The sequence below is a fragment of the Gastrolobium bilobum genome, unplaced genomic scaffold, assembly GCF_033153095.1.
Source record: "Gastrolobium bilobum isolate Gb01-03AN ecotype WA unplaced genomic scaffold, APGP_CSIRO_Gbil_v1 utg3870, whole genome shotgun sequence".
NCBI classification, from domain to species: domain Eukaryota; kingdom Viridiplantae; phylum Streptophyta; class Magnoliopsida; order Fabales; family Fabaceae; genus Gastrolobium; species Gastrolobium bilobum.
In genome coordinates this window covers 704,981-775,506 of record NW_026895180.1, presented here as the reverse complement: position 1 = coordinate 775,506, position 70,526 = coordinate 704,981, and the positions used below count along the sequence as shown (strand labels likewise).

The following is a 70,526-nucleotide window of genomic DNA, read 5'->3' as shown; positions in this document are numbered from 1 at the left end:
TCCAAGAAACCTTGAGCAATGAATCCTTATTTTTCAGATAACCACACTGAATACTAGGCAACTGAATTTAATCCATTATATGTAATGAAATGAATAAATGTTCATAATTTTCATGAAGTTATGAGAGGTCTGAGATATTTTTCAACGAGTGAGATAGACTAGTCTTAAATCCAGATGAGCGGGGGATAGATTTGTACATTGGCTTAGCTGTACTTTGCATTGGTCAGTTTGGCCTTGTTATGCATTGTATGATTGAACAAGACCTCAGAGAAAAATAATGAGCACAAACATCCCATGTGGGAAGCTCTACAGTGCGTGCCTCTACTCCCTTTTTATATTTCCCCTCTATTCATGAGAGTCTAACTTTTTCAAGTTCGTCACTCACACCATCAAGTGGGGAACTGCTCATTCACTTTTCTCTATTGTACACATCACACAGCCTTATATTAAATGAAAAAGATACATGAAAAGTGATTGAGCCCCTCGCTGTAAAAATACAAGTGATGTTCAAAAGTAAGATAGTAAATCACATAATAATATTATGTGACATTACATGTTTATATTTTAAATTATACGAGTGATTATGAAAAGATGTTGATATTAATTTTTTAAAAGTATAAAATTGTACTTTAAATTATCAAGCATGACTGGAACATTATTTAAAAATATATATTGAGATATGAATTGGGTGTCAGGATCTGAAGGAGGAAAAAAAAAAAAAAAAAAAAAGCAGGTGGAGAGAGGCATTGAGTCATGATTTTTATTTGTTTGTGGGGCATATAAAAAAAACGACAAGTGGGAAAGCTAAATGCAGCAACGATACCCTCTTATCCCCTAAATACAAATCCCTATACCTTTTTTATGATTTTCTACTATCAAAAGAACAATCTCTCTCTTTCTCTTACATAATAACACATTATATTATCATGTAACCATCACAACAACAATGATAATTAAATTATGGGAAAAGTGTCTATCATTTAAAATTACACAACTTACATCCTTTCACTCTCACAAAGAGGCGGGACTCACACCTTTATTTTTTTTTTCAACTCTCTCTCCTACTTTATCTATCTCTTTCTCTTTCTTAAAATGACACAACTTTACATCCTTTAAAATTATACACACTTTTCCCTTAAATTATTAATAAATTACATATACTTTCAAGAATTGTAAAGAGACCCTTGGAAAAACAATGAGAGAGAGAGCAACAACTGGTGGGGCACCACCAACAAAGAACCCAAATAGCAAACGATGTGTTGAACATATCTAGAAAATAGAGAGAGAGAGTGTTTGATTGGGGTGGCATTGACTACTCTTAACATAAACACATGATGACTCAATCAAAGGCAAAACCTGAGAAGAGCGTGTTGTTCACTCTCCAACGAATGCTGATTGATGAATAGAGTTAGAGGGTCCTAGCCCCTATGAGAGATTTGATTGGAGCGTGAGAACCAAACTCTAAGGGAGAGCATTGATGCTGTGCTATGCTCGGGAAAGAAAGCTGAGAAAAAATTGAAAGTAAATAAATAGAGAGGAGTGTCAGAGGTTAGCAACAGAGGGAAGTGAAATGGAACGCGCAATATTTTGTATTTTTTTTCCACTTTTTATGCAGTTATTCTGCAAATAAATTATTTTGTAATAAATTCAATACGATGTCGTTTTAAAATAGAAGTTACGGTGTTTTTATAATTTTAATTTATCTCAAGATTATAATAGTCTTTATATTTATAGCTTTTTAAAAACGTCATTTTAAAAATAAAGACAGATAATTTATATGTAATAACTGCAAAAATATTTTTTTCACTTTTCAATACTCATTTTTTACACGAGACAATTCTCTTCGGATTGATTCTAAAATTAAGAATTTAAACTTAAATGATATCGATAAGGATTTAAACTTAAATGATATCGATAAGGATCAAACACATATTCTTATTGCATGCGATGAAGTCTTATGTAGCAACTGAACAAAGTTACAATATTTTGTATTTTGAAGCACGGATCTGAATCCATCCATTCAAAGAAGCACCAAACAAATTGTAACATAAGGAGACACCAACCACACGCACACGCTCTTAGCGCTTGTTAATGTTACCATAGTTTCAAAGGACAGATAAAAAATAAAAGGAGAGGGTCTACATAACATAACATAACATAGAGGTGGTGGTCATGACTCATGGGGTTGTGTACTATTTAGAGAGTGAGTGGGAGAGAGAAGAAAAATCTTTGCTTGGCTTGACTTGGCTTGGCTTGAGAGTGTTTGAGATAAAGGGCATGTGAGAAAGAGCAAAAAGCTCTCAACTTCACTGCCAACTCTTGTCCTGAACCCCATAAAACACAGTGAGGGGGCAGTGAGGCAATTGATGGTTCTTCTGATCTTTGCATCTGCAACCATATTATAAAGAAGGCGGTGGTTTGGCTTTTGTAGTAAGTTGACTGCCATTGTGTTTGAAGTGAGAAACTTGTCTTCAGAGAGAGTAACCAAAGAAGAGAGTTTATCCTTTCATGGGTAAGTCCGTACTCTTCTGCTCAGACTTTTGGATTTCAAATTTAAATTTGGAAAAACAAAGAGAGATTTCGAAGGAGCTTAAAGTTAAAAAAGGAAAAAAAAGAAAATAAAAGAAAGGGTTATTTGATATTTCTTATTGTTTCTAAGTTCCTACTTTTTGTTGTTTCTGCAACTTTTCATACTCATTACTTCTTTATAGAGAAATTCAACCACCATCTTATGTCTCTCTCTTTTCTTTTCTTTACTTTTTTTTCTCCTTCCTTTTATCAAAGGTTACTCTTTGCATCCTCTTCCATTAGTCTCCTATTAATCAACTACACGGGAATACTCTTTTTAACACTTCACTTTCTTACTTCCCCTTCTCCTTTTTTTTCTTTAACTTTGCAGGAATATGAGAAAGAAACATACTGAGCCACCACCCATGTCAAGTTGGTAGGTACTGCTTGTGTGTGTGGTTGAGAAAGAAACTTTACTTGTAATAGGAGTGAGAAAGATGGCTAGTGGAGAATAGAGAGAGAGAGAGAGAAAGACAGAGAGAGACACTCAACTGACAACAAAAATTGGATTTTTTAGGGATAGGCTAGTTTGTTGTGGAACAAAGTAGCAATCTTTTCACTCATGGATGGTTACGAAGCTACGAGGATAGTGTTTTCAAGGATCCAAAACTTGGACCCTGAAAATGCTTCAAAAATCATGGGTCTGCTTCTGATTCAAGACCATGGTGAGAAGGAAATGATTAGGTTAGCATTTGGACCAGAAGCCCTAGTTCACTCTGTGATTGTGAAAGCTCGCAAGGACTTGGGATTACCCTCTAACTCGCCGCCAACACCCTCAACTCCTCCTTCTCCGTCTCCTTTCCTTTCAAGACAAAATTCCATTTCTTCAAGGCTTAGTGGTATTAACCTTCCTCCTGCTCTCACTATCCCAAACCCTTCTTCTAGTTCAGCTTCTTGGGCTACTATGTCTGAGCTTCAAAACCCTGAAGATTTGATGAGCCCTAACAATTTGGTTGTTGGTTCTTCAACTTCATCTTCCTTGCCCTTCTATGCTAACGGAGGAGGCTCAGATCCAATTGATGAATTCCAACTTCAAGACCAGCTTTCTTTCTTGAATGATGGTTCTCCTACTCTTGGCCACAAGAACCTTGATTTGTTTTACCCTCACTCTGACTTGTCTTCTAGTCCTACTACTGGTGCTGCTGACCCTTCTCTCTTTCCTTCTTATGGTTGGGGAGGGTCTCTTCACCGCAGGAGTTGCTCTGTCAATGATGCTTGTTTGGGTTCTGAGGACCCTAATTCTGGGCTTGGATGGAAGCCTTGCCTTTACTTTGCTAGAGGGTACTGTAAGAATGGCACTAGTTGCAGGTTCCTTCATGGAGGAGGACTTGGAGATGCTGCTGATGGTGCTGCAATGGTTGGGTCTCCTAGCAAACTTGAGATGATGGATCAGTGCCATGAACTCTTCAGATCTAAATCTGTTCAACAACAAAGATTAGCTGCAGCTTCTCAGCTCATGGCATCTTCCTCTTTTCCATACTCCCCAAAGTGCATGAATTTCCTGTTACAGCAGCAGCAAAATGATACTCAAAGGTGTGTTACACTGTACTATATTCAATCATGTTTTGATTACTGTGGTGTACTATTATAGCTGCTGAGACTTAATCATGATTGATGGTGAATACAGAGCGGCAGCTGCAGCTCTGATGATGAATGAGGATTTGCACAAATTTGGAAGATCCAGGCTTGAAAGAAATGATTTTTCTTTGAACAGTCCTGGAATGATTAACCCAGCTTCTAGGCAGATCTACTTGACCTTCCCAGCAGATAGCACTTTCAGAGAGGAAGATGTTTCAAATTACTTCAGGTTATTGTTGTTTAGCTTTAGCCTTAAGTTAGGTTAGTATGCATAGTTTGGCAATGGCAGAAATATTAACCTGTTTTTTTTGAATTGTGTGGTTGAAGCATTTATGGTCCTGTTCAAGACGTGAGGATCCCATACCAGCAGAAGCGTATGTTTGGGTTTGTTACATTTGTTTATCCGGAGACTGTGAAGCTCATTCTATCTAAAGGGAACCCTCATTTCGTGTGTGATGCTAGAGTGCTTGTTAAGCCTTACAAGGAGAAGGGCAAAGTCCCAGACAAGTACAGGCACCCCTTCTTTCTTCTAGTCCTTTTTTTTTTTTTTAATCTTTTTCTTCATTATTGTCTCACCAATGCTTTGAACTGTGCTATGTTTCTTGTGACTTGCAGGAAGCAGCAGCAGCAGGTAGATAGGGGAGATTTTTCACCTTGTGGTACTCCACCAGGACTAGATGCTAGAGACCAATACGATCTTCAACTTGGTAGGTTAATGCTTTTGACCTTCCATTTTATTGTCTTCTCAGATTGTGTGCTAGTCAAACCTACCCTCCTTAAAATGTGGGGTGTCTTCTATGTTTTTAGGAGGAAGAATGTTCTACAATACTCAAGACATGCTGTGGAGGAGGAAGTTGGAAGAGCAAGCTGATTTGCAGCAAGCCCTCGAGCTCCAAAGTAGGAGGTTGATGGGTCTGCAACTTCTTGATATCAAAAAGCAACACCAGCGTGCACTTTCAACTGGAAGTCCAATTCCTTCCCCCACCCACTCTCCAAATATGTTCAACCAAAATCTTGTTCTTCCTTCGTTTCACACCAGCTCAGAGGCCCCAGAGGGTATGTATCTATCTCCCTACCATTTTAAATTCTGTGAAATGGAATTAATTGGTTGAGATTTGTACTATTTAATTTCAGAGAGTGGTTCAAGTTCTGGTCCAACTAGTACTGCATCAGTTTCTGTTGGTCAGCAGCCAGTCAACATTTCAGTTGGCAAGGAAGTGATGGTCAAAGAAGAGAATGGATATAGCGAAGGAAATGGCAAGCAGAGTTCCAGTCATGAAGACCGTGATTTGCAAGAATGGTATAAAACTTGTTCTCATTTAGAATAACTAAAAGGGTACCGGAATAGTAAACACCTTTTTTGCATCAAATTCCCCTTTTAGTCCATGCTAAAAAGCTTCTGCATTTATTCAGGTTTTACCAATTTTCCCAACTTTGATTGTTTTTAAAAGGGTTATGTATTGAATTGGTTTTTGTGAATAAATGCAGTTTGGAGCATAATCTCCCTGATAGCCCTTTTGCTTCCCCCACTAAAGCTGCTGCTGGAGAATACATGTCTTCCTTCTCAAGTGGACCTAATGAGGTCACTGATTCAGATGCATCAGCTGCATCTGCCAACTCTAAATTTGGTACTAATAATACATTACTTCCAACAGCATCATCTCTAGACATGGGGTCTTTCAAATCCTTTAACTGCCAAATACCAAGGTACTGGCGTCATATTGAAGCTTTCCATCCCCATGAATTTCAGTATCCATAAATTTTTTTTGGAATTTTGATGATCTGGGTTTCCACTTAGGTTCTCTTCTGGCCATGGAACTATTGGGATGTTCGCAGGCACCGGTGGACCAATTGGTATTTAGTTTCCTGAGGTTCAGGTAAAGTTACATTGTTCTTTTATGTTTATGAGCTCAGTTGCATATTTTCTTCAAGGTGCATTGGTTTGTTGTTTTGTTTATTAAATTTGGAAGTCGGTTTGTTCTTATTTGTACAATATTTTTACAGGAAGTGAAGATGGACCATACAAACCTGTAGAGAATCACCACCACCACCACCACTAAGAAGGCCATCACCATCAATCATAATACTATACTACTTACTACCATACAAAATGCATACGTAAAAAGCAGTTCAGTAAAGGAAGTGGGGCAGGCATTGCATTCCCTTTCTTTTGTTAGCATTATTGTACCATTTTCTTATTCTCATATCTGTAGTAGCTGAACCACAGGTAAAAAATAACACAGAAAGAATCAGAGTCAACGTGTAGTAGGGAACTCCTGGCACTGTAATTTCTCCTTTTCCTTTGCCCTTGGTGGATGTAGTAGTGTAGATTGTTAGTATGATGTTGTTACAGGTATAATTTCAAGTCTTTGTACAGCTGGAGCATTACCCAGAGAAAGAGCATTTGCACAGATGGAAGTGGTAAAACAGTAAATGCAGAGAGTTGTATAACTACAAGGCTGATGATTCAAATCCCCCACATAATGGTTAATTTAAGTTTGAAAGGCCAGGAGTGAGGAGAGGAGGGGAATATGCATAATTGTTAATCTTAGCTTGGGTTAAAGTTGAAAGTTGAGATTTTTACCTTGGGATGTTTATGTTGCAGTTAAGTTTGTACTTGTACTACTACACAGTTATCAACCCTCCCTTATATTGCCAGACAGAAAAGAGAAAGATTTAGAAAGAAGAATCAAAAGTTGAGTTTTTTAGGCTAATTGGTCTTTACTATTTGCCTCTCCCCCTTATGTGCTTTTTGATTTTAATGGAGAATTTGTCTCTTTGTTCCTGCAATAATTTTTTCCCTTTCAATTTTGTAAATTGGTGGGGTTTGTCTATTTTTTGCCATTATTAAGGCACACCATCACATGGGGTAGCTGACACTGCAAGTGGGCCATACACATTTATATAATGCCAGCTTGTGTATGGGTCCTACCCACCAGTACCTACCCATGTGAGTGATGCCACTTTCTCTTTCATTGATATATATCAACCCTACTACCCTTTAGCTTCTCTTTCATGATAGGAAAGGACATTGCTCAGATCTAAAAGTAGGAGTAGATGCCCACACGTATGACAAAAGTAGCCAGTTACTGGAATCTTTTGGGTTCTGTGGTCTTATGAATGTGTATGTGTGTGTGTGTCAGAGTCCGTGTGAGTTACTGTGTGTTTTAAATTTTTTTACTATTTCAAATTTTAAGAATCATAGGTGATAAGGTGTTTGCAAAATCTAACAATGTTCAAGTGTTGAGTGACAAGGCAAATCGTGGATAAAGCACAAACAATCATGTTGGTTGGTTGGTTGGTTTTTGACACGATGGTTGCTTTCGTGGCTGGTTTCTTAGACGTTCACAAACCAGACTGAGTTTTATGTGCACATAAAAAACAATCATGTTCCAGTTTGAAGAAGACATGTTTTGCATATGTCACGGCTTTCACATTTATGTGGCATGTGGTTATGTTTTAGTGGCTTAGGATACTATGATTCTATAAACATAGTCAATGGGGAAAGAGATGGTAACCCCTGATAACAGTTTCAAGTGCAGTGTTTGTGATTAGTCTGTTGACTATCTTGCAAGAAACTGTAGTACAACACATTAATGATATAAAGGTTGTTGATTTATCAATTAATGACTTGGGTTAGCGGCTGAGCACATACTGTAGTACAACATATTTGTTAAAAGGAAGATTTCTACATTTAGTGATAAATTGCAGAATCATGATAATATATATATATATATATATATATATATATATATATATATATATGAGGCAGATTATACTTACAATTTTTTTTTTTTACAAACTACACTATCTTTTTGCGGGAGAACATTCTTTACACTATGTTTTCCCGGGAGAATATAATGTAATTTGTAAAAAATTTTAAAAAAAGTTTGTAAACGGATCCTTTCCTTATATATATATATATATAGGCTTTAATGTTTTTATATGAAATGCAGATAAGTTATTTACATTTATTTCTAAAACAATGTCATTTTGAGTTAAAAAATTATAATGATAAAAATGATTATAACTTTGGAATAAATTATAAGGGAAAGGATATACTTACCACCAAAAAAGGTTATGACCTTTACAACTAATTTAATAACCATTGATTTTCATCAATCTAACGGTTATAGTTTATTGAAAATTATTGGATCGCATTTATTAATTAATTATTAGTTCTAAATAAATTATAACCGTTAGATTGATGGAAATCAACAGTGATTAGGTTGGTTGTAAATGTGGTAAATTTTTTTAGTGGTAAGTATATCCTGCTCCAAATTTGAATTATAAAAACACCTTAGTTTCTGTTCAAAGATGACATCATTTTGGGCTTAATGCAGATAATTTATTTGTATTCATTGCAGCAAAAATAAATTCATATATATATATATATATATATATATATATATATATATATGAGGTTTATATTTCTGCAGCTGCTGTACGTGCAGCAATCAAATACTTGCCATATATATACGTGAAAACATTAAATGCAGAAAATCATAACCATACAAAGGATGAAAGCATTAAATGAGAGAATTAATAACCATACATCTGTCGTTGTTGTACATAAGATGACTACAGAAATGATTTTACATATATATATATATATATATATATATATATATATATTGTTAAAATCTTCTAATTTTAAAGACTGGCTATTGAGTCATTTTCCAGCATTAATAAGTATATATGGGAGTTTCTGCTCCTGATCAGGTATATATTGCTTTTTAGCTTTATACAATCGCCATTTGCAATAAAGTAGTAACATCATGGTCTCTTCTATTCCCTAGTGTAGTGTGACCTTTTCGGAAGTACCCTATACATATTGTATTAATTATAAATTGAGAAGTGTCAAATGGGTGGTATTTGCTTTTATCCTATCCTAGTAACAAAAATACCGTGTTATTGATTGCTTCCCCTTCCTCCCCCTTTTGAATCTCATTCCATTCTTTTGGTTTTAAACTTTTGAAGTCTAAACAACAAAACATTAAAGAGACCTCATATCTTCACCATAAAAGTGAAAGAGCTTTCATATAAATATTCTGTAGTAAGAATATGATAGGTTACACATTCCATACATCGATTTTTGCCTTATTCTTTTCAAATCAGAAATGCACTTCACATGCATCCAATAATTGAAATCACAAATCCTAAATTGTAAAAAGGAATTCTAGAAGATTTTTTAATAGAGCAGTCACCAAACGGGAGGTGATTCAAAACATTTTTATTTGAAAGAAGAAAGTGCCGAAATTATGAATGGTCAAAGCTATTGTACAATGTGCACAACATGACAATGTTGGCATATTGTTTTATTAGAATATATATTTGTTCGATAGACAAGTTCAAATTGCACATGGACTTGACATAAACATTTCAGCAACTTCACACAACTCGAAGTTGAAGATAAATAAGAATGTATTATGTTGGCAGATTGTTAAGACAAATGAAAGAAAGATTTTCAGTTTTTTTTTTTTTTTTTTTTAAATTGAAGAAAAGAAGCAAAACACGATACCATTCATGCAAAATTTTATCGGAAGGAGAATTAATTGCAAGAATTAAACCCAAGACTTCTTGGTCAGAAGAGTTCAATTCAACCAATTGAGCTGATTCTCATTGGCTTAATTGGAGATTACACTCATAGAATAACTAAATAAATAAAATATTAACAGCACCATATATATATATGTATATGGATTTTATGAGTATCAAGTCACTAGATATAAGCTTTTATCCAATCACTAAAACATAATCGTATAAAGGTAGATCAATGATGATAAATGAAGAGAGAAAAAAGAAAATCATAACCATTCAAAGATGAATAAATTAATATAAAAAAATAAATAAACAAAACAACGTAGTTTAATAATGACTTGACCATCCAGTGACATAACAAACAATAATCCATATATATGTGTGTGTGTTGTAAAATAAAAGATTGAAGAAATTAAAAAGGAATAATCTTAGTTTTGTTTTATTCATGTTCAAAAATTATGATGATTTATTTTGTTGGTATCGTCCATGTAAAAGCAGGAGGACTGAAAATTTATATCAGAATGAAGATGATTGTAAGCATGGATGCAGATCAAGATATATAAAATTTTGGAGGAAAATACAAATTATATAGTATTGTTATAAGGGATAGGATATTGTGACACACAAATAATGTTACGCACAATGTTACGACCACATCTTAACCGTTGATTTCCGCCAATCAACGGTTATCATTTTTCAAATTAAACTCATTAATTAATTATTAATTCGCAATATATTAATGTATTGTCCAGAGTTTTCAAATAAAGTAGTTACTAATTTGAGTTTTACATTATTTTAAATTAAGTCCATTAGAAGTATGCTAAAGTTAAATCATGTAGAATTTAAGATTCTTAGGTACTGTTATAATATCATGCAAATCAAATCTTAAAAGCTATCACATACTTTGATAAAATTTAATTTCTTAACTAATTGAGCATAATTCTTGTCGTAGAGTAACAACTTAATAAAATTTAAAAAGTACCTCTACTTATGTTATAGTAATGTGTTTTTGAATTGGTTTATGTTGAGGTACAAAATTATTTTATAAAAGTTTTAAAGAAATTTTTATTTATAAGAATAATTATTTATCAAAATCAAGCTATTACGAAACATGCAGTAATTATTTATTGACATTAAATAGATGAACAAAAAAGAGAGCCTAAAACATAGCTAAATAAAAATGGGGGGACAAATCCTCGAGGGCAACTGAGTGCTCCCAAGGATTTGCTTGACATAGGATAGTGAAACTTAATGCATCTACTGTTTCAATGAGGGGTTAGCCTACAGGACCATATCCCGAGGGTAAGATGATCGGAGGAGGTTAAATGAGGATACCTCCAAGTTATACAAAAAAAATAAAAAAATAAAATATGGGAGGACAATATAAAAGTGATAGATTGAGAACAAGTTAAGCATTAAATTCTCAAACTCAACCAAACAAGTTTGATCTTAGATGCAATTTTCAAGATCATTCATTCATTCATTTAATAAATAGACTAAACTATTAACTTCGAACAATAATCCGGAACATATAAGGTGACAACATGTAACTTTCCAAGCTTAACTAATGTTTGCTACCAAACTAATGTTTTCACTACAAGCAAAAAATCATCCTCCGAAAGAGATTTTCTAAAGGGAGAAAGGAAAAGGGGCTAATCAAGAATGATACCGCACCCAACAAATGGTATATGGAGAGGAAGTAAATGACAAAATTAAAATGAGGGTAGATATAATGGTAGGAACTTGGAACAGTCTAAAATGAAAGGCAACTAACTGTGACAAGTTAAGATATGATATCTCTCTTTGTAGGCATTTTTTAAAAACATTATATCAAAATCATTATTAAAGCTTATAAGGAACCGAATTATGTATCATATATTCATGCAAGTTCTGGTCCACTTGGTAGCTGCTCGTAACCATCATGATGAGTTGCGATGTAATTACTATCAGGAACAGGAATGCACTTTAGGACAACTGCTACGAGTAAACTCAATGCTCCAATCATGCAACTGGTTAACCACAACTCACGGCTCAGTGGTACTGTTTGAGCAAAAGCACCAAGAAACTGAACTATTATTACTTGAAAGCATATTGTTAAGGTCATGACCATCAGGAAAATCCAGCTGCTGAACATTCCTCGTAAGACATTAATCTTCTCCATGTCACGGCTGTTTATCTCGTTGAATACCTATTGATTTACAATTTCAAAGTAAGAATGGACATTAATCTTCTCCATGTTTGACTTAACAAGAAAGATGTAAAGAATCATTTCAACTCAAAAATTTAAGCTGTTGAGTGTATATTCATCAATAATTTTATATTATATCTCTCTGACAAAAAACCGGAAGTTAACTGATCTAGTACCTGACAAAACACAAAAGTGTTGAATATGACCGTATTCAGAACTGATGTAGAATCAGGTCCACTGAGCTTGAGAATCTGTTTCCCACGAAATTTGAGAATCAAAAGGACAATAATTTGATAGATGCTCTGACCAGTTATGTTCCTCCACATGACCCCAGTGATGAATTTGGCGTTTCTTCCAATAGGTGGTCTTTTCATCAGTCCATCATGGGGAGGTTCTGTGGCCAGTGCCAATGCGCCTAGAGTGTCCATGATCATGTTTACCCAAAGCATTTGAACTGCAGTTAGAGGAGCTGAGCCTGAAGTAGATTTCTGTTGTGGTTAGTCCTCTAAATTTAACAAAATATTTATGTATGTCCTAGAAAATATTGTCTTAAAAAAAGTTAGCTGAATGTGTTACCTGACACACATGCTGAAACAAAATTCAGCATGAGAGCTACAACATTCACTGTTAACTGGAACTGGACAAACTTTTGTATATTAATATAAACAGAACGGCCCCATCTTATAACATTCACTATGGTTGTGAAGTTATCATCCATCACAATCACATCAGCATTCTCTTTTGCAACCTGGAGAAGATGGACGTTAACAATGCTTAACAAATAATGCTATACAAAGTATTAAAATCAATTGATTACGAAAAAGTATTCGTTATTGTAAAGAATCAATTCAACCCAAAAGCTTAAGCTGTTGGGTGAGGCTATATTAATGGTTTTATATATCTCAACACGCTCCCTCACACAGGGCCCACTGGGCTTGAAGGGTAAACAATGCACAGGCCCACCTACCTGTGCGAACAAAGAAATTTCACTTGAAAGAAAGTGGGAGGCGGCGAGAATCGAACCCGGGACACGAAGCTCTGATACCATGTAAAGAACCAATTCAACCCAAAAGCTTAAGCTTTTGGGTGATGCTATATTAATGGTTTTATATATCTAAACAATTATGCACATAAAATGTTATAAATAGTGTTGCCTACTATATAAATCCTAAAGGTTTTTTTTGTCACCCTAAAAATTCAGATAATGTTTAGTATTTATTTATAGCAATGTAGGTTCTAAATGTGCTCTAGAGGGTGGTCCTATTCCATGGTCGGGTACTTAATTGAAGATACAAAGCAAGCAGATAATGACACATAATCTCAGATGGAACAATAAATGATAAGTATCCTATGGAAGTCATCTAGGATATATATAGATTTTGTGCCTGTAGCAAACCTCTGTCCCTGCAATACCCATAGCAAGCCCAATATCAGCCTCATGCAAAGCTGGAGCATCATTGGTCCCATCGCCCGTTACTGCCACAACTTCGTTAAAGTCATTCCTCAAATGGGTCACTAAGGTGTGCTTGTCAAGAGGCAAGGATCTAGCCATTACCTACATACATTGAGCAACCAATTTATAAGTTTACCATATTTGCAAAACATTAAAAGGAGTAACCATGGAACAAAAATGAAACCTGTATTTTTGGTATTATCTCCTCCATTTCTTGCTGGGACTTGTTCCTAAAATCTGGTCCCTCTATAGCCAATCCATCTGTCAAGATGCCACATTCTCTAGCTATTGCTTTAGCAGTATTTATGTTGTCACCAGTTACCATCCTAACTGTAATACCAGCTGCTAAACAAGTCTTTACAGCTTCTCTGACTCCAGGCCTAACTGGATCCTTGATCCCAATGATAGTTATTAACGTGTACTTATCCTCAGGAATACTATCACCTTGAGAGGATCCTTCAATATCCTTGAAGGCAATGCAGAGTGTTCTCAGAGCCTCAGAAGCAAAACCATTGATAACTTCCGTGATGCTATTTCTTTGTTGTTCGTTCATATCAATGACTTTGCCGTCTGCATTAACAACCTTGTCACACATTTTCACTACTATTTCTGATGCTCCTTTACAAAATGCTCGAGACTTGTTGTTGCCATCAGGAAGAGCCACAAGCACTGACATCTTTTTTCTGACTGAGTTGAAAGGCTCAATCTTCACTATCTTATATTTCTCATTATAATACTTAGAATCACCACCCAAAAGCAAGCCAAATTCCAGCAATGCTGACTCTGTAGGAGTACCCATGATTTTGTTCTTTCCATCTTGCCCTTTAACTATCTCTGAGCCAGTATTCTGGAATATGGATTGCAAAAGAAGATCAAATATCTGTTCAGAGATTGAGGGCTTCAAAACATTTTCACTGGTGCCGCTTTTAATTGCCTTTGTTTGTTCACAAATCCATATTTTGTCCACAACCATGTGATTTGTTGTCAAAGTTCCTGTTTTATCTGTGCAAATACAACCAGCAGAACCCATTGTCTCGCATGCAGAGAGGTGCCTTACTAGTGCCTTATCATTCATTAGTTTCTTCATTGCAAATGCAAGGCTTAGTGTCACTGCCAAAGGAAGACCCTCAGGAACAGCCACAACTATTATAATGACAGCAGTAGCAAAGAAATTAAGAAGCTTTGAAGCATCATTCAGACCCCATTCTGTGATCTCATGTTGTTCTATTTTCTCCAACAAAAACCTTCCAGTCAGAACCAGGAATGTCAACAGTGCAAAACCCAAACCTATCTTCCCAATAATGGTTGCAACCCCATTTAGTTTAACCTGAAGTGGTGTCTCATCATCTCCACCTTCGTTCAGAGTATCCATCAATCTTCCCCATTCAGTCCTCATACCAACACAAGTCACTAGCATCTTAGCAGAACCATCTTGAACTGTGGTTCCCGCTAGAAGAAAAGGCTTCTGTTGATCAACATTCACAGCCTCACTCTCACCTGATAAACTTGATTCATCAATCAATAAGCTAAAACCAGATATGAATAACCCATCTGCAGGAACCACATCTCCAATTGAGAGATGGATTACATCTCCTACCACAAGATCATAAATTGAAACCTTTTGTCTTGTACCTTCTCTTGTAACTTGAATGCTGACATTTTTCTTTTCTTTGTCCAAATCCTTAAATTGCAAAGACTGTTTATAGTCACTGATTGAAGTGACAAAGACCACTAAAATAATACATAGTATGATTCCAACTCCATCGTACATACCTTTAGGCAAACCTTCGGTTGAGATTCCAACACCAATTGAAACAACAGCACATACAATAAGGATTATTAAAGTTAAGTCTTGCATTGCATCCCAAACAAACATCCAAAAACTTCTAGAAGGCTTCTCTGCATGTCGGTTAACACCATAGATGTTTTGTCTAAGAGGAACATCACATGAATTAATGCCTGATTGCAATGACACACAAACTGCTTTTGCTAATCCTTCGATTCCTTCATGATGTTCTAAACATTTGGTGTCATGGGATCGAACAATGGAAGCTAATTCATCAGGATCAATTCCAAAACCTGCTTCCTGAATCTCTTTGGATAGCATGTGACCACCACGGCTCCCAGCTGTATGAGAATGAAAAGAAAAAAACGTAACAGAAAAACGAATGAAAAGAGAAAGAAAGAAAAAAGTGAATAAAAGCTACTAAATGTAAATACCGTTAATAAAATTTAACGCTGCTTTTTGCACATAGAGAGCCACTCGTATCTTTTCCTGGTCAAGATAGTTAGAGCATATGCAAAGTGTGTTAGGGAGACACATAATAAATGCATGTTATGCCTATATAACATTTACACCCTAGTTATATGTTATATTTTTTAATTGAATAACCGTTTTCACTGTTCCAAAGATTAAACATTTTAGTTTATTGCTCAACAATATAATCACAAACTACACATACAATTTATTCACAGCATTGGCACTAAAAAAATGAGATATATATATATATGTGTGTGTGTGTGTGTGTGTGACACTAACTAACTTGGAAGGATAACCTCTCTTGTAAAAATGTGATTGTTCAAAATAAAAGTGTGACTATAAAGGGAAAAGATCGATTTCTTTCAAGGAATATCATTTGACTTAAAACGGCATGAAGACATGGTTGATGAATAGTCTATACTGTTATGTCTAACAAATTCCTTCATGTAAAAATCATTTGACTGAAATTCAGTCTAACAATGACTATATCGGCAAGGATTGAATCGTATTATTTAACCAGAATGGTATAATATAATTATATTATTCTACTTGACTAGGGTGTGTGTGTTAAAATTCTTAGGATTCCTATTAGATGTAAAAGCATATGATTTCTGCCATATTATTTTCCATAGTTTATAGTATATAGCAATATAGTCGTAATAAATTTTTTAAATCAGTACGTCTTAGTAAGATTGCTTTCAAAAAAAGCTGGAATTGAAGAAACACTAGTAAAGAATAAGGGACCAATGACAAAGAAGAAATTGACTCAAAGTAGTGAAACACCACGAATCTTTGCTGCTTTACATTGTATAGTGTATAATGGAACACGTATAGTCATGGCTGCATGGGTTAATGTACGTACATGCATGATATATTAATTTCATGAAACAAATTCATTTTAGGGTGGCATGTTCAATTTTTTGTTTTCATTTCTAATTGCTACATTTTTTCATTAATAATTATAAAAATATCACATTGTTTTTAATTTATTAAGCAATGACGAAAACAAAAATTATGATGTTTGTTACTCTTAATTTTTTTTAAATAAAATAGTTTAAGTTATTGGATCGAAAACTGAAAAAAAAATAAAAACAGTGTAAATAGCATGAGTAATGAAAATGAGAGAGATTGTTATATATTATATATGTGTATGATTGAGGAAAAGACCTGGAGCTTCTGGCGCTTTTGTTCGGCGTCGGCACGTTGGGCGAGATTGGCCACCATGCGGAAGCGGCGGCGGGGGTTCTTGACGACGGAGACGGCGGATCTCCATCGGCGAAGGGCGGCCTCAGAGGGACGCTTGGGCTGGACGTCAAAGTTATCTCTGAGGTACTTCTCCATTGCTATTCACTGACTACGCTTCACGATCACTGTTGTTTTTTTATTATCACATTATAAGGAAGAAACTTTCAAACGTCGCCGAATATGGTGGGAAGAAGAGAGAGAGAGAGAGAGGAACAAATGCCAGGGAAGGGTGCTTGTTTACAAGTAGATGTGTAAGTGGACCTAGCTACCTAACAGAGTCTACGGCATAACCTACTCGGCCTATTACAAATAAGGGATACGATACTCTGAAAATGTTACTATTAATGTTACTATCATATTTTAATTGTTGACAATCAATCGTTATCATTTTTCAAATCAAATTTATTAATTAATTATTAATTCGCAATAAATGATAACCGTTGATTGACGGAAATCAACGGTTAAAATGTGATAGTAACATTATTTGATTGTCAGAATATCCTACCCCTACAAATAATCAAATAAAATAAAGCTCAAGGTAAAAATTGGCTATTTAGAAATTAAGCCATAGATTTATTTGGGCCTATAACATACCAGCTTATATCATATTATTTATTTTAAATAAAAAATATTATTTTAATAATTTTGAATAATAAAGTAATATTATTTTAATTATTTTTGTAAGTATTAATGTCTAATAGGCTTAAACAAGCTAACAGATCTAGATCAAGGTTTTTTTTTTTTTTTTCAAATATAGATTAGACCAGACTTTTAATTTGAGCTTACATAAAGCTAGGGTTGGCAAAACGGGCCAACCCGGCTCGACCCGACCCAACCCGCATTCAGCCCGAAAAAATGGGTCGGGTCGGGTTGGCTCGAAAAAAAAACGAGCCAGAAAATCCAACCCGGCTCGACCCGAGCCGGGTTAGGGTTGGCTCGATAATCAGCTCGCGGGTTGGCTCGTAAAAAAGCTCACGGGTTGGCTCAAAAAAAGTTCGCGAGTTAGCTCGAAATGATGCTAGTGGGTTGGCTCGCGGGTTGGTTAGCTCAAAATATTGGCTAGCGGGTTGGCTCAAAAAATTTAATTTTTGTGGTTTGTTTTCCTGTATAAAATTATTGTATTTTGCAGTCCAACTACAAGTAGAGTAGTTTACAAAATCCAAAAACATTAAATGAAACACAAACCACTCCACGAATCACAAGAGTCATTTATCATGATTTTTTGAATTACTCTAACTCACGATAACCATAAAACGTATGTAAAGCCAAAAAATAAAAAATAAAAGAAGTCCATCAGTGGAGAATCCATCAGTAAAGTCCATTGTATTAAAAAAAAAAAAAAAAAAGAGTAACCCGCGAGCTGGCTCGTTCAACCCGCGAGCTGGCTCGTTCAACCCGCGAGCTGGCTCGTTTGAGCTCGGGTTGGCTCGGGTCGGGCTAAATCGAGCTGGCAGCTCATTTTTGCCAACCCAACCCGGCTCGTTTTGTGCGGGTTACGAGCCAACCCGACGGGTTGGCTCATTTTTGCCATCCCTACATAAAGCTAATAAAATAGGATAGACCTAAATATTTTTATACAAACCTAACCTACTTAAGGCAAAACTTAGTCAAACCCATTTATACCCCTATTTGTAAGGAAAGAAAGAAAAATAAGAGTATAACAATAATATAATTTAGGAAAAAGTTGAAATACCCCTCTTTTAGAATCACTTATTCTGTAAATAATTAATTAAACCTAAAAGCTTAAGTGATGGGGCAAGGCTGGTTTTATTTTCTCTAATATGTGACTTTTCACAAAAGAGCTCATTGGACTTGAAGGGTGGATAATACTTCAGACTCAGTCTATTTATACTAAAAAAACTCTACAATATTATTTAACTATTATTATTAAAAGAATGGAACAGTGAAGATCGAATCCATGATACTTTAGTTACATTAACTCTCGTATCATATAAAGAATCAATTTTTTTTATCATTTACCCCCTTATAAGTTTTTTTCCATCCGGTCCATTGTTAAAAATTAAATTAGACAATCCATTTCGACCCTATAAAAAGAATCACTATCAGACTATCTACTATTGTGTTCCTCCTCACCTTTTTCAACTTTTTGAGATGAAAATTTCATAGTGTAATATTTTTTTTTATTCAACTTCACAATACATTGTATATTGTCAATTTATTGTAACACTGAGATAAATAATCAAACATATGTTACATGTTCAAACCCTTAACTCAACCAGAATGTAAAGTTTAACTCAATTGAACTCTTTTTATTCATAGATTTTAACCAATCTACTCCTTAATATATTAATATTTTTCCAACATTTTTATATTCTTTATTATCTATTACTCACATTTTTTTCATTTTAATTTTTGAATCCATAATAAAAAATATTTAAATATAAATTGATTACTTGAATAATCTTTAATTTTATTTAATAAATTTAAGATATTAATACATTTATCAAACTCAAGTCAAGTCAATTTTATTAAAAGTATATATGTTTGTAAGAAAAATAATAGTTCTAAGTTAAGCGTTCATTCTTGCTAACAATATTTTGAATATTATCTTTATTGGAAGATCGAAATTAGTTGTTAACTTGCAGCTTTCATTGTAATTTTTCTCTCAACATCATTGGGATGGAAAGTTTTTTGAAATTTTGGTATATAAATTTTAGAAAACAATTAGAGATGGATGAAAAAAAATTAACATTACAATATAAAATTCTTATCTCTACAAGATTTTTTTAGAAGGATAAAATTGACATTTTAATTCATTTTTTAACAGATTTAGAAGGTAGATTAGATGAAATAAAATTATAAGAGGGTAAATGATAAAAAAATAACCATAAAAGATAAATGATTATAAGAGAAACCATAGAATTTTATTTTTTTTGAAATTTTTCCTATAGTTTAATAACTATATTATCCGTTTACCAAAAAATAAAATAAAATAAAATAACTATATAATCCTCTTCTTTTTTTTCACAACTAATATTAATCGAAATAAAACATGGGTGTAGTGCTCATGTAACATCGGATAAAATTTTCGACTGTTGTAGGGAAAACACTTTTCCCGTCAAATGTATCGTTTTTACGTTTTTTTAAACAGTTCAATACTAGGGTTTAACATTTTTCCTGTTAAGAAAAAAATATAGAATATTTGAGGAAAATTCATATTATAAAAAAATAAAAATTTCAAAACATCTTATATTTTATGGGTTTATTTTTTTAGAATAAATGCACAGTATATTTTGAAAGTAAATATAAGTAACTTATTACTGTAAAAACGTTAAACCATCTTTTATTCCCAAATCTCATTACAAACTTTATCTTATCTGATGTGACGGAAAGAAAAAAAAAAGTTAATAAGCTAGGAAAAGTGCACTGTAATTACATATGTACCTGTTTGTGATGTTTTTTTTTTATAGTTTTTTTCTTATAAATAAAAGTATTTTGGAGAAGTGTTTTTTAATTATATTAAATTTTTTTGAAACGTGTTTTTTTTTTTAAATGAACAATTTTTAAGCTAAACCTTTTATATAATTATCAAACAGGTTATAACTTTATTTTTTTATTTTAATTTAAAAGTAACTTTTAACTTAAAAAAAACATCAAATATGCTATTATACTTGTAAAACAATTTTTTTAATCAATGAAATACAAGGTTCTATTTGGTTCTGTATCTGTAACATCCAGCAATTGCAAGTTTAATTTTATAACAACTATAGTGGCAGTGAGATTGTGTCCTACGCAAGCACAAATTTCCAACAATCTCCACGGAGGAATTTCAACATACGCAAATCTACTATCTTTTTGTCACTACATTATTCGCCGAGTCTGTAATTTGTAATTATAATCATTAAACCATTATGGGATTCCTCAATACAACCGTGGAACAAAGGAAACTTTTTTAATATAATAGCTTACTCTTCCAAAACATTTCGGGAGTTACTTGCTGAAAACTGAGAGTAGACGACAGAAGGATTCCCGAAAAAGTTCTAAAGACACACGCAGAAGGATATTTTCAACAGCTACAATTAGCTCCCACATAATCAAGTGAATAACCTTTACCCCTTTTTTGGTTTCCATGATATGTGGACCTGAATTATTCTGTTAGTATTTCTTACCTGGAATAAATCTTTGGTACTACCAAAGATTCAGTACATTCTATCAACGAAAATATTACATGTCAGTTAAATTATTTATTTTTTGTCAAATTTTTTTTCTCTTATCTGATGTGTAATGCTTTTATTGATGAGATGCACTGAATCTAGGTATAGCAGTAGTACCAAAGATTTATTCTCTTACCTGAATCTATCATAGGTACTCAAATACTTAACATGTGTAAATACATTTTTAGAACTAAGTGCATTTTTAATAGGACTCTACGACCATACGCATTATTAGTCTCAATACCTAAGATATTATTCTTTTTATGCTAACCAATGTGAAACTCAAGTCCCATGCCTTGTAATTAAATCAACATTTTATCATGCTCCACAGCCTTGGCACCTATACGTGTTGGCTTTGCACTAGTTTTTTACTGGCGCCGAACGAACACTGCAATGCCAATGTCACAAGTCGACCCACTCAATTGCATTCGGAAGACATAGTAGAAGGTTTTAATATTAATTAATACGAATTTTGAAAAAATCTCACCTCAAAAGCTAGTCTAAGAGATAAGAAAGTCCAAAGTTCATATAAACCCTACATTCGTCACCCATATAACCAATGTGAGATTTAAGTCTCAAGATTAGATAGTATAAGAACGTCTAACGCAAATGCATTATGTGCTACAGATGTTTGGACACAGATTACTTTTTCCATTGTGATATTGATAGGCAGATCAAAGGCATATAGGTATTTATAAAAAGGAAAATCAATGAAAAAGTAAAGTTAATAATTTGTAAAATACAACAAATTGCCTTCTTTGTATTATGAAGTTACTCTTGTATGAACCAAAGGTCCATGGTCAAATCTAAGAAACAATCACTTTGCAAATTGCATTGCAAATATAAAAATAAGATTGCATATTAAAATTTCCCACCCATATCCTCTCAAGCCCGGGTTTCATATGAATATTTTTTTTAACAATAATAAAATGCCTTCTCTAAAGTTTGCCACAACTAAAAAATCTAACTAAAACAATGGTCATTTATGACGGAAATTCTTGTGGATTGCCAACATTGAAGAAATTGTTACCAGAACAACACAGTTCAACATTCAAATCCCTACACAACTTTGCTGACTCCAGATTCTTTTAGGGGTGAAGAAAAATGGAGCAGCACAAAGATACTGAGATTTACATTCACCAATTCTCAAAATTAAACTGCCAAACCCATACGAGACTAGGATTCTATGGTTGCTGACCAAGAAGAGATGGCCTGTAAAATACATGACTTTGAGCAATCTCAATGCGGTCACGTGGATCATTCATGGTCTCATCTCGCAATGCTTGAAGAATGGCCTGTACTGGACATTCCCTGAAGATTAGAGGTCACCAAAACCATAGAAAGAGTTAGTTTCATAACTGGATTCATTTTTTATATTGCAGGGCAAAATTCTATATAGTACCCCCCCCCCCTAAAAATAACCCTGCACAATTAATAGTGTAAAGAACCTTGGGATACACTACCCCAAAAACTAGCTCAAAGGGTAGGAGTGTCCAAGGCTTTATAAACTCCACATTGACTATATATCTCAACACGCCCCCTCACACGAGAGCCCATTGGGCTTGAAGAGTGGACAATGCACAGGCCCAGCCTACCTGTGCGAACAAAGAAATTCCACGAGAGAAAGTGGAGGGCGGTGAGGATCGAACCCGTGACACGAGACTCTGATACCATGTAAAGAACCTTGGGATACACCACCCCAAAGCTAGCTCAAAAGGTGGGAGTGCCCAAGGCTTTATAAACTCCACATTGACTATATATCTCAACAAATAGCATTATTACTTCAGTGATATTATTGTATGTTAGATGATACTGGAAGCATAATCCATTGATTTCAATAATATTTCCAATAGGACTAAGCTCGAACAATTATATAACTGATAGCAAATTTATACCTAATTATTAGTATTTTATATAACATCTTCAAGATAGGACAAAGCTCCACTGGGGCCACAAGCTTGTTTTCTTCAGGATTTAGGACATTTAAGCTGGACTGACTAAGTAGCTCATAGAAAGCTTTAACTGCAGATACTCCCTACAACATGCAAAACAAAATAAACATAATTGATAAGCAGCAACTTAGAAACTTGAACGAAATTGACTATCTATAATTTTTTTCTAATCAGACAGCAAGATCCACCACAGGTATTTTGAATGACCAAAATCGATACCTGAATCATTCCCTTGCCCTTGATGCTGTCACCCATTTCAAGGTTCAATTCCCCTTTGGCCAAATTTTGTCCATACCACGCATTACGACCTTTCAACAAGGTTACATAAGTATCAGCCAAGAGAGGCCCTGCAAGTTTCTCTGGTTCTTCTGCCAATAGATGAGTGATAAAAATCATCTCTGATGTACAGTGAGCAAAGTACACTGATTTGCTGGTGGCACTTTCATTTGTTAAAGCAGCAACCATTCCTGTTAAATTGAAAATCATGAATAAAAACTATAGGATTTGAAAATATTAATGGTGCATTTTAATGCGGTGTAGCATAAAAAGAATTCAAAGAATACAACATTAAAGAAGCATAATACATGAATAACATCCAGACACAGAGTCCAACTTGAACATGAAAGCATTTCAACCTCTCAACTGATATAAAATCTATTCTATCTGATACAAAATTATAATTGAAAACTGAAATCTTATTCACAAAATGTTGGTATCTGATAAAGACTGCTGGAATCAATCATTGAAGTTAGGAAAACAGAAACAAAATAACAGAATTACACCTTCTGAATGTTGCTAAAGAAAAACTTGTTCTCATAGGTGGAGAGATCATCAATATATTTTTAATTACATTTGCTCAATGGAAAAATCATTTCACCAATTCTAATCAGTCTAAGATGATGATTATGCAGCTCCTATCTAGCAGCTAGTATTGAGATAAATTTGTAACAAATGAGGAAACAGATTTTGTGCTCAACATTCACAAAAATCTGCAAAGAAGAAGGCAGAGTGAGAGACAGAATTCCTTACTGTTGGCCAGCAAATAATTCCTAATCTCTAAGAGCTCTCAATGATATCTGGCTGAAGAGAATATAATAAACAAGCCGCATCAATGAGAAAATAAGAATTTATAAAAAGGGCAAGGTGCCTGAAAAGTGAGGATTAACTAAACCAATAAATTCCTACAACTGGAAGGCTATAAATAACTTTCCCCTAAACTCTGACAGCTCACAAATGATTTGCCTCAAAAGCAAATACAACAAAGTTTGCTCTGTAAGGAAAAAATAATAGGAACGAACTTAGCCAGTAGAAATCATCTAAATACTTTATCCCTAATCTCAAAGATTTCCCAAATAATATTTAGCAAGAGAAAATACAAAAGACTAGACTCCTAAATTTTTTTAAAAAAAAATTGTAAGAAGATAAACAAGCCTGGAAAGTGGGAATCACCTAAGACAAAATTTTCACTGCAAGTATATCTAATAAGAAGGATGTCTATATGTTTATCACTTACCACCAAGAACACAAAAAGATACTCTCTCTCTCTCTCTCTCTCTCTCTCTCTCTCTCCTGCTTAAAAACAGCATGTACCGATTGGCTTCTAATAAGTTGTTCTCTACAATGTAACAATGTAAACTGAATTTTACCTGCTCCAATAGCATATACATTCTTTAAACCACCCATAACTTCATGAGTAACAAGGTCACCATTATCCCACACTATAAAGTGGGTCTGTCTCAAAAACTTTGCCAATGGTTTCCTCCATTTTTCTGCTCCACATATCCGAGCATTTGCATATTCCTTGTTGTAAATCTCCGAGGCAATGTTAGGACCTCCAAGATAAAGTATGTTCTCAATGGGGACTCCAGCTGCAAAACATGGCATCACACAATGAAGGGAATGAACAAATAAATCCATTTAGTTAGTATTAAGGTGCCAATGAAATTGAACTGAATTAAAAATTCAAGATCCAGGGTAATGAAATAAAAACAAAAAATGAGAAATTTAGCTTAGTCAGAACCATATTATATAAAAAAAAATAAAAAATGTTTTAAGTGACACTAAAAGAGGACAAACTTAGCCTAGAAAAAGCATTCAAATGCTCCAGGAAATATACAGAGAGAAAAACAGGAAACTTCAGAGTGCAGAAAACTCAAGCAACATAGACCACTGCATTAAGCAAGTAATGAAATAAACATAAATGTATCTTACTCGCTCGATTGATCATTAGAGTGGGAGTTATTATTCGCGGCTCAGGACCCAATTCAGCCTCCACACCCTTTGCCAAGGAAATAATGACAGGAACTGTGATTCTCTCTTTCCAGTACTTGCTAATTTCCTCGAATACCTCACGGGTTTCTGTTGATGGCAAACCATTAATAACAATGTCAGCATCCCAAACAGCCTCCTGCAAGTTTGTCACAACCTTAAGAGGGCAAAGAGGGGTATCAATCATATTCAAGCAAAACCCATCTTTCAAAATCTCATCTGCATGAAGGACCCGATCACCTAATCTTCCCTCAACATATTTCAAATATGCACATCGCCTAATCAGCCTCCTCAGTACATCTTCCCTTGAATTGATAACCTCAAATAAGTGCTTAGCAGTGGCCCTATCAACAGTTCTGCCAGGTCTTCTCCATATCCTAATTAGAACCTTTTCTCTTAAACCACCATAAGCCTCTTGCAACATAGCTGTAAATACACTACCCCAAGCACCAGCTCCAACACCAACTATTCTCAATGGATCACCATCCACTTTCCCCATTAGCTGACGAAGCTCATCAAGCTTCTCTTCTAAACCACCGTTTACATTTTGGAGAGAACCGTTTGAATATGCTTCACTGGTTCCAGACATCTTTGATCCAAATGACACTGACAAAGGCAAGTACAAATGGTGGGAGCTATCAACTAAAGATCTTGAATACCCACAAATCTTAGTTGAAAATCTCATCCAAGCTTCGGCCTTTATAAGAAAATTTTTGCACCCAAACAACCACAATCCTCCAAAACATCAAATTCTAACTAAAACGATCAACCCCACCAATCACATCACATCGAAAAAAAAAAGAAAAAAAAAATCAAGAATTACCAAATTGGTTATACAATAGAACTAAGGAGTACGAAACATGCATAAGAGAAAAACTTCCCAAATCTACAAGTTAGGTAATCTAATCCAAACAAACCATTCAACGACAATGAAAAGCGGAACAAGCAACAAATGTCGGCGGGTATTCCAAAGCATGAAGTTGAACTTCCCGGCCAGTGAATTTTGTCTTGTTGTGCAAATATTCAATCTCGCATCATACCATAAGAATATGAACCCGATTCACTTTAAATTTCCAGCTCTCTGGCTTCTGGATTTGAGTGTAATGGAGCAACCTCAGTCACCTTCGAAGCTTCGATTGCTACGCTGTTTTTGTTCCTATGTGTCGCTTGTGGAAGCGCCGTTTACTATTGTTGAAGTCGTAAGTCCTTATCTCATATTTTTTTCACATAAAAAATTATATATTTTTATTTCTATCACGTTATCTATATATAATAAGAGATAATCATCTTCAACGACATAAAAAAATAAAATCTTATTTGAAAAAAATATTTCTCAAGACTAATCATTTTATTTATTTATTTTTTTATATTAATTTCTCTTTCTTTATCACCATATATATATATATATATATATATATATATATATATATATATATATATATATATATATATATATATATATATATATATATATATATATATATATATATAGTTTTATAAGAGTTATGTTATAGGAAAAGTAATTGTGTAATGCTATAGAGATTCGTTTAGCGTGCCGTAATTTTTTTTTTTTTTCAAAAAGTGTGGGCCCCACAAAATGTTGTGTGTAGGAAATTTTGTTTTTCATGTGAAATGACAAGTGCAAACCCCTATATATATATATATATGGTGGACTTATCACAATGGTAGAAAGATGGACACTAGTGATAAAGGAAGAGAAAGAAAAAAAAAAGAATTATAATCATTCAAATATGAATCAATTAATATAAGAAAATAAATAAACAAAACGACGTAATTTTAGATAATCGAAGATAAAATATCTCAAGCAGCAGCTTGAGAAATATTTTTCAAATATATATAAAGGGTTTTATTTTTCTCTTTTTACATAAGATAGTTATCTTATGTTGTAAAGAAAAAATGGGTGGGTCCCACCATTACACCAAAAAAGAAAGGGAATATATTTTCTTACGCAACAGGAGATATGTTATTTGCACTCACAATTTTATGTGGATCTCATTGCACGGAAAAAGAGAAAAAAATTAAAATAGGACCGATACCTTTTTGAGGGTGTAAGAGAGAGTGTTGTCCCATGTGACATGAGATTAATATTTTCCAAAAAGAAAAAAAAGAAAAAATGTGAGGTACGAAAATCGAAGTGAGAGATTAGGAGAGAAGTTATCTTATGTAAAAGAGTAATATTTCTCTTATATAATATAACAACAAAATTCTTTTATTTATTTGTAAATACTCGTTATTATTTAATGAGATATTAATTAATATATTATGCTAGTCTACTAACTTAATCGTTATTATTTAATGAGATATTAATTAATATATTATGCTAGTCTACTAACTTAACGTAAAGAACGGGTATATGTAGGTCACCAAAATATCAAATAGGATATTCTTAATCCACATTTACAAACACTTTAATATACATTTAGGAAAAAAATTACTCTTATCAACACAAGAGTAGTTTATCTCCAATAAATTCATTGAAAACCGTGACATTTTTTTTTTCTTTTTTGTCTTTTTTTTTTGTAAATTGTGAGTTCCACTACATATGTATCTATATCATGAGAGAAGATCTCTCCTATAACATGAGATTAGATTAACTCATACATTTATACATGTGGCAGAATATACTTATCACTAAAAAAGTTTACAACTTTTACAACCAACCTAATCACCATTAATTTTCGTCAATTTAACGGTTATAATTTATTGAAAATTATTGGGTCGCATTTATAAATTAATTTCCAATAAATTATAACCGTTAGATTGACGGAAATCAATAATAATTAGATTAATTGTAAATGTTGTAAATTTTTTTGATGGTAAGTATATCCTTCTCCTTATACAGTTTATTTTTGGACAGTTATCATTTGAGGTTTTAATGAATCCTTGCACCCTTTTATTTTATGAGTTTATTATTTTTTATATTATAGGTGATAAATTTATTTTCTACATACATAGTAATATATGGGACCATAAGAAATAGACTTAAATGAAAACATTTATATGAAAGAAATGAAGAAATATTTATATAATTTTTTTAAAGAAAAAATATACAATTCAAATTAAAATAGTATACTTGGGCCTTAGGCCCAAAATCAAATTGAATTTGAATATCAACTAGCCCAAAAACCAAGGGGTTATAACCTTGTACGAGTGACAAAGAGAAAAATCAAATAGCAGTTGCGGTTCCTATAACCTTGTACTATTGCTGCTTCTTCAGTTGTCGTTTCAGTTCCACATTAGGTGTATTTACTTCCATTACTCTCCTCAAAATTTAGCTGATACGAAAATCATGTTCATGAATCATGAAATGAATCTAATTTTGATAGGTACGTACACATAAAGGTTCCTTGCATTTAACGTTGTAGCCCTCAACATAATTGCCAAATTATATGAAGTTTCAATAACACTCAGTAGTAAATATCCACATAACAGGACACAAATAGTGGTGAATGGTGATCAAAAATCAAAATCATGTTTGGAGTTCCCCTCAGAAACAGGATTAGTTTCTCAAATATATGTTGGGATTGATTCCAATGGGAATTTGCATTTATTATTGTTTATGCTGCCATTAATGTCTCTGCATTTCAAATGCTATATAAGAAAGTGTTCTTTTATTGATTTTCCCTGGGATGTCTGGAATAACATGAAGTCAAGTTTTTTATTTGTTTTCTGTTATTAGAAGTTAAAGCTCCCTGCACACTGTTGTTGACTTTTAAATCTTGTACAATGTAGTTTCCATGCACTCATCATTGGAATCTACAAATTATTAATTTAACTCATCATAATTTCCATTGGTTGTCTGTCTGATGAGTGGTTTCAAAACCAGAATCCAGAAGCAACTTTCAGTGAGTGATGTGTATTCAAGCGAGTAATAGAAATGGGCTAGAAGCAACTAAATAGTAAATACCATTCCCCCACCTGATTCTGACACGCCACGATGGAATCTTGAACAGTGTGACATATTGCTCTTTTTTCAGCTAACCTTTTGACAGATCTTTTTCTTTTTAGTAATTGGATGGAACAAATATACATCTATAGCCAAATAAGGGAAAGATATACCCCATTCAAAATAGTTGAAAAAATGTGGTGCAACTTTCAATGGATGATGTGTAATAGAAATGATCTAGAAGCAGCTAAATACTATTGACACACTACGATGGAATCTTGAACAGTCACACACTGGCTTGGTTATGGATTGTCGTAGATTAATAATCACCACCTTCCATATATCTGATGCATATCCATTTTTATATCATTTTCCAACAATTTTCTAGAATAATGTTTATTACTCAGCTTTCTTCTACGTCACCTTATATATATATAGGGGCAGGATCCTTTGACACCGGTGTCAAATTTAAAGTTTGACACCTCATCTGAGAGTCGTTAGATCAAAAAAGATCACCGACTCTGATTTGTAAGCACGTGACACCATTGATCTTTTTTGATCTAACGACTCTCAGATGAGGTGTCAAACTTTAGATTTGACACTGGTGTCAAAGGATCCTATCTCATATATATATATATATATATATATATATATATATATATATATATATATATATATATATATATGCATTTTTCGCTAACGTATTGATGAATTTTGCGGTGGATGTATTGATAGATGTATTTATATACTTTTCTTCTTCTTGAATTTGGCTATATTATAGACAAGAGAATAAAATGAAGGAGTACTACAATATTGATATAGACATTCGTTCTAGCACTAAAATAAGTTATTTGGAAACCTTATATAATAATTAAGGAAAAAACTACTCTTATTTAACATAGTTTATCTCCAATAGACCTATCGAAAACTGTGACACCCTTCTTTCTTCTTTTCCTTTTTTTATAAATGATGGGTCCCACAGATATATGTCTACAACATAAGAGATCTTTGAGATTAGATTAACCCAATAATTAATGTCTGAAATATTTGATCCCTTTTGTTGACCTAATTAATCTCAGTTGGACCCTTCTGCCTTAGCGCTACACTCAGCATGTAAGGCAATTTTCGCATCAGTAATGATACATATACAGACAAAATTTGTTTCTAACCTGACAGGCTAGCTTACAATTCTCACCGTTCATCATGTTTTTAATCTTTTTTTTTTTTTTTTTCTTTTGCCCCATTGTTCTCTCTACAATGAGTAGCTCTCCTTCACGTTCTGTATAATGTCTAAACTTGTCTTTGCATATAACATTTTCATTTTTGCTTATGCCATGCCATGATGGACTTTTCTTTTTTCATATTAATAATAAAGGAAGATTATCTATACAAACTCTTATAAATTACACTATATACTTCAGGAATGTACTCTGCGGACTAGATAGTGTAATTTATAAAAGTTTATAAATATAAAGTTTGTAAATATAAACTATCCCTAAATAATAATTATAAAATGTGGAGGAGGATTCACTGGAGTCACGACAAGGTTATTGGTTTTTGAAATATTCGTTGGCCAGGAGCGAGTATTGCCAATGGGTCATAAACATGTTTTCTTTGTTGAAAAGCCTCCCACTTGGGACCAAAATGGACCCGCCAATCTTCTTGTGTATTGTAGTGTGCCAAATATTGCTTTGCTCCAAGATGTGCTCTTTCACAGTATTCTAAAATTCTTTTGTTCTGACTTATTATGTGTTCTAAGCCATTAGTTCCATTGGAAGAGGGAACTGCTGAGGTAAGAAATGCCACTAAGTAGAAAACATCTTCCTCTGGAATAACAACAGAAGTTCTGTTGTCCCACCTGCAAACACAACAACCATGTATACATTATATTATGTCATTTGAATATTGACAGCTAAAAAAGATTGGTTATTAAGAGTTAATGTTTTGTGAACCATTACTTTGATCTGTTCACTGGGTAGATAAGGACGGGGCCATTGCTTGTTTCTGTTAGGATATTCCCGAAGACTACTTCTGCAAAATTGTGTACTTTGCTTTTGGGTATAAAAAGATTGAGCCATGGGTGTGGAACATCCCACAAACCTTTTGAACGCAATTTGACCTCAGATACATGCACCCTATCTAAGAAATCTACATATGTGACTTCTGTTAGAAAAAGGGTTGATGGGATATAGTTCAAATGGGACAAATGTTTCTCAACTTCCTGCATAAAAAAAAGAAAACATTGTTAGAGACAGTTGATTTAGCATTTGTTTTTTTTTTTTTTCCCTTTAAAATTATAACTACATGTTTTAATGAGTTTAACTATCTATTCATAACATCAATCTTAAAATTGGACTTTTTCTCCCATACCTGATTTACTATATCTATTTCTTCAAAGTTGAAGTATTTGGCTAATTCTAGGCAGAAGAGAGTTCTTCCATCCGAGTTGAAATGACTAGCTTGAACTGGGTCTTGTGGATTGAAGGATGATCTCCAGTTATTTAGAAGACCAGTTCTGTTGATTATCACAAATCCTTCAATGTAATCAAATGCATTTTCTGCAGATATTAATTGCTCTTGGTCTCTTGTGAATGTTGTGAAATCTGAATACAACACTCTAATCCATTTTACCTGTTCCAAAAAACATAAATTTTCTGTGATGACAATCGTTGCTGGCATAACACTAGATAAACTTAAAAAGACCTTGTTTTTTTGGTGTAGTCACTGATGCATTACCATGGAAGGTGCTGGTTCCAAGAGAATTCTTGCACGGGTTATAATGCCAAACTGGCCAAGCCCCCCAAGAACGCTGTGAAAGAGTTCCTCATTTTGCTCCTCGGAACAGTTTACCACCTCCCCTGTTCCTGCATTCATTCATATATTATTTTAATACTAAACATTACAATGTCACCAAGGTAAATTTATCAACAGGGAATCTTGGGAAGGAAGCTACTATTTCAGGTTTAAATGAAGTGAATTATTAGTTCATTTTCTTTTCCCTTTGTCCATTTTTTTTTATACAGTGTTCTCATCTGTCATATGGTTTTCACAAGATGGTTTTACAAACCTGTAACAATCTCAAGCTGCTGAACATTACTTATCTGGGGACCATGCCTAAATGCTTGTCCACTAACACCAGCGTTGGAGAGAGTGCCACCAACTGTGAGATGTAGGTAATCTGTCCATGATCTTGGTGTTAACCCATATCTTAGAGTCTCATGCAGGATGTTTATCCACAACTCGCCACCTGAGACATCTACATAAGGAGAATCTCCTGCATATACCTGCATTTCTGGGACCTTGAGTTTTTCCATGTTGATCACAACTCCTCCATGAGCTTGTGCCTGGCCCTGGAGTGAGTGGCCATGGCCTCTGGCTGCAACAGTGAGATGAGAGCTAGGACCCATGTTCCAGATATGCTTTATGGTGGCAGCAATATCAGAAACTGATTCCGGATACAACACTGCCATTGGATGATATTGGTACCTGTTGCCAAAGTCTTTGGCTGCATGGTTAAGGCTAACTTCATCAAAATTGAAATGTCCTTCAAGGGGAAGTGCTTTTAGTGAAGAAGGGATACTTGAAAGACACAAGTTAAGCCGAATGGCTATAAAACTAAGGAACAAGATCGTGAAGCCTCTGAGGAAGTGTTCTCCAATGAGGCTAAGTGGTGTGTATCTCATTTTTCTTTTAGAAGGTATGATGGTAGTTGAAGGAATAGGCAGCTTGATCCTGAAGGCTTTGTTTCTTTTGTGAGCACAAATAAAAGGTGAGTTATGGACAGTGAAGGAACATGAGGTTTGGGCAGAATTTAAAGAAGTTTGTGGGTGACTGAGTCAACCCTTCTGCAGTTATGACTTAGTAGAATGCGTATGAGGATTGCCTACTTGGAAGGAAGAGTTTTAGGATTTTTCTTTTGGGGTAGCTTGTTTAAAAAAGAGAAGCCAAAGCCATCATACAGAAGCCAAGTTGAAGAGGAAAAGTAACAACAAAAGATAGATCTCACAAAATCTTCAACTTTTCCAAACAGTTATGACCACAATTACAACTTAACACGAAGGAAGGACATGTTTAAAGTTTCTGTTCATTTAACCAATTTAAGGATACTTTTCCAAATTTAGAAATAAGTGCTTTCTTTTGGTACATGAGTATTCCTCTTTGCCGCAATTCCTGTTTACCTTACACGTATATTGTGGTGTTGGTACTGAGTCAAGTGTTGTCAGAATGTAAACATCGCGTATCCTGCTCTTAGATTGGATGAGAAGGACTTGCGGGATGCTTTGAATTCATTTAGAGAGGGAGAGATGAAGTTGGTGGGGTATGTTTTGGTCCATGAGACACGTGATGTGTTCATTCTTTTTTGCTTGGTTGGGACTATGGCTATGGCAATTGATTTGTCATGTAGGGACCTCTTGGGCCACTCTTGTAGGCCAAGAATGAAGAAAAGAAAAATGGGATTGCAGTTTTAGAGAAACAAATGAAAGACTGCTACTTACATTTCTGCTAAAGTATGCACAAACTACCACTGAAGTATCAAATCTTTAGTACCAATCTACTGAAAAAGTTTTGAGTGATTCGCCTTTTCTATTTGGGCGGTATTTTTGCTCTGATACTAGTACTACTATGACTTTATCCTTCTCATTGCAACTAGTAACTTGGTCCAATGACAGAAGGGAGTAAGTGGTGAAAGAAAGAGAATTTGGATTTGTTTCTCATCAAATATATTTTTGGGAAGAGGCAATAAGACTAAGTCCCGATTTAGTATTAGTCTCGTAGTCAATTCAAAAAGTTAAAATTTATGGAGATATCAAGTCGATTCGCCTTAAAAAGATAATTAAGATCGTATAAAAAAAATATAACGAGAAATTTTGCAGCTTCATAGAGTGGCATCTTACCCCCAATGGGCAATAGCCTAGAGGTTGCAGCATGCCAGCATCTATATCTCATGTTTTTGAGAAAGATGCATAAACGCAATTATTGATGGTTTTAGTACAGTTTTCTCTTCCTCTTTTTCTCTCCTTAACCCCAGCCTCATATTTTGCCTGTCACCATAATGCTTTCAGAATTTAACTCTTTTAAACTAGAAAGTACATTTTAGAGAGAAAGTATAAAGATGTAACCATTGTGAAACTGTGATAAAATAGAGAGAGGATATTCTTACTTCCAAAATTTTCTACTACCAACTTACTACCTATCTAATCATCATTGGATTAAAGAGAGAGAATGCTAAAAAAAATTTGAAAAAGGAGAAAATGTTGATCCAATGGTGGTTAGATAGGTAGTGAGTTGGTAGTAGAAAATTTTGATAGTAAGAATATCCCTCCTCGATAAAATATGCATACTTGTGTAACAAACTATAAAGTTGTTAAAATCTAATGAAAGGTTATATAACACTCCATTTTCTGCTTTAAAGTACACTTTTATATGAGTTTAATTCTTTATTCTTCTAGAAAACTTGAATACAGGCCCTATTCCATATCATGTATAAAGACCACTCAAATTTATACTCTTCGATCTGATCATACAAAACGTAGCTGGAGTTCTTTCCAATGATTTGAATGCAGCTTAATTCTCAACCTGCTGCTACAGCTTAAATAACCACACTAAAAGTCATACAATACAAGGTTGTCCTCTCTAGTCCACCCTCTAATGGAAATATTGACTTTTCTTATTATATGTACATCATAGCCTATATTAAATTACATAAAAGGATTAAGGGTGCATACACTTGTCTTGGTATTTGACGGCTTCCTTACGGGGAGGGTAGTGGGAGAACTCGTTTTCGTCCGTAGAAAGGATACACGGAATCTATTAAATGATTCAATGGTATGCAAATGACATAATCATGACATGAAAAGCAACACGATAAAAAATTAGGAGACTTATATTTACAAACTCTTACAAATTACACTATGTATCCCGGAAGAACACTAGGTTACACTATGTTCTCCCGGGAGTACGTAATGTAATTTGTAAAAATTTGTAAACAGATCATTCCCTATAAAAAAACACCACCTTTTATTTTTTATTTTTTTTTGAGTTATCAACCCTAATTATTTATTTGAGGGCGAGTTGATTATTCTCGCTATTCTTATAAGCATCGACTCTTTAAGCAAACTATGAGACTAATCCAGAATGCAGGTCAAGATATTTAAATCTTTCATTTTCACTATTTAGCTCTCTTGCTATCAAACGAGCTATCACCATTTGGAAAAAAAACACAACATTTTGAAGGCGATCTCAATGTTCATGCACATGTTCCAATCAAGATCTATTTTTTAAATCGTCTTTGATTGCCATAATATTATATTAAGATTGTTAGAATTTGACTAAAGCACATAATAGTAATGTCTAGTGTGAAAATGTGAACGCAATTGACATAGTCTTCTCATTTGTGGTGGACAACCTAATCCTCTTGATGACTTACTTTTTAGAAGGAAACTGACTATCAATAAAGACAAGAAGAAAAAAAAAAAAAAAAATTATCGTTAGAGTATAGAGTAATTATCATGCGGGAATACTCCATAACACGTATAGTGATAGCCACATCATGGGGCCTCTGGTGCCCCTTGATGCTTAGATTTTGGAGAGCATAGAATCCTCTTTTAGTCAGTGAAAAATCTGAAGAGTTTGAACACTGAAACACTTGTCATGTTTCACACTCAATGGACGGCGAGGAGGAAATCATCTTTTACACTTTCCAATAGGATAAGAGCTCAACAACTACATGCTCGTGGCATTGCTACATAAGATTGCTCTTAACCCTCATGAATCTTCTTGTTATGGGGACTAAATAGTTGTATTGAGAGGGGTCAGTAATCGATTTAGGATGATCAAAACCAGTAGATTATAATATTATTCTTATCGTGTTTCATATCCCACTTTATTACACTTTAATAGATGTCTCATTGTCTCATCCCAAGCATAAGAGAGATTTAAATGTAAATGCTATATCCTTTCTCACCCATTGTTGTCATGATTAAACTTCATCATCATCACCAACATACAATATAAGTCTCTTTCACCGCCAATCGGTGAAAATTAAATTTTTAATTCTCTTTGTAAAAGCTTGAGACACTTATAAGATTAGGACTAAAATTATTGTTCTCCGTGAACAATATATGTGCATTAACATAAATAACAAAAGGGTTGTTTTACTTTGAACAATATCATTTCATAAATAAAAGAAGTCAACACAGTAAATTTTAGAAAATTAATTTTTAATTATGTATTATACACTATATTGATAGGGTTTAAACATTCTTAAAATTCCAAAATAATTAAGATTAAAGCATTATACATTATTAATAACTCGTGTGTGTGTGTGCGAAATTTAATTGTCAAATTAACTCTTCTACACCAGACACAAGATATAATCTAATTCACCTACAAAGGAACTTGCTTCCAGTATTTTCCATTCACCTAAAATAGTAATAATTTCTTTGTTGTTACGATTACGGGAGTTTTGATGACAACAAACTTATATTATATTAAACTTAAATATTGTTAAATGAAGCTTACTAAGCAAGCTCTCATTACTAGACCACTTCATAAGTCAAAGTACTTAATCGATCAGAGCCTTTGCCAACATCACATATACATGGTCATGATTTGGCACCTCACATCCACATCCCTCTTCTGAAATCTCACAATTCACCAAATCCAAGAGATTGTTGATTTGAAATTCAATATATATTTATTACTATGGAGAGATTTTTCATGTTAAAATTTTATATGATTTGATTATATAAAATTTTGTGTTTATTTTTTTTTTCACATGAATTAAATAGATGAAATCCAATTATCATTAATAAAAAAATGAGTTTGCTTTTTCTACAGTTAATATAGATAACTTATCTACATTGAGCTCAAAACGATGTCGTTTTAAGACAAAAATCAAAGTATTTTTGTAATTATAATTTATTTTAGGGATATAATAATCTTTTTTATTATAATTTTTTAATTTTTCAATTCAAAATAACGTCGTTTTAAGAGCAAATATAAATAACTTATCTATATTTATTTTAAAAAATTAAAGGGAAAAAAATACATATGAAAGGATTTTCTCAAAACGAGTGCAACATAAAAGATAATCCCTTTACCAGAGTGTTAACAACTCATGCGCATCAAAATGGTCCCCATTGGGCCATACATTGCGATTCGGCACAAGAGATTACTAGGGAGCATATTTTATTGCATAACCTAGACATCTTAGAATAGATAGCTATGATCTTACATAATTAACATAACTCATTCTTAACATGGCGATCATAGTAAATTGAACTAGGTTAATTAACAACCTAGCTAGCAGCAGCAGCCATAGAGGACACTTTATTTTTTATTTTTTTGGAAACAGAGGACACATTTTGACTTGGATATTGTGTCGGATTAAGGAAAAATTCTTTAGTATTTTCATAGTATTGCTTTATTTTTTTATTAAAAACATAATACATGATACCATATAATGATGAGAAATTATACTCTTATTTATATGAGATTCATCTCTCATGTTACACTCATGTAAAAAAATGTGCTTCTCTTTTCTTTAAATTTTTTCAAAAAAAATTGACGGGCCTTATTTTATTTGTCCCACGACATAAAATAACTTATCTCCTATTACATGAGAAAAGTTAAACCCTATAATTATATATGTTATTAGATTAAAAAATTATCATTTTATTTTATTTTTTTTGGTAAACAAATTATCATTTAATTAAAAAGGCTAGTTTTGCAGACAAAGCATACGTTATTAGATGCTTCTAGTTAATTTCCTAATGTCATTAAAATATGAGACTGTACGTAGGGTATTTTAAATTTATAAATTTCATATTCTTAAATATTTCATGTATATTTTATATAATTATTAAATATCATATCAAACGTAATTTTTTTTTTTCCATATAAAAATACTTATAAAAAAGGAAAAAATGTGTATCATTTTGAAGGATACAAAGTTGTATCATTTTAAGTGAGAGAAATAGATAAATCATGGAAAAGAGAATAGATGAAAAAAGTTTTAAGGTGTGGGTCCCGCTTTTTGTAAGAGTGAAAGGAATGACACATCTTTTTCCCACGGGGAAGGATCTGTTTACAAATTATTTTTACAATTTTTTGCAAATTACACTATGTAGTATGTACTCCTGGGAGAACATAGTGTAGTTTGTAAATAAAAAATTTGTAAATATAACCCATGATATACACATTTTGATGCAAACAAGGATAATAAATGGGATTTATACTTCTTCTGTAGGAACAGTGGCCAAAGTGTCACTCTTGGCAAAAAAAAAATACTAAAATATCACGCTAACAGTAAATTTTATCATAATGTCAAGTGGCATATTTCGCTACACTGTGTAGCGAAATATGTGTGCAAATAATTTGCTACACGGTGTAGCGAAACATGCCACGTCAGAACCAAAAATGCCACGTGTTAAACAGGGAGAATTTCGCTACACTGTGTAGCGAATTATTTGCATACATATTTCGCTACACAGTGTAACGAAATAGGTCACGTGACATTATTACAAAATTTACTGTTAGCGTAATATTTTAATATTTTTGTTGCCAATAGTGACACTTTAACCACTCTTCGAAGTATAAATCTCATTTATTATCCTTGTTTGGGTGGAACTCACTATGAAACTGGAGGTCCCCACTAACCCCTTGGACATATGTCGAAAAAATAAAAAAGAGTAGCCTGTCAAGCACCAAATACTGGAAAGAAAACGGAGGTCCTATAGGTCTATAGACTTTTAATTTTTTTTATTCCAATTATTTTATCTATTTTATTCCAATTATTTTAATAAGCCATAATAACTAATTTACTTTATCAATAGAAATGGAATTTAAGACTAAGGTCCAAATAAAAAATAATGATTTTAATGATATAATTTAATTTAATTTAAATTAAATTAAATTATTTAAAAGAATTTGTAAAAATGCTAAAATATTTAAGGGAAAGTTAATAAAGAATACAGTAATTATATGAGAGTAAATTTAATTTTCGATAGCTTAATAAATATTAATCAAAGTACAATACCTTAAATTTATTTATGAGTTTGTTTTTTCTGATGTTACTTTCGATATCTTTATCTAATGTTCATCAAAACGACGTCGTTTTGGAATGGAAATCATGGTATTTTTATAATTTCAATTTATTTCAGGGTTATAATAGTTTTTATCACTCTAATTTTTTAATTTTTCAACCTTAAAACGACGTCGTTTCGATGAACATTAGATAAAGTTATTTAAAGTAACATCGGAAACTTGTTTCCCTTTATTTATATAATAGCATCTATTTGAAAAAAGATACACCTACCCAAATATATGATTTTTAAAAAATAAATAATAATAAAAGTTAATTAAAAGGAAAAGGTGGTATTCTACCAAAAAATAAAAAAGAAGAAGGAAAAAGTGGTATAAATTAAAACTGGTCTGGACCAGAAATATACATCATTAATTGAAGTCATTCATAACGGGATCTAGCCCCTTCAAACTCAAACAAAATCTTAACTAATAAGAAATAAGTAGATTAGGCATACAAGGAGGAGCATATTTTCGGTAATCAAGGAATACGTATCTCTTTCTTGAAATGAAAAAAAAAAATTGAAAAAAAATAACTATAAAAATAAGGGTAATATAAATTTTTACTTTTTTCTATATTTAATAAAAGATGTACCGAGTGCTCAGAATATTTAATGTATCAAAATATTTTCGTTTACAAATCATACCGCATATTATTTAGTACCTCCGACTTTATCACCATCTCACCTATCAATTATTGAATGATGAAGACAGATTTTCAACTAATTTTTAGTAATGTAGCTCATTAAGAGTTATCCCGCGTGTAGTTATAGGTTATGAAGGCAATGCAAATCAACCAAGAAGGCATATCAACTAAGCTAACACTATAACGTGGCTCATTAAGCTCATAAACAGGTCACGTCACACCCTATAAATAAAGAGACTAAGACAATCATATATAATCATCTTCTCAATATTACTTGAGCTCATTTCATTCATAAAATATCAGAGTGTCTTACGCGTCCTAATCACAATATATTCCAATCAAATCAACCACTTGCGCACCTAGGCTTTATAATATGATATCATCCCACATATATTAGCCTTCGATACCGAAGATGTCCTTCAACACCTAAACACACTAACTTGGAATGAACTTAACCATGTGGAATTAGACTCAATTATTTTTGGTCGAATAAAAACAAAATCGATCAAAATAAAAGTGGAAAAAAGGAATTTGAATATGATTATTTAATATTTATGCTTTAGTTTTATCTTTCTTAATATGCCTTATTCTTATATTTTGTAATATTTTAATTTTTTTTTATACCAACTCTAATTAGTTTTTTTGAGAGGAGTAGGATCTCCCGAATATTTTTATAAGTTTCAGCTCTTCGAGCTAACTATTGAACTAATCTCAAGTTTAGGCGTTCAAGAATTAAGATTTTATGTCCCTGTCAAAGATAATGGAACAGTGACCAAAGTGTCACGTTTGGACAAAAAATTTACCAGACTGCCAAACCAACAGTAAATTTTGCCGAAATACCACGCGGTATAATTCGCTACACAGTGTAGCGAATTATGTATGCAAGTAATTCACTACACAGTGTAGCAAAATATGCCACGTCAGAACGCACAGAACCAAAAATGCCACATGTCAAATTTTGCAAAATTCGCTACATAGGGTAGCGAATTTTGCAAAATTTGACATGTGGCATTTTTAGTTCTGACGTGGCATATTTCACTACACTGTGTAGCGAATTACTTACATACATAATTCGCTACACTGTGTAGCGAATTATGCTGCGTGGCATTTTGACAAAATTTACTGTTGACGTGGCAGTCTGGTAATTTTTTTGTCCAAACGTTGCAAAATAATCACTCTCCCAAAAATAATATTAGTGGGGATCGAACCGAGGCTTTTCTTTCAACCATTTTTTTAACGTAGTACAGTAGTACTTTCCCGAGCCAGTAGAAAACCAATCCTAATTACTGACAAATGAAGCGAAATGAACTGTCTGCCATTTATGAGTGTCACTCGGCATCCCTTTCCACCTTTGGCTTGTCGTTTAGAATGTGTTCTATTCTTTATACGATAACGCATTCATCCTCTGTTTTAGTTATATATGACAGCAAATTAACCAGTTTGTTTTTTAATATTATGCTTGAGTTTTGTTATCCTACATATGCATCTATATATCTTGCCTAGCTGATGCACTTATATATGTAAGCTGCATTAGTATCATGAAGAAAACCATTTTCCAATTCCATATTCTTTCAAGGTATCAGACATGACAACTTTTCGGGAAGTTTTCATGGATGAATGTCCTCATTATGTGAATCATTTATTTATTTATATCTCTTTCATGTAGGTATCGGCCCGGGTATTGCTAAAATTCATAAATATTTGTGAAAAAAAAAATTCAAACACAAAAATTTTCACATCATTTCATTATGTGAAATTTTAACACGAATCCATTCTCATGCTATGTTTCATTTGATATTGAGTTTGTCTATTCGTAATAAAGTGAAAAATGCTTTCTCTGCTTAAACATGTGACTATTTGGAATTGTACAAAAAAAAAAGAAAAAAAAATTGTAAATAGCAGTGTTGTTAAAACCAGACTGGCCCGGTCGGACGAGCCGGTTGGCCCGAAAACCGGCCCATCAACAGATCCGATTCTTGCATTAATGGACCGGACATGCTATCAACCCGGTGAACCGGTCAAGAATGCCCAATAACAACTTACCAATGTGCTGAGTTTATTTGTTGGTTAATATTTAATATATATATATATATATATATATATATATATATATATATTATCATTTAATATAATTATTTCAAAATAGCATTTAGTGAAAATCGAACTCTTGTTATGAAGATATAAATTATAGTCTTTACCACTAAATTACATTTAGTTCTTGATTCACTTGCACCATTTAAAATATTTATTATATAATTGATTATAGAATATAAATTTATATTTATATATATATATATATATATATATATATATATATATGTGATTTATATGGTTGAACTAGTGACTCACTGATTGAATCAGTGATCCACTGATCTAGTATCCTGACCGGGTCAATCACCGGTCCGGATTTAATAATAATAGTGGTGTGTAAGGCCATTCTCCCTATATTATAACTAGGTTTAGACATCGATAGCTTGCTGCCTAGCAGTGTGAACCAGAAAGTGAGTGGCTATGTATCATGCAACTAATAGTTATGGAATACTAGAAAAACCCTAGTGAGTAGTGAAAGGCCAATCTATCAATTCAAATTATCAAACTCTAATTTTGTTCTAGTTTGAAAAGTTGCATTATAATTAATGTCGTTTTCCAATAATAATAGAAGGGCAGTGACTTGTTAACTTTCTCAAATTTCAACACGTAAATTTCTTAGATCCCAAGACCCTCTAGAATGAGAATGTTACTTTAATACTTTACAATATTTTTTGAGTGACTTATTAAAAGGTAGCCTCCAATATTAGGTCAATGCATTTAATCACGAGTCAATTTCGTATATGACATTACTGCCATGTTTGTGGGCTGCGTTGGCTTATGCTTGTCTCATGAAACTCGTGAGCATCTCAGAAATATGTTGGTTAGGTCCAAGTCCAAGTGTCCAACGACAATACTTGAGTTGGAACCATGCTTGAAAGTAACAACCATAGTGGGGGACACCTTCGCTTTCACGTATCAAATTATTAGTGTAACCATGGAATTTCTATAGAACCGTAGACTTGACCACTACATTTTAGCCTACTCGTTTTAGAATTCCACGTGTAATAATAATGGTCAAATAAATCGTGTTTTCAATTGTGCATGTACTATATACTTGTTAACATAATAAATTATGAGGTACTATTTATAAAGAGAAGAGAGAAAAAATAAATAAGTGAGTACCACCCATTTTTTATATGTCATGTGAGACAAATTATCTCATGTAACATCAGAAACAATATTCCCATAAACTATAGTGCCTTGATTATTTTCTTTGATCATTTCACCCTTGCTTTTATTTTGTTTCCTGAGAATGGCAAGTGTGTGTTGATAATGCACTTCCCTATTTTTTATGATAAGTTGTGTTTAATTTATTTTATGTATTTTTGTTCTCGACCCCAAAAATTGATATTTATATAGTCTCAATCAAAGACTCACGTTCTTATGCTTTGATCATTATATTTGTAAAGAATCAATTCAATCCAAAAGTTTAAGTTGTTGGATGAGGCTACATTAATATTTTTATATAACTCTAACACGCCCTTCAGACAACTCATTGTGTTTTAAGGGTGGACAATACACGGTCTCACCTACTTGTGCTAAGAAACTTCACAATACTGAATTAATTATTAATTAAATAGGAGATGGTGATGATTAAACCTAAAATACGATGCTCTGATATCATATAAAGAATTAATTCAACCCAAAAACTTAAGTTATTGGGTAGGACTACATTAATGATTTTATATAACTCTAACAATATTTTTTATTAGCTATATCTCCTTATTTTTGAAAACTATAGATTAAGAATTGCATGTGTTGATTCTCTATAGTATAAACTTATTAAAAGACTTGTATCCAAAAAAAAAAACTTATTAAAAGACTGTCAAGGAAATACAAGTAGCCATATTGAGATTGTGTGATTTCTATCAATGATAGGTAGTTGTCATATGGGGGTAGCAGTTTTCACATTTCAAGTAGAGAAACATTGTACAGGTTCATTTGCTTCACCAATTGCATTTGTACCTTTTTGCCAAAATTCTACATAGAAGAAAAAATACCCAAGAATGAAGGCAATGGTCATTACTTTTGCTACATGTATATGGGATTCTGAATCATCTTATATACTTTTCTAAATATTGAATCAAGTAAGTAACGTGATTGTAAAAGAAACAATAATATATTTGCTTATGTAAAATAAAAAATAAAAAAATTGGAATAATGGTTGAGTATTACGTGAAAAAGCTGAAGACTTTATGGAGCCATGAATAGTCAAAACCCAAAAGAATGCATCGCAATGCACACGAAAAATATTACGGGCCAAGTCAAATGGGTGGTACGGGCTCTTTTCTTTTGATTTTGGGCTTGACTTGTTCTTGTATATAAAAGATTAATTCCATTGTTGTTGTTTTTATTTTTGTTTTATGGAGCATTTAGTTTAGGAGAAAATTTTTGAATACTAGGGAAATATAATTACTAAGGATATGGTGGGAAAATAAATTTGGTAGGAAAATGTAAAAAAATTGTTTGGTTGGAAAAAAAATTACCAGAAAAATTAGGTAAAATTTACAAGTCTACGTTTGATTGGAGGTAAAATATTGATGGAAAAATAAGTTGCAATTATCAAAACAACCCTTTATAAATTTTTTGAATCACCAAATAACCCTTTACCCGTATTCACTTTCGCGCTTTAGATTTGGTTTAGATATTCACTGTCTCCAATTAGATTAGGTGAGGGTATGTTCATCGGCCAATTGTAACTTTTTGTGCCATTTAGTCGGACAACTCGAAATACCATATTGTAGGGGCGTCTATTTGGTGCAATTTTACATGCAAATATGGATGGCTGGGGAAATAATTTTGATAGAAAAATATTATAATCTGTTCAACCAAACATGGTATAATTAGATTCCCAAACTAAAATGTATATCTATTTCTTAAGATAACTCGTACCAAACACAGCCTAATAGTAGGAACGTAAAGAGAGCTGGGTTTCTGGTCCGAGTCTGACTGATTGGGTTAGACTATGTATGACTATAGCCAGTGGCACGTAAATTTATGTTAACAATAAATAAGTTTTATATTTTTAAGGTTTAAATTTTAGATAAGAACCACGGGAAAAAAAATGTTTGAAAAATGTGTGTGACAAGGTTTACAAAAAAAAATAAAAAAAATGGTTTAATCTAACCACACAGGTAGCTGAGTAAACAATTTTTTGGAATTATACACTGCCAAAGACTAATCCTAACAAATAACAATTATAGCTATAACTTGGCGGCTCCAAAATTCATGTTAGGAATAAACAAGTTATGAATTTAAGTAAGTTATAAATAAATATATTTGAGATCCAAGGCTTAGAGCATACAACAAATCATCAAATCAATGAAAAAATTAACAACTTTTCTGTCACATTCAAGTTCAATTCTCAACCAAAACAACATCCAATCACATATACATCATACATAGTTATAAACATTTCAAGCCCTCTAATGATACAAGGATTTATATTACTGCAAGCAACATCAACATCTACAGCTTCATTTGAAGGAACTTTGTCTATCCCAATTGGACAGTGAACAGTCTGAATTAATGCTGAGATCCTTTATAGTCCTGCTTGATTTTATAGGCACTGAAAGGCCCTTAAAGCTTGGAGATCTTTGTTGAGTACTACTAAGCTTCCCCATCCTACCACTAATAAGCACTTCACTATTATTAGAAGATACAACTGATAGCTTTTTCTTGCATGGTGAATAGCTATCAGAGTTTGTGTCTAAATTCCCTGTCCTTACTTTTGGGGAGCTTGTTGATCTTGCTTTTGCTTTTGCTGATTCAGTTGCAGCCATATATGCTGGAGTTGCAAGAGGGCTTGAAAATGAGTGGTCTTCTCCCACTGAACACTGCCTCCTGTGAGGAAAAGATTTTCTTGAAGCAAGTATTGGAGAATCTAATCCTTCAACTAGATTTTGTCTCTGAGTACTTCTCAGCTTAAGTTGTCTTCCTCCATATTCCTCTCTAGCTCTAGAATGTGAGCTGAAAACTGAGTCTAAATCTTCAAGTTCTTTACTTTTAGAAAGTTGTGTATCTACCCATTGCTCCAGCCAGTACCTCCATCTTCCATTGACTTTACTCCTTTCTGACTCTGCTGACCTCTGAGGGGTTTCTGTAGGTTAGTTTGAGAACCTTGATGTGCAAAATAACCAAGCAATAATATATGAAAGAGCTAGGAGCTTACTCTATGGTTAAACGAGTATTCTTTTATTCTCTCTCTCTTAAGAACTGTATCTTTCTTGCTCATGCAAGAGGCATCTACCTCTTCTGTCAATATAGTGCTGTCACCCCACTTTCTCTCACTGTTTGAGTCCATCTGAATATGTGAAAACTATGTGTCAGGGATATATAAAAACCATTAAAAAGGCCTCATCTAACAGCTTAAGCTTTTGGGTTGAAATGATTCTTTACATAGTATTAAAGTCTCGGTGTCACGGGTTCGATCCTCACCGTCCCCATTTAATTAATAATTAATTAAGTCTTTTGGAATTTCTTAACACAAATAAATGAGTCTGTGCCTTCAAGTCCAGTGGAGTCTCGTGTGTGTTTGCAATGTGAATTGAGGCTAATGAAATATTGTATAACCTGTTATGCTCACCCTTATTATCTTGTCTTTAGAATCTTGCACCTCTTCCCATCTCCCTTCAACCATTTGGAGTCTCCTTGCACAGACCTGTGACTGGATACTTACAATGGACTGCAAGCACTTCAGAGTACTCATAGCTTGGCGTCTTACTGCTCTGCCACGAATGATAGCTTGAAGCTTCACTATTCCCTTCAATGCCCTCAAAGCCTTCCTTGCCTGCAATGTCTTAGCAATCAGTGAATAAGAGAATATGATGACTAAGAGTATAGTAAGGTGACTTTGGTTTCTTTAACTTATTAATTCCTATTACTGATTCCTCTTTTTTCAATTTTTCGTTACTTCTTTAACTCTTTTTGGAGTGAATTTAGGAATTCACTATATGGTGAAAAAAAAAAATCTTGTATCTTAGCAATTACTGATTTTAGAATAAGCTTCTGCTTCTAATATTTGGTTCAACTTTTAACCTTTAGTTTGTCTATCATTAATTATATTCTTATTTTTCAAATTAATCTGAATCCATCAATGAGAAATTTAGCAGCAAAGATTATGCAAAGAGGATTTAAGCTAACAGAAATCAAAGAAAACAGCTTGTACAAACTCACTAGGTAACTCCGAAATGCAGTTTGAATTTTGATGGCTGCAGATTCTTTAATCTCCCTCTGGCATTGGTATGTGGATGAAGGAGCACCATCTATAGTTTTAACAGGTTGAGATTCTTCTGAGTTTTCTTCACATTGATGAGCTGATTGTGAGACTCCAGTGAGCTGAACAACCTGATCAGCTGTACCAGCAGCAGCTTCAGCTGAGGCAATGGTTTCTAGTGATGAAGGTGGAGCTGTAATTGAAGGTAATCTCTTGGTCTTTAGCCTTCCAAAGATCCATTTCCTTCTTTTCTCCTTCTGGAAAGATGTTTTATATCTCATGAGAAACATAATCTTACTTAAAGATTTAATTCATAAAAAAGCATAAGATTTACCTTCTCTTGTGTGGAATGTGTGTCCCATATAAAAAGCCTTTTCACCAGATTAAACCAGCTCTTCTTCTTGGCCATTTAACAATATCACATAGGTCAACCTCAATCTTTGTGATCTGAAAAATTGCTCATAAGCATCCACTTATACAGAAGATATCTTGGTTTTTGGTTATGTAAACCTCTCACATCAGTTTTGATGAGTACATGTGTGAAACGTACAATTGGGTTGGCAACTATGCACTGATTTAAGTAATGCAATTGTACAACTCAAACATTAGACTTTTCCAAACACTAGAATTAGATTCTTATTTGCACAAGTAGTAATAGCAAAGGCCAAATACATGCACATGAATCAGAACTTTAATTTCAGAATAAATTAAATATCAATGCACAGAAGTCAAGATAGTTGGAAAAAATAAGATTACGTGTTATGCAGATTTGGAGTGAGATCCAAGTTAAATTCTTACCCTTTTTTTGAGATCCCGTAAATTCTTTAAAAAGGACAAGAGCCACCGTTTCAGAGAGCTCGGTGCATGGGAACAAGCGCACTGCTCTCATTAAATTTAGATGGAATAGCCTTGAAACCAGCAAACATTCTTTATAATATCTGTTATCCAAACCCCAAGAATGTGGAACTTTGGATTGATTTCATTAGTAAATGTACACAGATATCAAGATTCTTTCCTCTTGAAAGAGCAGAAATTCCTAGCACTCAAAACTTCTTGTGAAGTGGATATGATTTTTATGTGGATGCAACTGCAATCATTCATATTTTTCATCTTACTCAATCCTCATGATGAGTCTATTCTGTTCCAAATGTGGGCCTCTGAATGAATAATGAGCAATTCCTCTTTGTTTTCATCAGGAGAGCCTCTGAATGAATAATAAGCAATTCCTCTTAGCTTCATGGGTCCTCTCATTTTTTTATTTTCTCTCAATCTCTCTCTCTTTTCCAACTGTAGCTGGCATGTTCATATGTCTGTTGGGTTTGAAATGACAGCACTGTCCTTCACTGAGCTCTGATATAATCATGAAATGGCAATCATAGCAAGCAACAACAGCCCTTCATTTATATGTGCTTGTCAATTTGCTCATGGAGGGTCAGGATATAATCATGGCTGCCCAGAGAGAATGCCTATACTTTTATCACGTGTCAGTATCCTGCCATTTTCGCTGGGTTGTTGAGCGAGAATGGCCGCCTATGCAGACGCTACCACGTGTCCAGTCCATTCTTCATTGTTGGCATAATGAAAATGTGACGTGACATTTTGACAAATTTTAATTGAAACATGGTATACAAATAAATATTATTCCAAAGAGTGACCTACAGGGTCAGGATATATATTATGTGGCATACGTATGGTTTGCAAATACTAAATTCTTGAAGAAGATAGAAATAGATATCTGAGTATGGCATTGCCTTGCACCACTTGTCATATCATTGTATCATGTACCATTGGTCCTAAGTCTAAAGTCAGCTTTCTGTTCTATACGTAAGGGGACATGTAGAGAGTACACTTATACACTTTATGTATGCAAAGTCGTCACATCAACTACACAGATATGAGTATGTGAACATGTACTATTAGCACTATTCAGAAGTAGTGTCACAATATTACACAAGTATAAGGAGACATTGTTACAGATAAGGTGCAGGTAGTGGTGGGGGAAGTGCATAATTGAGGAGTGGATATTAGACAATGTAATGTGCAAAGGGTAGGGAATGTGGGGATGAAAACAAAGATTTGGGTTATAAGAAGGGAAGACAGCTGTAAAAGGACCCAACATAATACATTCTCACACCAAACTTTTCAAAAAAGAGTGAATTGAAGAGAGAGGAGGAGAATATCTTTGCTAATACAGATGTATCGAAAATTTGGTGCATCTTTCACTTATTTTGTGACACGTGTCTTATTTTATATCAAATCATTCTCTCTCTTAATTTTAAAATAAATTATTTATTATTGATTTGACAAAAGTAAAACACGTGTCACAATATAAATAGAAGATGCACCGAATTTACGGTGCATCTGTAGCACCAAAGAAATTTTGAGAGAGGAGGGTCAGGTTGGCTAATGAAGAACCAAAAAACAGAATTTGTCACACTAGAGTTTACTTAAAAATGACATTTCAATTGTTGATGAAGAAAGATGTTTGTCTAGTGGAAAATAGACTAATGAAGCAGGTTTTGTTAGCTTTGTCCGTGAGGACCAAATTTCACGGTGCAATTAGTTTTAGGGAAACCACTTCTAAGCAAACTATAGAGACAGAACATATAGTACAGACAACAAATTCTGAATGAAAATGAAATTGCCTCTACAGCACACCACTTTTTATTTTTTTGGTTGGCAGCATTTGAAAAATATTTAACATGAACTATTTAATAGAGTGAAAGACAAAACCGGTTTCAATGGGATTCCAAACATCCCCAAGGGCCCAAAAACAAGCTACTATTTTAAGCACTAAACTATAACATGAGCCACTTCCAGCCCATACATATATTGATATCCAGCCCATTCTTAATTTCCTCTGCCGAATCTGGTAACCAAGTAAATCAAATATTTCTGCCTAATTAACAATATTAATGATCATTTGGCTGTTATTAAATAAATTTAAACAAAATTCAATAATCGAAAATGCAAGGATACCAAACCTTTAAGTGATTGAGAAACCTTAATTTAATAGAAAAAATTAAAAAAAAAGGGAAAGGATAAGTGTACCTTATTTTTTAAAGCATGATGATAATTGATACAATTATATTTTACCAATGCCGAACTGTTTCTCTTTAAACTATTAAGGGGGTGTTTGGTACAAGAAATATTTTTTTTTACCTCAAAAAAAAAATGGTTGAGGATTTGGTAGAAATTTTTTTATCCCGAGTAAGTTACGAAAAAGTGTTTGGTTGACCAAAATTTTGCTGGCAAAATTTGGTTCATTTTACTGATACTATATTTGGTTGATGATAAAATATTGATGGAATAATTATTTGACTTAACATATAATTATTTTCCTTTGTGTAGTTGAAAAGAAAAATATCTGGGGAAATTATTTGCTAAATTTTTTTCACGATACCCACACAAAAAATGGTAATTAAATATTCTTCACCTCACTTTCCCTATCATTCCATACCAAATACCTATACCAAACTCTCCCTATATGTACAAATTGTCACCAGCAACTGGATTACATTTTTTGAGACTTAATGAGTGCCAATTAATTAAACTTATGTTGGGATCTTCTCACATAATAGGGATATATGACCATATCAACGTTTCCTGGAACATCAAGTAGCAACTGCCTCAAAATGTCAAATTAGAAAACCTAGAGAGAGTACCCTTACCGTAACTTGGTCCTTTCAATAAGGAAATGGAAAAATTAAATAACCTCTTAATTAGCGTGTTGTTATTCAGGCTCTCTTGTTCTACATTTAACCTTTACGCCCTAGGCAAATAACAAAAACTAAAGTAAGGTAATAATATTATGGGAAAAACTAATATTATTAGGCAAGAGCTAGGAGGAAAGCAAAAAAAGATTAAAAAGGTGAATAATGGATAGGTTACACTGCATTTGTTAACTTACACGAATAGATTCCAGGACTACTGATACTTCAGCAGAAGCAACATTCCCCTCTACAAAAAGAAAATAAAGTTTACGACTACTTCAACTTTATGACTACTCGGTCTTCAGTAATATTGTCATGTACAAATATCGGTTATAAATATGGGTTTTATTAATCTCCTTACGTGGTAGTTATCTTATGTGGTAGAGAGAAAATGGATGGGTCTCACCATTACAAAGAAAAAAGAAAAAAAAAAAAAAGTGGGGTGCGAAAATCGAAGTGAGAGAAAATGAGATAAGTTACATAACGTAAAAGGAGGAAGATATTAAGAATGGCATTACCTTCAACTTCGTCTCCAGTGTTAGGTGTTTCCCATCCTTCACCCTCCTTGACCAGCTTCTTTTTGAGTCCATTCTTCCCAATCTCCTTCTCCTCCCCAACCTTGAGAATCGGGCTCTCCATCTTATCCTCTTCCATCTCCATGTTACCCTCAGTTGGGAACTCGAAATCCTCCTCCATCGCCACAGATGTCGAGAGAATGCGTATGAAACAACTTCGAATTCAGAACTCAGAAATAACACAGTGAAAGAGAATGACTACATGTGTATGTATATATAGGAGTGAGTGAGTGAGAGAAAGATGAGAGTGTGTCTCTAGAGAGTTCCGTTATTCAAAGCTGTCCCGATAGTTCCAGAATCACCTCACTCCATTTTATTTACTTTTTATTATTATTGTAATTGTGGTTTTCATTATAAATATCATGATGATTTTGTTGTATATGGTTGGTTATGTTATAGTTTACACACAGCGGCATAAAAAAATATAATTGTAAGCACAAACTTCTTCAAATTTCGAGACCCGACGCAACAGCGGTTGTTCCTTATTTGTCACTCCTTTTGCGGAATGTAACTGAGGTTGAACAATTCTTTGGACCCCACTCATAACGCTCTAACATAAATATTTAGAGTAAATACTATTTTTTATTCCTGACAAAAAAATATGGTCTTCACTTTAGTAAGAAATAATGGTGTACTCTCGGGAGAACATAGTTATAATATTTACTATAACAAAAAAATAATATTTCCCTATAGAGTAATATTTAAATAATTTTAAATATCGTATAGTAAGAAATTAGATCACTCAAATTCTTAAAATCGAATAAATCTTTAATGTAATAGTACATTTCTCATTTATTTTGTGACACATAAATAAAAAATATCACATTATTTAATTAGTTGTCATTTAATTTTTCGTTTTTTCAGATGATAACATCACAAAATAAATAACTGATGCGTGTATTATTTTATTTGCACTAAAAATTTCTTCCAAAAATGGAAAATATATCTCAATACAAAATTAGAGATATTTGCTATTAAAAAAAGGACAAAAAAAAACAAAAACAAAAGCCGATATGTACAGCTAGCAACTCCTAAGTACAAGAAGAACAGGGGACGCAGTTCTGCTCTTACCACCATCCCATTCGTAACCCTAACCCTAATCCTAAACAGTCTCATCATCGAATTCAGAGCCTTATTCTCTTCCTCTCTCTGTCGATGCTCCGTTTTGGTGTTACGAAGGCTCAAAAAGGGAGGGTTCCTTTGTTAAATGCTCTCTCTCTTTCTCCTCTTCTCTCTCTTTTCCCCTTTCATGTCTTCAATTACTGCCTCTGCTCCTTCAGGGTCTCCAAAAACCCTACTTTTTGATTTCGATCCCTTCTCTATACCCAACCCTTCTCTTCTTTTTTGTACTAGGAAATTAATATTCAATTTCAGGCTTTTGGGTTTGCAACTTCGATATCGTAAGCAACATGAGTGATTCTAAGGTTGGATTTTGGCTATAATTATTGTAAATTTACCCCCTTTTTAAGTTTCTAATATAAAATTTTGGTGCCTTTGGTTCTCAAAGATGAAGCGAATGCTTTCTGTGAATAAAATAGGAAATTGCTTAGTTTGATTGTCGACATTACTACCATTACGCCAACAAAGTGATTGTATTGCAAACATTTGCCGAAGGGTGTTTCTTATTAGCTGTTTTTTGTTCTTTGGGATTGCTGATCTTATGTAGTGCAATGTCATGTTTTTATTTTTCTGTCCCTTTTAATCTGCTTCAGTATAGATTGTTGGGTGTTTGCTACTTTTTGCTTTACTTTGTTCAAAATGGTTGTGAATTGCTTATATTGTTGCTACCAAAAAATGTTACTACCAATCAATAATGTTACTACCAATGTTATTGATTTCCACCAATCGATTGCTATTATTTCCACAAATCAAGCTTAATTATTAATTCGTTGATTGGCGAAAATCAACGGTTAAGACGCGGTAGTAACATTGGTAGTAACATTATTATTGGTAGTAAATTGTTTGGTAGTAACAATATTCTATCCCTTGTTTTATAGGCCATATTTAGATTTATTTATTTTTTAAATTTATTATTTGTTGAAATTCTTAATATTTTTTGGGTTTATGCGCCAATGGTTAGCAGGTGGTAATATTTGGTTCATTTACAGAAGATGAAACCAGATCATTGCTGCTAAAGCAGTCTTCTGGGAGAAGTGAAAAGCCCGTGGAGAAGAATCAGCTGCAATTCGGTTCTTTGAATTCTGTTACTGTTGAATCAAGCAACCTGCTAAATTCATCAAAAGCGCCAAATAGTGCTCCTCCTTCTGATTCTCAAAAATGTAATGGAGTGAACAGTGTCAGTGTAAGTGATAATTTACCTGGAGGATCAGAAACTCTAAAAGAGAATGGCAGCATTACCAATTTCTCCCTTAGTCCCTCTAGTATCATTGGTGTAAAAGAAGATAATGTGTCTTCTGTTACATTTCTCGACGAAGATGGTCCCTCGAACAAGTTCACAAATTTGAGCCTGGATGCTTCTGAGGCTGAAAGCTTGCAGCATGTACTTAAAACTGGCACCGCTGATGATTCTTCATCAAAATTACCCGATCAAAACTCCAGAAAGGCACCTAATGGCCATGTTGTTATGCATGTTAAGGATCTACTGCCGCGAGGCCTTTTTAACTCTGGGAATCTGTGCTTTCTTAATGCAACATTGCAGGCTCTCTTGTCTTGTTCTCCTTTCATTCATCTTTTGCAGGAATTAAGAACTCGCAGCATTCCTAAGGTTAGTTTGTTTGCTGCTGCATATCAACTAATACTGCGTTCTGAGGGTTCGAACTTAACTTGTTGACAGCATGAATTAAGAAATATCTTCGGTATATAATTTTGCGAACTGATACTCTTATGTCTATGCATTTAGACTTCCCTTGTAACCAGAAAGATAATGTTGAACTGATATTTTTGGATGCTTATTACTCTGTAATTTATTAGGTTGGCTTTCCCACATTGACGGCGTTTGCTGAGTTTATAACTCAATTTGACATGTCAAGCGCAACAACATTAACAAAGAAAGATACAGATACTTTCGAGTCTGGAAGGCCATTTTGCCCTGTTATGTTTGAAGGTGTTCTAAAAAATTTTACTCCGGATGTGCCAAATAGCATTTCAGGAAGACCAAGGTTGGTTAGAATGTGGTTTTTATTTTTGTTTGTTTGTTGTGTTACTCTCCTCTGCCCCCTCCCCGCCCCCAATAAAAAAATTTCCAAATAAAATTCTTCCTTAGCCATTTCTTTAGTTGAATCACTTTAATTTCTGGCTAACTAATAGACTGTACTTGGTCATGTCATGAAGAGCTATGCCCATGGTAGTTGGTTTGTTTTGTATGGACATGCATGAGACCATTTTAACCTGTAATCATATGTTAAAAGCACAGTTTGAATGCCAAAAAAAATTGAGAAATGTTTATGTTTATAATCTTTATCAGGCCTATAGAGACACTTGTTCATAATTTGTTTTACATGGAGAGATACAATCTTCAGAAAGCTTTTTTTCCTAGCGAGTTTACATTTATAGATTAAAATTTCAATAGCTTTTCTTCTCAATCCTCCTCCTCAATTGTGTTTTCAACTTTTCTCGTATATATTCCTTTATTTAAACAACTTTACCAGGGAACCAATGTGTTCCAGATTTTGTAGACCCAATTCAGGTAGTTATTTGGTGATTTGAAAACTGTGTAATGCAATAACATACCAAAGTATGATGTAATTTGTTCTGTAATATAAACTTTCTTATGATGTACTTGGTATCGACATATCACTTTCAGGCAGGAAGATGCTCAGGAATTTCTGAGCTTTGTAATGGATCAAATGCATGATGAATTACTTAAGTTTGAAGGACAGTCTTCAAGTCTTAATGGTAGCAAATCATCTCTAGTTTCTTCTGTGGAAGATGATGAATGGGAAACAGTGGGGCCAAAGAATAAATCTGCTGTGACAAGGACTCAAAGCTTTGTTCCATCAAAATTAACTGGTATTTTTGGAGGACAACTCAGAAGTTTGGTGAGAGCTAAAGGTACAAAATTTTAATCTCTCATGGTTAGTGGAGGAATTCGTTTTTTTAGTGTCTGTCAGGTCCATTAAGGTTTTGTGGATCTTCATCTGGTCTATCTGTTGCATAATGCTGTATAGTTGTGATTCTGAACTCTTACTTTCTTTTTACTTTTTGCTCTTGCCACCATCCACCTTCATAATCATTATTGATAATAAAACTCGAAAGAGAAAAATGGAAAGTATATAAAAAAATACATTTTGCCGTAATCATGATTTATTTTTTCCTGTCCTTCAGGAAATAGAGCTTCTGCCACTGTTCAACCATATCTCTTGCTCCATCTTGACATTTTTCCTGATGCTGTCAACACTATTGAGGATGCACTTCATCTGTTTTCTGCACCAGAAACTCTTGAAGGGTACCGAACGTCACACACTGGAAATGTAATTACCCTTTTGTGCTGGATAATGATGGGCTTTGACTGTGTTGGATAATGTTTTCTACTACTGCTATTAAAATATTAACAATTTTAAATTTCTTTCAGACTGGTGTTGTTACTGCAAGAAAATCTGTACAAATTCAGACACTTCCAAAAATAATGATATTGCACTTGATGCGTTTTAGTTATGGAGACCAGGGAAGCACTAAGTTGCGTAAGCCTGTGCACTTTCCTCTTGTGTTGGTATTGGGTCGAGACTTACTCGTTTCACTATCTACTGAGGTGATGTAAAATATCTCTATATCCCAGTCCCTTTGTTTTGAACATAAATTAGTTGTATTAAGGATCGTGATGAGAAATGATAATTGCTCTTTCTGGTAACTAGAATGCTATGCAACTACTCTATTCTCAATGATGCACTTCTCTCTCTCTCTCTCTCTCTCTCTCTCTCTCTCTAAAGGGTATTGACTTTACATGACTAGAGCTGTCAAGGGTTTTTTATTATGAATTTGTTTCTCTTACTTCTAAGATTACTTCTTTCTTTTTATCCTATTAAGATTGCTTTTAGGGATCGCAAAAAATAAAATCAACTTAGGGAATCTTTGTTTTTAATAATGTGTGATACATCATTGTGATAGTTGCCTATGGGAGACTGCTAATTAGTACTTTTCTCTCCCTTTTACTCTGAAAGTATCTAATTAAAGATACAAGAATATGGATGGATGGCTAATTTTCTGGTGCACTTCTCTTTTCTTATCATAAAAAGTAAATTCTAGTGCTTTACTGCTGTTTGTAAGTAAATGTTTCAACTGAATACCATGAAAATAACTTCAGGCTGCATGCAGTTCTTTGTTAAGAGAGTATTTATTTACCTTTAGTGATTTTTGAAAGCTGCTTCGGATGCTTCCTTAGACTAATGAGTAATGACTAGTAAATTTTTTCCGATCAAACTTCCATGGGGAAAAACCTAAAATGCTTTTGTGAGAGCCAATGTGATAATGTTATCTTTCACTGTCCTCCAGAATTCTATAATTAACTAGGACTCTGGAGTATTAATGGTAATTGGAAGAAGCATAGTGGCTGATTGATTTTATGCTTCTGCAGGGTCGAAAATATGAACTTGTTGCTACAATTACTCACCATGGAGTGGAGCCTTCTAAGGGGCATTACACAGCTGATGCCCAATACCCCAATGGTCGATGGCTACGATTTAATGATCAATCTGTATTTGCTATTGGAGAAAATCAGGTGCTGCATGATCAGGCTTACGTCCTATTCTACAAACAGATGTGAACATAAACATGTTTTGTTGATATCTACTCCCTTTTTTGCACCTGAGAAAAAAAAAAAAAAAAAAAAAAAAAACTCTATTCCTTATAAGAAAGAGTATACTGTTGATTAATGTATTGCATGGAGAAGATGTGAGTGATTATTTAGCAGCTGGTCAAACTCAATATCCATGGCTCAGGGCTCATATTGCTAAGTTGTCTTGAATGGTCCTTCCAATCTTGGATGTGATACGAGTAATTGTTGTAACATTCTTTTTCTTGTTATCTGGAACTGAAAAAGTTTTGATGGGTCCTAGTTTAGGACATGGATATGTATTTATGGCACAGTGAAAGACTTATAAGAAATGCTGCTTATTATGAAGTCACACTAGCTTGCGAAGATTGGAATCTAAAGCTATTAAGCATCAGCTTTGATTTGTTTCTTGTTGATTTAGTGCTAAATATTGAAGGATTTAAAACAAATAAATAATGTTCTATTCTGTTTGAGTCTTGAATTTTCCTCTAGGCTTGTTAAAAGGGACGTTAGCCCAGTCCTTCAAATCATTACGTTCAATCGCTTAAAATCGGTGAAAATTGACAAAAGAATTGTATTAGTGGACACTTTATAAAGAATCAGTAAGTTTTTATCAAATTTTCAACGGTTTATGGTAATTTGAAGTTATCGAATATTGTTGCATAGAAATTTTATGCCAGATTGAATTGTTGCCGTTATTGCCTCATGAATAGAAAAGTGGTCTTTATCGGAGTTATCAAAATTGGTTAGGTTTTGGTGGTTAAATTTTTCTGGCTGCTTAATTGTGTCCCTTTTCCCATGAACAGAAGAAAGATCAATAGTTAGTTGAGTTTCTCAAGCAAGAGAGCCATTCGGGCACAAGAAGAAAGCATGCACGCCAAATTTAGAACTATAATATATCTATACTTTTTGGGGTGTCCCTTTCCCTTTCTATCATGTTTGGTGTTCTTCCACTTTGAAGTTTTAGTTGAAACATGTTCTTAGTGTAAGAATTCAGAAATCTTATTTTAATACCAAAACTGCAGTTTAAAAAGACCAACCTAACCATCATTTAAAATTGTTACTTTTCCAAATACCTTGTTGCTTCAGATATTTTAAATTCAGTGACTTTCTAATTTTTCCGCAGGTTGGCTGCACCTACATTACTTTCAAGTTTTCTATTGTTAGCTTAAAATGATTACTTGATTTGTTTCACATGGCTCTCAAGACTTGCATTATTCTTCTACCTCTCTCAAAAAGCAAAGGTTGGTACAAATAATAGGGTAGCATCTTTTGAATATCTTAAGAATAGCAAAGGGGAAGAAACAAACGCTCCTCATTTTTGTTGTTAACTTTATAGGACTCTTCCTTCTTTTACATGAATGGAATATACTGGTTTATATGGTTTTTTAATGTGGTCCAAAACCAGCGAACAAAATATTGCTTCAGGAGAGCTAAAGAAACTAGGTTGTCCCGCTTGCTGGATAATGAATGTTGGCTTTTTAGATAATCTAAAGCAATGACTTTCCTGCTTTCAAAGACTTGCTGTGGTCCAACAGAATAAACATAGCTGCTTTTCAGTTTCTTTTGTACCAAATGGACGGTGGAAAAACATAAAGATCATTCTAAAATTTAGACACAAATGATCTCACTCTATTAAAACTCAAGAATATATAGGAATATATATAATAGTAATATTACATTAACAGCATCAACCTCATTTTTATCCCAAACTAGTTGGGGTGAAATATAGCCATTAAAAAAAAAAAAAACTTGTTGACTAAGTTATGTGTGTATTTTTGAAAGAATCAGAAAGCTGAATTTAAAGCGTCATTACTAGTTTCCCATTGGCGTTTGTTATTGGTTTTTCATTTCTTCATTGTTTTTCCCCTTTGCTTCTCTATGTCCAGTTGCTAGTTTCCATGTAGGAATGTCACAAGTTTTGGTAATCCTTGCTTTGATCACGTAGTTCTTTTGAATACTGGACATTATCTACAAGCTCAAAAGCAAGAATAATAGCAACCATAGTCAGAAGCACTTGAAAGATGCCTGATGCAACTTACAGAGATAAAGCATAGGGCCTTTCTACCCTATCTTATTGTTTTGACCTTATTTGGCTTCAAGCCTTTGAACACCCTAATACTTGCACAGTTACATTTGTCTCCACTAACAAAATAGCAAGCAAAATGAATATGCTGATTTACACATCGAAACCAATGACTGACTAATATATCAGAAATACATCATATCATAATAGAACACAGGAAGAGATTCCTTGACTCAAAGTGATAACAAAGTTGTTTGTCCCGAGAATCTTTTTCTTTTCTTTAGAGTTTTGGTTTGGTTGGTTGGTTGTTTGCTTCATTTGTTTTGGCTGCTGAAGAGCTTATATGACTTTTGTAGACAGTAATCTTTTCAATGCGCCTAGGTAACAAATTGCAATGTTCTGTAGTCCTTTTAGTGGTGATATGTCCATTCAGCAAATGGATGCAACTAAGCATGCACTTAGAAAAGGTTATATGTCCTTTAAGCCACAAATGGATGCGACATAATCATGCAACCAACAAAAGAACATAATTTATTTCCATTGATTGAATCCTTTATAGGCATAGTTACAATTGTAAAGAAATATAAAAATGAATTTAAAAAAAAAAAGTATAATCACACCACTCTGCTATATCCCCCAAATTTCTTCACTTCGAAAACAACAACAAAATTAAACCAAGCTCCCCTACTTTCACCCTAAAATTCTACAAACAACTCTCAGAAAAAAATAAACACCAAGTGCAAACCGAAAAGCAAAACAGCAATTTCAAGACACAAATAAAAGCTTCAATTTTGCCGTTCTCTTAGCTGTTTGAATCTGCAGTAACTCCTCATTTCAGTGTTTCTGCAACCTTGCACAAATTCCATGCAGAAAATAAATCAAGAAAGAAGCAGCAGACACTGTTTAAAAAGAGTTCCTGTGCTTCATTACTCAGCCTTCAACATGTTCCTAACATGAAATGATGGATTCATTGAGAGTGCTAAGTGTTGTAGAGTTGTCCTCTACTTCTGCATTATTATTATACCTTGGAACCCACCAAACTCTCACGCTTCTGTCAAGGCTTCCACTATATAGTAAAAAGCCACCACCAATTCTATTAGATGAGGCTTGCAAACACTTCACTGGCCCTTCATGGCCACTTATGATCCCAACTTTACAAAGCTTACCAAAAGCCTCTCTCTTCCAAATACCTATGGTTCTATCAGCTGAGCCACTGAACAAAAACTCCCCCATTAGGCACATACACAAAACAGCCATTCCATGTGCCTTGGTTTCAGAAACAAGCTTCCAACTCTCAAAATTCCCACTTTCCTCCCACCCCATAATAAAACCATCCGAACCCCCTCCATAAATCCATTTGCCATCATCAGAAACAACTACAGAATTAAAGGAAACATCTTTGTGACCCTCCAGAACTCCTTTTAAACAATGTGAGTTCTTCCCAACCTTTCCCCAAGCTTTAATCTTCCCATCAGCAGAAGCAGAATACACAATCCCTTTACATGCTACCAACCCATTAATGGCATCATCATGAGCCTTAATAGACTCCAAACACTTCAAATCCGAGAGCCTCCACACTTTAAGGGTCTTATCCCACGACCCAGAATAAATCAAACCATTATAAACAGCCAAGCAAGAAATGCTATCTGCATGCTCAATCCACAAACGCTTATGGTGCCTCCGAGTCTGGACATAGTTGCTCTGCTTCATGAACTTCCCCAAATAGTCCTTGGTGGTGGGCAAGGTGTCAACAAGCTTGAACACATTCTCTGAACTCCTTGACACCTTCCAAACCCTGATCCTGCTATCTTGATGTGCTGTAAAAACCTTGTTGCCAACACTTACAAGGGCTTTCACCGAACCATCACCTTGGCCAAACTTTGCAAACACCCTCAAATCTGGTTGTTGCCACACTATGATATCCTTTCCCTGTGAGGCACTTAATATGAACTCTCCACACAAGGCCAAACAAGAAACAGACCCAACATGACCTGAAAGAACAGCCAATGGTCGATGAGAATGGAACCCAGAAACAGGAAACTTGAAATTATGGAGTTCGAACCGTTGAGAAGAGAGGGGGCTATCATCAGTCTCACTGCTGCTGCTACAGCTACAGCCACTGCTGCTAGGACTTGAAGCTGAAGCTGCAGCGGACAAAGATGGAGTAGTAGAAAGTTTGGTTTTTGAATCCATTGAAGCACAAAGTTTGGTTTTTGAAACAAGGGAATTCATTGGTTCTTTGAAGGAAACAAAAGGGGTTGTTGAAAGAGAGGAGTTATGGAAGATATGAAAAGAAATCAAAGAGTGAAGGGGGAGAGAGAGGGGTTCCTTGTGAGAAGGGAAATAACAGTGTTAAATTAATAGTACAACGTAAGTGGGGGAATAGGAACAAGGAAGAGAGGTGCAACGGCTACCTTGACTATAGAGTTGTTGATGTTGTTTGTGGGTATCATTTCTTAAGGACCAATGTTCCCTTTTGTAATGTTGTAATGTTTGAGATCTTTGGGGCTTTTTTGTTGTGGCTGTTTTTTTTATTCAACCAATGAAAGCCTGCCACATGCTCAAAATGGAAAATGTCAAAAGCACTCTGCTTGCCAATCAAGATTCAAGATCTGCTGGTTTATAGGGTGTTCGCGGTCTGGATTGAATCGGTTTTGAAAGCAAAAATCATCCGATTCAATTCCTTCGGTTTGATCATATAATCATCCATTCGGTTTGAATTTTTTTTCAAATCCGATCCAATTTTTTTCGGTTTGGATTGGATCGATTTTCGGTTTTTTGAAAATCCTAAAATTTAGTTCATGATTATTATGGAAATCACATCTTTTATATATATTGGTTTTGTAAAAAAAAATTTGAAATACAAAAGCATTAGTAAACTATAATATAGGTTTTTTTGGGCAATGAAACGAAGCTCTACAAAAATAAATTTTTGTTGATAAGATGTGACTAGATTTTTTTTAGGTTTAGTTGATGAGTTAACGGGTCTTTGATTTAGAAATTTTTGAACTATAATTGAAAAAAAACCCAATTAGGTAGAGGGAAATTAATATATTGGATCGGTTTGGATTCGATCGGTTTTCATCATCCCATCCAAAATCCGATCCAATTAAAATTTGCGGTTTTTTTTCGATTTTCGATTTTTCGATTTTCCGTTTATTCGGTTATCGGTTTTTCGGTTCGGTCACCGCGGTTTGAATCGGTTTGGATCGGTTGATGAACACCCCTAGTTTCTATAACTTGTCTTTTGTTTTTGAAAGTGTTCTTATTTTTAATTTTATAATCATTAATTGCAACAATAATTGCATAATTAATTTCATATTTTGAACTTGATCTTTTAAAATTTATCTGATTTTGAAAATAGATTTTAAATTTGACGTTTAAATTTTTTTTTTTTATACTGTTGTATTTGTATGTCATTAAAAGGGGTGGACCATTTTATAATGGTATAATAACAAGTTTTATACATACCTTTTTTTTCAGCCATTTATGTACATAATCTTTAACATTGATATATTTGTATCTAACTGCTTTTATTTTATTAGTAATGTGTTATGTTAGATATAAGTGTAATTAATGACTAAAAATAAAAGTGTAACTTACACCTATATAAAATAGTCATATCCTAGATTACCTAAAAAAATAAAATAATCATATCCCCATATTTATATGAATTATTAAAAAATAAGATAAAACTAAAAATTAACATATTTTTTTAATTCATAAAAAATATGCTTGGTAATTTAAGTAAAATTTAAAAAATATAAATTAAAAGAAAAATATCTAAATTATAAAAAATATCATAATTAGTGGAATTTAAAATTTAAAATAAAATAGATTTAAATTTATTGTGTAATTTTTTAAGAAGAGTGGACTAAAAAATTAAACCGTTTTAAAAGAGTGTATTTTAATGATAATTTTAAATTAATAGAAGGTAGCAAGTTTAATCATGTATTAAAAAAAAAGTTAGCACATGATAAGTCATTGAATATGATTAAGGATCATGTCTTAAAAACCGCCAACCAATGCTAGTGATAAACTGATAATGTTTGAAATTCACCGAATCCTACATGAGAGATTCCCTAGTACCGTTGTACCCTTTCCCGAGTAAAACCTCAATTTTATTTTGGGATTTGATTTTCTAGGATAAGAATTTTCTCACGTTGTGAATTAATTAGAGCCCGTTTGAATTAGCTTTTAAAATATTGACTTTTTATGCATTTTTTTTTTAAAATAACTTTTTTTAAAAGGTAAAATTATTTTACGTTTGAATGTACGATCTGAAAATCACTTTTACATAAAAAAATTGTTTGGATGTTAAAATAAAAAAATACTTTTTATATATAAAATTACAATAAAAGAGAGATAAAATAGTTTGATCATAGGATAAAGAGAGATAAAATAGATATGATAGGATAAGGTTAAAATTATATTTTAAAAATTTATATAATCTTTTTTCAAAAAAAATAAAATTATATTATCTTTTAATTTCTGTTTTTTTTCAAAAGCAACCAACTACTGGCTATAAAAAAAGTAATATTTTAAATTTTATTTTAAATTTTGCTTTTTTAAAAAATTATCATTCAAATATCTAAAAATTCTCAAAAAAAAACTTTTATTTTAAAAAAAAAAGCAGCTTTTTTTAGTAATAAAAGCCCATCTAACGGACACTTAGTATTAGGCCATACATTTATTAAAAAAAAAAGAAAAATAAATTACACGCAAATCAAAAGATCACAACATGAGAATTGAATTCTCGTTTAACATTAGAAAATGTTTTTCATTTTATTTTATTTTCAAAGTTTCGGTTGGATTTTAAAGAAGGAACTATGCTCGATTAAATAATTTCGTGGTTTCGGGTATTACAAATTTTACAATGCAAAATAATCGACTTGGAGTGGTTAGCCTCATGGTCATACATCCCCCTTCTTTATCTTGAAACATGAATATCTGCTTAGTCCATTGGAAAAAACATCTCTACTTCTGCTTCATTTCACAACATTACTAGCTAAACCAATAAAGAAAAGTTGATTTGTGTCCACTTGGCAGCATGAGAAATGATGAAATAAATTCATTAAATTGAAAATCAGATGAAATGTAAAAAAGCAATATAATTAAAGCACAAATAAGATAGGGACTAGGGAGGGTGTGTGTGAGAGAGATACTTAATTTGATTGTACAAGCAACATTTTTTGTTATTGTTAGCTCACAAGAATCACGTCAATATAACTAACTCCACATATGTTTATTTATTTAGAAACTCTTAAGAAATTACAGGAAAGAAAAAGATGCAATGTTACCTAATTTCATATAAATGTTTCTTAGTTTTAGGATTGTATTTTAATGTTTTGTTTTGGGACCACAGGATTCTATTATTGACTTCCCCATTACCTCTCTATTTACAAAGATTAATTAACAAACAATTGATTGATAGTGGTCGGCTGCAGCCTGCAAGCATCAAACCTTTGATTAAAGTAACCGAGCGAAAACATTTATAACTCCTACTTTAATCTTCCATCATTACCACCTAGGTCTTCTACAAGGGAACAATGCGTTTCCCTAGAAATGGGAGAGATATTAAAAAGTAAGAATATCGTGAAAATAATCTTTTATATAATATAGTCATAATGATTCGTTTATAATTTTTTTTATAAATTACATTAAGTATGATCAGTCAGTCATATACATTAAGTATGATTAGTATATGACTGGTCATACATAATATAATTTGTAAATAAAAAGTTTGTAAATATAATCTTCTCCCATTCAAAACTTAAAAGTTCTTGATTTGTACTAAATTACAGTGATTGCATGTGTATGATATTATTTGAAAACTGATAAAAAAAACTCTAGTCTGTAATTCTGTAGTATACAAATTACAGAAAAGTAGGTGAAGTATAATTTACTATATTCCATACTCCCAAAAAAACAATTACAATATTTCATTAGAATTTATACATACATCTGGGAGTGCTATGTACCTCTTAATAAATTTATTTCGAAGTTAGATATAATATAACATTGTATACAAAAAAGAAAGATATAATATAACATTATTTTGTTATTTAGCAACCAAGCACCCTAAATATATAAATTGATTCATTGAATCTGATCTATTCATTTCTTCTCCTGCATCTTCCGTGACTTTTCTTAATCCCTGCGTGGTTGATATTATGAGGAGAATATTTAGAAGAAATAATACTTTAGTTTGTGTCAAAAGTGAGTTTGGAATATTCAAGTTTGGAATATTTAGATAATATCAATGTTTGACTCATCACACTTGTAACAAATGATGGTGAAGTGAATATAGTACAGAACATAGCTTACTTTGGGTGAATCATGATAAATTATTGTGTCAAATCTCTTTCCCTTTTCTTTTATTTTTTCGATTTGTGTGATTGTCGATTTTTAGCATTTGGTATCAGAGTCAGGTTGGGCTCGGGTTAACTTGGTCATTGGCTAGCGGCGGATTGAATACTTTGGGCCTGAATACTCACTTGAGGGGGGAACATATCAATGTTGGATTTCACACTTAAGGAAGTGATTGTTGGGATATTCAAATGTTACGATTCCCACATTGGTTGATAATGAGTTAAGTAAAGTCCATATAAGTTGAAGGATCCATGAAATCAATGCCTTAAGATTTTGGATTGAGAGATGATGTCGAATCCACTTGTTGTGGTTGCTCTAGCTTAGCCCATTGGTGATTGTCACTTACCATGGCCTCTCTTTAGACTCGCTTGACAATGGTATTAGAGCTGGGTTGGGCTCGAGCTAACCTGGTGACTAACTAGGAGGCGAGTTGAGTACTTGGACCTGGAGTAATACTCGGTTGGGGGGAGCATACTAATGTGGGTTTCACACTTAAGGAAAAAATTGTTAAAATATTCAAGTGTGATGAGTCTCACATTAGTTGATAATGGATTAAGTAAATAGTATATAAATAGGAAGATTCATAAACCCAATATCTTAAAATTTTGGATTAAAATATGATAATAGACCTAATTAATATGAATATCCTTAGTTCATTGGTGATTGTTCTCGGGCTTGGCCTGGAACCCACCTGATAGTTTAGTATTGTAGCTATGTGGAATAATTTGAATAAATATTGAATTTATGACTTGAAGGAAGCTCCAATAGCTACCGTATGTCTTGACTTCTAACACTTATGACTTAAGCATATTTCAAAGTTTCTGTAACTAAAGGTTTAAGAATTAGAATGAGGTGGTTGGAATTAACACTAATAATGCCTCTAGAGCTTGATTTAAAGTAGCTATCACGAGGGTGGCCAATGCCCTTTCAATTTGTTTAAAGTGTATACACTGATTGGGCTACTCGTAACTCAATATTGATCAGTAACAATTTAGTTCAAAGTAAGTTCCAAATAGCTGACTTGATTTAGATTACGATATTTAAATAATACACAGATAGCTCTATAGGAGAGCAATGCATTTGGACATTCCTTCTCGAAAACGTGAATATATACTTTTAAAGCCAACATATGAGGTCTCTATTTCTGGTACATGGCACAACATTACTGGTCTAACATGTACAAATCAGTTTTAAATTTAATTAAACGGCTGAGTGATGGCCACCTGGTGGAGCAGAAATGTTAAAGTGAAATTATTTTATAAAAAAGTCAGAGAAGATTCGGAAAGTGCAACATAGTTAATATGATTTGGTAGAAAGCAACAATTTATGTTATTGTTGGCTCACATGAATCACCTCACCCCAACAAACTTGACTTTGTTTTCTTACTTATAAACTAATGTAAATTACATGTGTCTTTGCATTGAGAGAGATATTGGGGCGTACTTATGTAGTATTTTGTTGTTGAAGATAACATACTTTTTAACATTTTCATTTGAATATTTTCTTAATTATAAGATAAAATGTCATATTGAGAGTCTATTAAATGAGTTGAGCTTTCTCGGCATACATAATATCTCATTCAATAATAAATAATTTATTAAAAAGAAAAATGTTAAAAATATATTGGTTTCGTTATTCCATTATTGTTTCATTCATATAGTGCTATAATTATTTGATAAAAATATTAGATAGCATTGGTTGTTGGGAATAATATTTCTTATGTAATATGGGGATAATTTTGTGTCATATGAATGCTATTGATATTTTTTTTTCTCTTTCCTCTTTTAATAGAGCCAGGGGCGGACCTACATGGGGGTTAGGGTGGCCCCCGCTCCCCTCTAAAATATGAAAATATGTTTTACTATATGATATGCAACATGGTTTAAAAAAGACAAATTTTAAAAGTGCTTTAAATAGTGAAAGACAAGCGATGTTATTCATAAGAAAAGTGTTACACCGTTCATTGCACCCAATTAGAGATAACTATTATTTACCAGATTCAACCTGCCACCATATGTGGCAGATTTTGTTCTTGGTCGGCTACCATCTCCAATCAATGTGAAAAGTTGGTTTTTTCGTTGTATATAAAGAAGAGTTCAGTTAGTAATGCATATTCACTCTATCTGTCAAAATTTTGTAGAATTTGATTTTATATTGATTGATTATCTAATTTTCTTTTTATAATTATTAAAATTTTGTACAGATTGTCATGTCAAAACTTAGGAGAAGAGTATTTAAGTTTTGACTTTGTTGGCAAAGAAAAAAGGTGAGTAATAGTTATCAATTATTAGTTGGGACCAAATGCTAAAAATAAATAACACATTAATTAATTTATTGTGTCTTCTGCTGAATAACAGCTAATGGAGAAAATAAAATTCTAAAGAAATCAAAGAAAGTGCAATTATAACACCATGAAGGTAAACAATAAAAAGTTGATCTTACAAACAAAATATAGGGTCTTAAAGGCTAGTTCCTCAATGAAATAAAGAGTGCATTGGACCACTGTCACTGGAAACAAAAAAATTGACATTCTAACCAGAAATTGGCAAAAAATTATGTAATTTTATTAGGTTTTTCTTAATAGGTATTTTTGTATTCTTAGCGGGATCATCCAACTAAAACTAACATTATCTTTTCATAATAGTAATATAAATTTTCGCCTTCTATCATATAATTTTTTGGGTCTGCCACTGAAAGTCCCCCCACTTTCATATGAGTGCATAGATCAAGAAGAAGGTAGAGTTTTTGGTTTTTTTATATTGTCAAAGAGTTGAACAGTGAAAATAAATGACAAGTGCATGATGAAATGGAGCGAGTCGTGTATGAACAAGGTTCAAGTCTATCAGCCTAGGATGCCTTAGCTGCATATATCTCTGTACTTTTACTTACACCTATCGTTAACGAAAAAAGGCTCATCTCACGTGACCTTCTCAAGAGATTAAATTATCTTTAGTTTGCAAAAAATACATTAACCCATATATATAATAATAAAATATTTTACGTTTTATGAATCTTAACTGAGCACTATTTAAAGATTATCTAAAGCAAAATAAAAAGTCAGACAGACATGAGTAACTTCAAAATAAATAAATAAAAATGAAAGGTACGTCAAGAAAATAAAAATTCCTTAATTTGGATCAAGCACCGAAGATTATGCCAACATGTCGGTGATGGTGAAGTATAAAATCAAGCAAAACATTAATGTAATATTGTTTCACGTTATAATTTCATTACAACATATAAGCAATATGTAAATTAAATGTTGTATACATCTGATTTGCAAAAAATAAGGTGTGATGTATTTAAAGTTTTTTCTTTGGCCTGTTTAAATATGCCTCCCTTAGTTAATGAACTGAAGCATCTGCTACGAAAACATGAGTATATTTTGAGTATCTGGATTCCGTAGCTTTTACACTTTGATACAGTTGTTGTTGGAAGCGGATCATCTCATGTGAAAAAGTGGTCATGTGATTGTTATTTGATCACAACCACTCATTGATGATGAGATGATGAGATAAGAGAGAGAAAAATGCATAGTTTTTAAATAAATGATTGTAATCAAATAACATGATCACATAACCACTTTTTCACATGAGAGAATTCACTCTCGTCGTTGTTGTACCGATAGAAATATATTTATCTGATTTGCTTCTTTTCCAAACACCCTGATATAAATATGCCGGGTCTCTTCCCGAATAATGCTTCAAATGTAGTGTTATTCTTCAAAGACATGTTGTTCATATAACTAGTAGTGATCACTGATCAGTATCTCTGACCAAAACTAGCGATCAAACCTAAAATAGAGCAAACTTTCGGTACATTTGGTGTACCTACATTTTTATTAAATGGGAAATTTTTTTGGAATATAAAGAGAAATATATAAAAAAAAAACAAGAGTTAAAATAAAAAAAGAATTATCTGTTTTAATAAACGGGTGTACTGAGTTTGGTACACACCCAAGTTTGGTACACTCGTAGTGTTAAAAAAAATTCCCCTAAAACATGCAACATACTCTGTGCTTTTTCGGTGAAAAATAGATTTGTCTCTGCTATATTATTTTTCTGAGGTGAATAGTATGTTGTCTTCTTTCTTTCGATCACACTTTTCACACAAAATTAATAGAATTTTGTTGAAATTAAATTCTCCTCCATTATCAATTTTTAGTACTCTGATATTTCTGTCAAATTGATTTTCTACGAAAACTTTTTAAAATTGGGCTTTTACAAGTCTAAAAAGAGAAGCATTAAGCAATCAATAGCTGGCAAAGAAGCTCCAACAGCAACCTTAAGCATTAACATATACTAATATTTTAAGAATATTGCATTTTTGCAATTTAGTGTTAATGTGTATAAGAAACGAAATTGAGATTATCTATTTGAAAGTTGAAACTGGAAAATAATGCAAGAGCAGGGGAATATATTAAAAACATAATATTCGCCAACCTCCACCAATAAGATCCAGAAAAAATTCAAAGGAGAAAAGGGCTGGTAATGACCACAAATTGATAAGGACCACAAGCCCAAGCCCAAATGGAAGAGAGGCCTGGTAACAAAATAGGAGGGGAAAGTTTAAGCATTGATAGCTAAAATGATGATCCAATATCCCTTTATTTATTTATGTGATTTTGTAACTCGACGAAGTAGTTGGAAGCATTAGTGTCTATTGTAATTAGATTTTACATTTTTTAATATCAGATTTTGTAAATTTGATTTTAAACTAATTTAATTTTGCAATTTTGATTTTTCTCGAAATTAATCTTACATGACGGATGAACTGTTATTTATGTTTGAAAACCTTTAAATGAAAAATGATTTTGGTAAAATTGATATTATTTAAATGAGTAAATATTCAAAATTTCAAATTGGTTTTTAAGAGATTTCCAAGATATGATGTTAATCCTTTAAAACTTTTAAACATCAATTTGTGGGGATAGAAATAATAT

At 33.2% G+C, this 70,526-nt stretch overlaps 7 protein-coding genes across 18 annotated transcripts; 2 read left to right on the top strand and 5 right to left on the bottom strand.

Moving 5' to 3' along the window:
- Nucleotides 1-2,162: 2,162 nt before the first annotated feature.
- Nucleotides 2,163-7,291, top strand: LOC133297319 (zinc finger CCCH domain-containing protein 53-like). Of its 3 annotated transcripts, XR_009749625.1 has the most exons (11): nt 2,163-2,512; nt 2,900-4,101; nt 4,196-4,375; nt 4,474-4,659; nt 4,762-4,853; nt 4,954-5,202; nt 5,281-5,446; nt 5,635-5,853; nt 5,945-6,023; nt 6,151-6,430; nt 6,524-7,291. XR_009749625.1 is itself a non-coding variant. In XM_061496435.1 (10 exons), exons 2-9 carry the CDS (start codon nt 3,131-3,133, stop codon nt 6,006-6,008), a joined length of 2,127 nt encoding a protein of 708 aa, XP_061352419.1. In that variant the 5' UTR covers nt 2,163-2,512; nt 2,900-3,130; the 3' UTR covers nt 6,009-6,023; nt 6,151-7,057. The 3 variants fall into 3 exon arrangements, 2 of the variants coding, with proteins under 2 accessions (XP_061352419.1, XP_061352429.1); XM_061496435.1 differs by having other exon boundaries at nt 6,151-7,057; XM_061496445.1 differs by having other exon boundaries at nt 2,164-2,512; nt 4,474-4,653; nt 6,151-7,054.
- Nucleotides 7,292-11,566: 4,275 nt separating this feature from the next.
- Nucleotides 11,567-16,929, bottom strand: LOC133298243 (putative calcium-transporting ATPase 11, plasma membrane-type). Of its 3 annotated transcripts, XM_061497519.1 has the most exons (8): nt 16,756-16,929; nt 15,536-15,603; nt 13,773-15,448; nt 13,513-13,574; nt 13,272-13,430; nt 12,452-12,623; nt 12,052-12,350; nt 11,567-11,875 (listed from the first exon to the last, which is right to left on the bottom strand). In XM_061497519.1, the coding sequence occupies exons 1-8, from the start codon at nt 16,927-16,929 to the stop codon at nt 11,567-11,569; spliced, it is 2,919 nt and encodes a 972-aa protein (XP_061353503.1). The 3 variants fall into 3 exon arrangements, with proteins under 3 accessions (XP_061353503.1, XP_061353489.1, XP_061353498.1); XM_061497505.1 differs by having other exon boundaries at nt 13,513-15,448; XM_061497514.1 differs by having other exon boundaries at nt 13,513-15,455; nt 15,549-15,603.
- Nucleotides 16,930-22,113: 5,184 nt separating this feature from the next.
- On the bottom strand, nt 22,114-26,363 carry LOC133297982 (probable glycerol-3-phosphate dehydrogenase [NAD(+)] 1, cytosolic). The gene is made up of 5 exons (XM_061497225.1): nt 25,172-26,363; nt 24,607-24,828; nt 23,180-23,427; nt 22,904-23,043; nt 22,114-22,319 (listed from the first exon to the last, which is right to left on the bottom strand). The coding sequence occupies exons 1-5, from the start codon at nt 25,911-25,913 to the stop codon at nt 22,193-22,195; spliced, it is 1,479 nt and encodes a 492-aa protein (XP_061353209.1). The 5' UTR covers nt 25,914-26,363; the 3' UTR covers nt 22,114-22,192.
- A 4,270-nt stretch (nt 26,364-30,633) lies between these two features.
- Nucleotides 30,634-32,871, bottom strand: LOC133298292 (cytokinin dehydrogenase 6-like). 2 transcript variants are annotated; one of them, XM_061497562.1, is made up of 5 exons: nt 32,203-32,871; nt 31,872-31,999; nt 31,548-31,766; nt 31,094-31,356; nt 30,634-30,993 (listed from the first exon to the last, which is right to left on the bottom strand). In XM_061497562.1, the coding sequence occupies exons 1-5, from the start codon at nt 32,816-32,818 to the stop codon at nt 30,672-30,674; spliced, it is 1,548 nt and encodes a 515-aa protein (XP_061353546.1). In that variant the 5' UTR covers nt 32,819-32,871; the 3' UTR covers nt 30,634-30,671. The 2 variants fall into 2 exon arrangements, with proteins under 2 accessions (XP_061353546.1, XP_061353553.1); XM_061497569.1 differs by having other exon boundaries at nt 30,966-31,356; nt 31,506-31,766.
- A 12,371-nt stretch (nt 32,872-45,242) lies between these two features.
- On the bottom strand, nt 45,243-51,632 carry LOC133297425 (protein IQ-DOMAIN 11-like). Of its 6 annotated transcripts, none has more exons than XM_061496575.1 (8): nt 51,402-51,632; nt 51,081-51,130; nt 47,969-50,942; nt 47,505-47,617; nt 47,131-47,427; nt 46,541-46,744; nt 46,127-46,258; nt 45,243-46,043 (listed from the first exon to the last, which is right to left on the bottom strand). In XM_061496575.1, exons 4-8 carry the CDS (start codon nt 47,577-47,579, stop codon nt 45,432-45,434), a joined length of 1,320 nt encoding a protein of 439 aa, XP_061352559.1. In that variant the 5' UTR covers nt 47,580-47,617; nt 47,969-50,942; nt 51,081-51,130; nt 51,402-51,632; the 3' UTR covers nt 45,243-45,431. The 6 variants fall into 6 exon arrangements, with proteins under 6 accessions (XP_061352559.1, XP_061352573.1, XP_061352563.1 ...); XM_061496589.1 differs by having other exon boundaries at nt 47,969-48,732; XM_061496579.1 differs by having other exon boundaries at nt 51,081-51,632.
- An 863-nt stretch (nt 51,633-52,495) lies between these two features.
- On the top strand, nt 52,496-57,556 carry LOC133297843 (ubiquitin carboxyl-terminal hydrolase 24). 2 transcript variants are annotated; one of them, XM_061497069.1, is made up of 7 exons: nt 52,496-52,882; nt 53,542-54,183; nt 54,390-54,577; nt 55,222-55,469; nt 55,743-55,888; nt 55,990-56,166; nt 56,989-57,556. In XM_061497069.1, exons 1-7 carry the CDS (start codon nt 52,868-52,870, stop codon nt 57,175-57,177), a joined length of 1,605 nt encoding a protein of 534 aa, XP_061353053.1. In that variant the 5' UTR covers nt 52,496-52,867; the 3' UTR covers nt 57,178-57,556. The 2 variants fall into 2 exon arrangements, with proteins under 2 accessions (XP_061353053.1, XP_061353045.1); XM_061497061.1 differs by having other exon boundaries at nt 53,539-54,183.
- A 2,604-nt stretch (nt 57,557-60,160) lies between these two features.
- Nucleotides 60,161-61,558, bottom strand: LOC133297273 (protein JINGUBANG). The gene is made up of 2 exons (XM_061496389.1): nt 61,414-61,558; nt 60,161-61,356 (listed from the first exon to the last, which is right to left on the bottom strand). The coding sequence occupies exons 1-2, from the start codon at nt 61,442-61,444 to the stop codon at nt 60,161-60,163; spliced, it is 1,227 nt and encodes a 408-aa protein (XP_061352373.1). The 5' UTR covers nt 61,445-61,558.
- Nucleotides 61,559-70,526: the final 8,968 nt, after the last annotated feature.

Coding starts and splice junctions, on each gene's coding strand:
- LOC133297319 (XM_061496435.1), top strand. CDS start 3,131: ATGGATGGTTACGAAGCTACGAGGATAGTGTTTTCAAGGATCCAAAAC. Junction 4,102..4,195: donor CAGCAAAATGATACTCAAAG/GTGTGTTACACT, acceptor TGGTGAATACAG/AGCGGCAGCTGCAGCTCTGA. Junction 5,203..5,280: donor CAGCTCAGAGGCCCCAGAGG/GTATGTATCTAT, acceptor ATTTAATTTCAG/AGAGTGGTTCAAGTTCTGGT.
- LOC133298243 (XM_061497505.1), bottom strand. CDS start 16,929: ATGGAGAAGTACCTCAGAGATAACTTTGACGTCCAGCCCAAGCGTCCC. Junction 15,604..16,755: donor AAAAGCGCCAGAAGCTCCAG/GTCTTTTCCTCA, acceptor TATCTTGACCAG/GAAAAGATACGAGTGGCTCT. Junction 12,624..13,271: donor TGGGTATTGCAGGGACAGAG/GTTTGCTACAGG, acceptor CATCTTCTCCAG/GTTGCAAAAGAGAATGCTGA.
- LOC133297982 (XM_061497225.1), bottom strand. CDS start 25,913: ATGAGATTTTCAACTAAGATTTGTGGGTATTCAAGATCTTTAGTTGAT. Junction 23,428..24,606: donor TGTATATGCTATTGGAGCAG/GTAAAATTCAGT, acceptor TCAATTTAACAG/GAATGGTTGCTGCTTTAACA. Junction 23,044..23,179: donor AGGGCAAGGGAATGATTCAG/GTATCGATTTTG, acceptor TGCATGTTGTAG/GGAGTATCTGCAGTTAAAGC.
- LOC133298292 (XM_061497562.1), bottom strand. CDS start 32,818: ATGAGATACACACCACTTAGCCTCATTGGAGAACACTTCCTCAGAGGC. Junction 31,357..31,547: donor CTCTCTTCTGCCTAGAATTA/GCCAAATACTTC, acceptor TTTTTTATGCAG/GAAGTTGAGAAACATTTGTC. Junction 30,994..31,093: donor TACCCAGTGAACAGATCAAA/GTAATGGTTCAC, acceptor TTGTGTTTGCAG/GTGGGACAACAGAACTTCTG.
- LOC133297425 (XM_061496579.1), bottom strand. CDS start 47,579: ATGGCCAAGAAGAAGAGCTGGTTTAATCTGGTGAAAAGGCTTTTTATA. Junction 46,259..46,540: donor CTAAAGACAAGATAATAAGG/GTGAGCATAACA, acceptor TCACATATTCAG/ATGGACTCAAACAGTGAGAG. Junction 46,044..46,126: donor AATACTCGTTTAACCATAGA/GTAAGCTCCTAG, acceptor GAAACCCCTCAG/AGGTCAGCAGAGTCAGAAAG.
- LOC133297843 (XM_061497061.1), top strand. Junction 55,470..55,742: donor AAGTTTGGTGAGAGCTAAAG/GTACAAAATTTT, acceptor CCTGTCCTTCAG/GAAATAGAGCTTCTGCCACT. Junction 55,889..55,989: donor GAACGTCACACACTGGAAAT/GTAATTACCCTT, acceptor AATTTCTTTCAG/ACTGGTGTTGTTACTGCAAG.
- LOC133297273 (XM_061496389.1), bottom strand. CDS start 61,444: ATGAATTCCCTTGTTTCAAAAACCAAACTTT. Junction 61,357..61,413: donor TGTTTCAAAAACCAAACTTT/GTGCTTCAATGG, acceptor TGTCCGCTGCAG/CTTCAGCTTCAAGTCCTAGC.